The sequence below is a fragment of the Aythya ferina genome (assembly GCF_964211825.1).
Source record: "Aythya ferina genome assembly, chromosome: Z".
NCBI lineage: Eukaryota > Metazoa > Chordata > Aves > Anseriformes > Anatidae > Aythya > Aythya ferina.
Window position 1 is genome coordinate 21,759,203 of NC_140299.1, and position 72,089 is coordinate 21,831,291.

Consider the following 72,089-nt stretch of genomic DNA (forward strand, 5'->3'; position numbering starts at 1 on the left):
TTGTTATAAAGGGAGCATATCAGCCTGATTTAGTCTGCTCCAGCATCTCCCCTGATGGGACAGGTCTTTCCTCTTCAGTCTGCAGAGCAGTGAAGCAAATCTGTAAGGGTACCTCAGGCTTCAGGGGACATCTCTTCCTCCTGTGCATTCTTTCCATTGCAGGTTTCCATTCTTTCACACTGTTGGCATCCCTCCCTTCTGTGTGTGCTGGTGGAGGATTTCTTGGCTGTTTTGCTGTGTGTCCACCACACGCTGCACTTGGAAGCAGCTATCTAGTTCCTTCTCAGACTCCCTAATATTACACAACCTTCTCACTGCTTCCTACAGGTCAACCACCTGCTGCAGGACATCCTCCACCTGGACATACCTTCTGTAGGCAGGTCTGTCACCTGTCCCTGCCCCAGGAGTAAGGCCTGGGTGCTTCCTGCAGTCTGAGTTCTGCACTGCAGCCTCCACCTGACTGGAGTCATCAGACATCAATGGGAGAGATGGTGCAGTCCCCCCAGCTAGAGCTGCAGTGTTTGCTCTCAGAGTGCCTTGAGGGTCTGGTAGGATGTGTGCTCTTGACCAGTGTAAGTGGTCCTGGAACATGACTGTTGGGTTACATGTACTCCAAGTCTCCCACTTGGCCAGTGGAATGGCCCTCCTTCAAAAAGACACCCTCCTGTGCAAAATGCTGTGCCATGCCCTGGTCCCAACACTCCTTGGGCTGCGTTTTAGAGTTGTGGGTTTGGCTGACTTTGCTCCTGGCCCCAGCCAAACCTCATGAGCCACTCCTGGCAGTTCTCTGCATCCCCCTGAGGTTTTCCTGGCCCATAATCCCCTCCCATCTGCTGCACTCCCCCACTCTGCTGCAGAATGTGCCTGCAACAGAGCTGATTGACCAATGTTTGTGAGTTTTCTGGAGTTAGACAACACAGCACACAACTGAATACTATACAATATAAGTACCAGGAGCTTTGCCCCTCATTTCTGAAGGAATTTCTTCTACTACAAAAAATCATCCTTGAGTTATGGTATCATAAGAAAACTTTTTTTTGCTTTAAACCTCTTCTTGTTGTTGTTGTCATTTTAGAGTATCAATCTCAATGCTCTATCAGCACACTGAATCTCTGAAAGTATGAAGGCTTTCCCAGATGGGGATTTTGCTGTAAAACAGGGGAACTTCCAGAGGCTTCTGAGATACACAGGACAGCATTGTGCACAGAATGTAGCTGTGGATCCTAGCAGTGAACTGGCAATGTTACTTTATTTTCTGCCTGACTTTTTAATACAATATAGAAAAAACTCTTAGTCTCCAACAAACAGTGCCTTACATTTGTAACTCCTGGTGCAATACAAATTAAGTCCTAGCTACAATGGGCAGAAAAATATGGTGTCATTATTTATTACAAAATGATATTTTTTTGTTCAACTATTTCTTAAATTAATTGGACACTCAGAGTAGATATTTGCCCAGATTCTGCACACTTCAGAGTGCTGATACAGTACCAAGTATTTTCAACAGCTGGATACTTGCCTATACATGAAACTAAGTAATATATATATATATAAAAGGTTAAAGTATTTGAGCAAAAGCCAACAAATTCCATTTTATTTCTTAATGGAAGCATTCAACCAGGTTTTAATGGGCTTGAAGGGTAGAATAGGTCAGTAAATTAAAGAGAGGAGGTAAGAGACCTTATCTTGCTTAGAGAGCTTGTCTGCCCTTAGCCATTGTAATGGCCCCAAAAAACCTTCAGTGGCAGGAAGAAACTATTAATCAGAAGGGACTGGAAGCACACTGAACAATTGACTCTAAGTTTTTTTTTCCCTTAAAATAGACAGAGATTAGAGGCATCTTTATGTGCCACATTAAGGAAATGCAGTAGGAAAGTTCATTAAAATCAGTACCCTCTGATGACACTGAAAAAGTGAGAAGACAGTGATATTGGATGAGTACTGTAATAAAAGCTTTCCTCACCAAAACTGCATCTTGTGTTTTGAGTATCTCTATCTCATTCTTATTTATCCAAGCATTAACTCTCTAGTTTCCTCTTACTGTACTGCAAATTTTAATCTTCCTGTAATGTTATGAATTTGTTCTGCTAATTTGATAGGTTGGTTTGTTTTATTGCTGTTTCCATTATATGCATATCTCAAACTTCCATCACTGAAGAAATAAGCCTGCTTGACTTTTTGTCTGTGAATAAAACTCTAAAGAATTTTTTGTATCTTCTTTTATACCTCTGATTATATTTTCCTTCTCTACTGAATGTCCATGCTAATTAATTTAAATCTGAATTTTCCTAAATTTCAAAGCAGGCTACCTTAGGACTTCCTATGTTAGAAAACATGTTTTGGATCATTGGTTTCAGCCTTTCATATCAACATCTGAAAATGTTGAGAAGCAACTAGAAATACACAGCAGTGTATGGTTTGTGTCAATCTATTTTCTAATTGGCTTGAACGCATAAGTCTGCTTTTGCCAGAATTCAACAGATTGCCACGACTGACTATATTTCTCCGAAAAGGAAGCTCTATATCCCCCTTTGTTATCACTGAGAGAGAAAGGCACAGATATTCAAGAACTGGTTGGTGTGCTGTGTATATATGCAGTGGGATCACTAACACAGATTGTCAGCATCTTCTTCAGTGGTTTATTATTGTGCTACCTTTTTCGTTATTAAAAAGGATAGTTGTAGAAGAATCTTCTCCCCCCGTAGTTAAATGCCCCCAGCCCAGTATCTTGTCAGAAATTTTGGAAGAAAATTCATTTTTTTTGCAGAGGACGAAGCAGGAAAAAGTGGGATTGGGATTTTTTTTTCCTCATTTTTTCCAGAAAGCTTGGTATTTTCGTTCACTTCTGGGAGTGAAAGATGTTTCAAACCACTAAAAAACACAATGGAGTTTTTAAGAAACTGTGTTTTGACTGAAGGTTTGCTTGGGCTATTCAGAAATAAAAGCTACTGTATAGAGAGAACACGTGGGACTGCTACTGGCAGAAGCATCAAGTGTGGCCATGAAGCGGAGATGGAGTGTATTTGTCACAGAAAGGACAGCACGTAAAATTACACTGATTACTAATGGCTTTGATTTGCCAATTTTCAGATGGCTTTGGATAGTTTGTAACCTGTACCATGATTCACTTTGACTAGAGTATTTTGCATTTTGGTTGTTACTATTTAGTTCAATTCAATACCTGGTTACACTTTCACTCTAATGTGACAATGATGGAGAGAATGATTTAAATTCAGTAATTAGTCTGTGATTTAGCAGATTCAACATGACTAGCAGTGAAGGAAACAGAGAAAGGCAGCTGAATGAGTAAACTGAAAGAGTGAAAAGTTAAATGCTATCGATGTGTTAAGGAACATGCCAGAAATATTGCCTTTTATCTCCAAGTACAAAAAAGCACTTTCTTTTGAAGCTAACATATGTCATCAGAAAGATTCACTTGCTACAGTAGGATATTGAGTAAACTTGATGATCTTTTTGAAAGAACAGGTGCTATCTCCATCCTTGAAATGTAGCCACTGTAGATATTGAATGACTGTTCAGTTTCTCTTCAACATCACTTTTAATCAGGAGCAGATTTTATTCATAGAAATTGATAGAAAATAAGCAGAGAGTAAGAAGGAGAAGGAGAAGAAGGAGAAGAAGAAGAAGAAAAAGAAGAAGGAGAAGGAGAAGAAGAAGAAGAAGAAGAAGAAGAAGAAGAAGAAGAAGAAGAAGAAGAAGAAGAAGAAGAAGAAGAAGAAGAAGAAGAAGAAGAAGAAGAAGAAGAGGAGAAAGAAAAGAAAAAGAAAAAGAAAAAGAAAAAGAAAAAGAAAAAGAAAAGAAAAAGAAAAAGAAAAAGAAAAAGAAAAAGAAAAAGAAAAAGAAAAAGAAAAAGAAAAAGAAAAAGAAAAAGAAAAAGAAAAAGAAAAAGAAAAAGAAAAAGAAAAAGAAAAAGAAAAAGAAAAAAAAAGAAAAAGAAAAAGAAAAAAAGAAGAAGAAAAAAGAAAAAAGGAAGAAGAAAAATAAAAAGGAAAAAAATAAAAATTTATACATAATAGGAATGTTGCTAGTTCTTATGCTATCACCACCTTCACCATACCAAAAGAGAGCACTAAGAAGAAATGACCAAAGAATTTTCTCCCTAAATGAACTTCCAGACAATGATGATTCTGGTGAATCATTAGCTGTTGCAAATAAAAAAAATAAATGTGAGACCAACATTTTCACTCTCCAAACTCTAGGACTTCCATAATGACTACAGATTTTCTCTAGTTTGGGGTTATGAATTCAGACCTCTTTATCCCATGTTGAAGCTAAAGTGCCCTTGGGGATATTTCAGATGAGACCAGGAAAATCTGCAGATGAAAAGACTGAAAGAAACATGGATGGTTTTCAGGCAGAAACCATCCATCTCTCATCCTGCAGATAGCTCTTTTTAGAGTCTCTTCTGCTTCAAAGTCTGCAGAAAAGAGATTAAAAGAAAAATATCCACCACCTTTGCTTTTTCATACATACTGTGACTCACCATAACCAAAAGGCTTGCTTCTGCAAGGACTTCAGTGGATGCTTCAGTGGAACTGTTTATGGACTTTGACCTAATGTAAGCAGGGCAGGGCAGGAACCCAGTCATTGCATACTGCAATTGTACATTTTGATGCTTATCCCTGTTGCAGTAATCTTTTCCTCTTGAAAAAGCATAACCATTGGTCCATGCTCACTCTATAGATTAAATGATATTCCTTGCCAACAAAGCAGGTGCAGAAAGAAGAAAGGGCCTTGGAGGCAGACGAAAACTGAGGCTCTTCTTCAGTTTCATTGCAGGATTATCTAAGGAAAAAAAAAAAAAAAAGTTACTGCAGGGTCATGACCAATATGCAGTGTAAAGACCAATAAAATAAAAGGTTTCAAGAAGTTTCTTTATACATACCTTCTCCATCACTCAAACAGTCACTTGCTTTTGGGTCTTCTGTCTCCATTCTCTAACATATGTCATGGTAATGCTCTGATCTTTTTTCATGTACCTAAATTGGAGCAGCACAAGTAGCATTAGGCAAAGTTGCGTGCTGCATTTAGTGTCTGCTTTGAAAAGCAGTCATTCTTCCTAATGGCAGTCCCTGAGAGACATACACAGTGGGTTTCAGAGGTGAAGAGCTCTCATCCCTGAATAAGCTGTTCCTCAGAACCAATAACCTCTAAGTTGTGCAAATGGCATCTACTGAATTGCCTGCAATCTAGATTCATCCAGTCAAAGAATTTGTCCAATCAGATGCACTGCCCTCAAACTCCTCTTGGTCATCACACTTGCTTGATGTGTGCTTAAAGAGCTAAGCGTTCATCTTTTTGTGAAAGGTGCTAAAATGTTCTCTGGCACAAGTGTTAGACTTAAAAGCCTGACAGTTTTCAGCAGATTTTTTTTTCCCCTTATTGAAAAAGGAGTAACATTGGCCTTCATCAACTTCTCTACCATCATCCAAGTATTGTATGCCAGTTTTCTATGCAAATTACATTTTATTCTGGGGACGTATCCCACGCAGTCATACTAATTTATTTGGAGTAAAAAGTAAGTTTGTTTTAAAGGGTTCAGTGGTCAAAAACAGAAGCAGATTTTTTTCTTGATGAGCAAATCCAGTGAATTCAGTTACATGTCACTCCACTTTGATATAAGTGATTATTTAAAATGAGTTGAAAAGTCCTTATTGTCCTCCTACCATTTGTGTGAAATATTGATTCCGATTTCACATCTCACAGAAAATATAAAATGGAGAGTTTAGCTGTAACTTCTACAAGAAAGCTTTTCCAGTTATTATAATTTTCCAAGGGCTGTAAGTTGAATACAGTAACAGTTAACAAGTATTAAATCTCTAAACTGAGAAAACAAAAAACAAACAAACAAACAAACAAAAAAAAAAAAAAAAACAAAACAAAACAACAACAACAACAACAACAACAAAATCTTTAAAATCCATACACAGATATCACATATTTCCCTGCAAGGAAGTATTTCCATTCCTCTGTCTAATGTAATGCTATTGTATCTTCTCATACAGTCCATGAACAAAATGGACCCTGAAGACAGTTAGGACATATCTTAAGTGGCATTTCATTTAAAAATATATAAAAAATATAAAGTCTAATAGCCTGACCTACTATCTTACCTACATTTATATTAACAGACTTGATAAATTTGTGCATGAGGGAAAGGTTGTGCATGTTGTCTACCTAGACTTCAGTAAAACCTTTGACACAGAATTATCCTGAAGAAGCTAGCTGCTCAAGGCTTGGATTTGTGTACACTCCATTGGATTAAAAGCTGGCTGTGTCACTGGGCCCAAAGAGTTGTGGTGAATAGAGATAAATCCAGCTGGCTGCTGGTCACAGGTGGTGTCCCCCAGGGCTCAGTACTGGGGACAGTTCTTTTCAACACCTTTATCGATGATCTGGAAGAGAGGATCAAGTGCACCCTCAGTAAATTTGTAGCTAACGCCAAGTTGGGCAGGTATGTTGATCTGCCTGAGGGTAAGAGACCTTTGCAGAGGGGATCTGGATAGGCTGGATTGATGGACTGAGACCACCTGTGTGAGGTTCAACTCTGGGTCCTACACTTGTGGCACAACAACCCCATGCAATGCCACAGACTGAGGGAAGAGTGGCTAAAAAGCTGCCCAGCAGAAAGGGACCTGGTGGTATTGGTTGATAGCTAGCTGAATATGAGCCAGCAAAGTGCTCAGGTGGCCACAATGGCAATAGCATCCTAGCTTGTATCATAGTCAGAAAGACTAAGAAATTGATCATCCCTCTGTACTCAGCTCTGGTAAGGCCTCACCTTGAATACTGTGTTTAGTTTTAGACCCCTCACTACAAGAAGTATAATGAGGTGCTGCTGCATGTCCAGAGAAGGGCAACAAAGCTGGCAGATGGCCTAGGGTACAAGTATTATAAGGAGCAGCTGAGGGAGCTGGGGTTATTTATCCTAGAGTAATGGAAGCTCAGGGAAACCTTATCACACTACTACTGCCTCAAAGGAGGTTTTAGCAGTGTGGAAATCAGTTTCTTCTACCAAGCAACAAAAAATAGGACAAGAGGAAGTGTCTTCAAGTTGTGCCAGAGGAGGTTTAGGTGGGATATTAGGAAAAAATTCTTCACTGAAAGGGTTATGAAGCATTGGAACAGGCTTCACAGGGAAGCAGCTGAGAAAACATCCTTGGAGGTTTTCAAGATATGCGTAGATGTAGAACTTAGTAGCATGGTTTTGTAGTAAACTTGCCAGTGCTAGGTTAATGGTTGGATGTGCTGATTTTGGAGGACTTTTCCAACTTAAGTGACTCTGATTATATTGCAAAGTTTATTTTAAAAGTAACTAACATGTCTTGATTGAACTAAGCATTCCAAGTGAAAAGTGTTTCATATTCTGAGTATTGCACAGATGTGCCATTTTCTGCAGTTGTAGCTAAAGGCCATTAAAACAGTAATTGAATTGCACTAGTCTATATATAGTTATGTCTTCTGTGACAGGTACTTTAGTCAAACAATGAATAAAATGAGGTCAGCTTGCTAGTAACTTTTAGAAATATTTTATTGTTAGCTTTTTCAGAATGCTGTTAAAAGGACTGCATAGCAGCAAGATATGAAGCCACACACTGCATTTGTGGCACACTCCTTGAAAATGTGAGACAAGTCCTCCTTATCTTTTGCTTTGTGTTTACACTGAGTCACACTGGAGATAAGGTAGCATATCAGAGCACAAAGAGTCAGCTTTGACGTGATTTTCATTTCACCCAGTGACTTTCCACAAAGCATGGCAATGCTGACTACAGTGTAGAACAGCTCATATTAGGACCATATAACATTGCTGGACTGCAAGTAACTTGTGGTTATATCAACCACAAATAGTCAAAATGGAGGCATTTTATTATTTATACTAGTGCATTGCATGTTGCAGTGTAAAAGTAGAAGTACAGACAATCCCTACAATAAATGTTTGGGTTCTGAGAGATTCATCCAAGAGATTCATTGCTACATGTAGATATACAGGTTTTGCAGTGTGTGGGTTTTTTAAAGGTACACAAATGCTCTGCTGTAGCATTTTAATGTAACTAAGGTGAATTAGATTGTACCTGTGTAACAATAGATATTACTTGTCTCAAGGGCCTTGTTTACTTTTGGAAAGCTAAAACAAATGCCTCAGGTCCAAAGGGGTCTTATTTGCTGGAGCACTGCAAGTGAGTTTCTGATTTGTTGGGTTTAAATAATTCAATAATTATACATTATATTTATTATATTTCACATGTTATGAAACATCTTGCTTCTGTGGCTTTAAAACATAATCTTCATTCAATATTGCATATTTCTGGAGTCCTCTAGCACTAAATTCAAGTCAAAAACCTGAAACCTTACCTAGTCATCAATCTCTGTCCAAAATGGCATAACAAGTAGCATTCAAAGGGAAAGTGGAGAGCAAACTCTGGGACAGATATCAACAAAGTAATACAAGAATCTGCTTGTTGCTGAGAGCTTTTTTCCATTCCCAAACTAAATTAATGTAAAGTTACACCTTCAATCTCAATTGCCCACAGGGCACATTGATATGCTACAGAGATATTTTTATTATTTGAATAATGGCTGGACAATTTGTGAGGTTCAGTTGCCTCCAAAGAAAGGCTGGCATCTAGTAACAGTTTCAGTGCCTAGTAGACACAGCTTGCATTTTCTTTTCCAAAGGAAAGAATTGCATTAAGATGTTTCTTTCCAGGCACTAGCAGGTAAATATGTAAGCTGAGTTCAAATCTGTTTTCAGACCAAAAACCACCATTGCTGGGAAATCTTAATTAGACAGCCCCCAATATATATAGGATAGAGCCTGACAAAACTACATTGATCAGTGCTGTTTTCTAGATACAAATAGCACAAAAAGATCTACCACAGTATATAAATAAATAAATAAATATAATATATATATATACGTATATATTATAAATATTATATACGTTATGATGAAGTCACATGTTCGTTGAAGCACACAGAACTAGCTTTTCTGAGTAACTTTGGGATTTGGTCTAAATTATGTGGAAATCAAATTCTGAGTTACATGACCAGTTTGTGTTATCCTATAGTTCACACAGTTGTAAGTAATAAAATGCCTGTCACCCAAAATATTAAGCCGCTTCTATTACATGTTAACAAAATGAATTACTTTGCCTCTGGTCACAACAATATTTGTCATGATATAAAGTACAAAAATTTAGTTGTTCTTGTTTTTGCATCTAAGAATGTTGTAGATTGTAGATGAGTATGCAGCTTGGAAGTTGGTAAACACAAGTAGTGAAGAAACTGGCTCCCTTGGCAATAAGATGGATTTACTGTTTGTTTTTCTTGAAGATTTGCATCTTTCAAACTACTATTTTAAAGAGAGTTGGATTTAGAATTCAAAATGTTTAGTGAGTGGGAGCAAACTAAGAACACAGCATCTTCTTTCTATCCACAATGGGCCATTTGTCTAGAGAATGTCATCGTGGTCTTTGTTGTTGGTGGGTTTTTTTCTTAATTTCAAAATTATTGCTAGTAAATATTACCAAACACTCTGTATCCTCCTTCCTTAAAGTCTGTTCTTTTTTATATTCTCTCTGTGCATATTTCCAGTTAAGGGAACAAACACTCATTAAGTAATGTAAAAGAGATATTTTGAAGGTACCTTAAAGGAGGCTGTAGTGAGGTGGGGGTTGGCCTGTTCTCCCACGTGCCTGGTGACAGGACAAGGGGGAATGGGCTAAAGTTGTGCCAGGGGAGTTTTAGGTTAGATGTTAGGAAGAACTTCTTTACTGAAAGGGTTGTTAGACATTGGAACAGGCTGCCCAGGGAAGTGGTGGAGTCACCATCCCTGGAAGTCTTTAAAAGACGTTTAGATGTAGAGCTTAGGGATATGGTTTAGTGGGGACTGTTAGCGTTAGGTCAGAGGTTGGACTCAATGATCTTGAGGTCTCTTCCAACCTAGAAATTCTGTGATTCTGTGATTCTGTGAAATACATTGATATGACAGTGACTTGGGTGACACTACAGTGTTCTCGGCCAGGACAAACAAAAAATAAAAAGCAATTCCTGGAGAAGGGATTCCTGTCTGCTCAAAAATATTGAGAACAGAATATTACTTTATTCATTATATTTGCTGAAAATATTCCTCAAGCCCTTTACAAATTGTAAAATAAAATAAAATAAAATAAAATAAAATAAAATAAAATAAAATAAAATAAAATAAAATCCTCCTGTGAGTGTCTAGGTCTATTTTATATTAGAATTCTTCCATTCTAATTAGAGACAAATTATTTCTGTCTTCCCAGTATCTTTATGGGAACTATCTGCTGGACTTAAATTAACTTAAACTCTTCTAGAGAAGTGAGAACGGCACTATAGAAGTTATTACCTGGGGTTGATTCATGGACCAATGGTATGTAGCAGACAGCAGTTCTGTGGCAATGGAATATTGATTGGAGGTATTTCATGGTAAACTGAGGAATGAAGAGGTCATCAACATGTTAACTGTCTTCTATGGCATCTGTAGCATGGTCTGCTACTCATCCTGTCAGCTAAAGCTTCTAATGTCAGTGAGGTTCCTTGTGTTTGACAACAGTATGATAATTGTTCTTCATTCATTACTTTATATATATATATACACACATGTATTTTTTTTTTGAGTAATAATACTTCTAATTCTCATTCAAATAAACAAACAAACAAATATTATAACGCATTGTAGATTCTCAAATCTCAAAGCTGTAAAAGTAGTAATGAAATATTAACCTTACTTAAATACTTTGATATGCCACACCTGTTGCTAATTCATCAATGGATGGTATATTTAATACAAGAGCTAGAATACACAAAACTCTGGACTTAACTGTAATTATCAATATTGGGTCAGTAAAGTATTTCTATATTGAACTTTCTTATTTCATGAGTAGCTTTTGGCATATCTTTATGTTGAACCTCAACTGCTTTAGAAAACTGAATTTCCAGATATAAATTATTCTCAATGGAAATCTGACTAATACAGACATTTAACTTTCCAAAAGTCAAATCAAACTGTTAAAACTTATCAGAATGCTGTTTAAATCCAGAAGCTTGTCTCTGATGATAATAATACAGACTTTATGTTACCAAAGCCTTACTGCAGCATACTGTATTTGACAATTACAGCAATCTTATGATGTAATATTATGGGTATTAAACAAGCCCATTACAACATTCTAAAATCAAAATCATTTGCTCAGATCTTCTTCAATTGGATCTGCCTCTTCCCTGGAAGAAAGGATTTTCTGGTTTTGGTGCATCTCAGTTTCAGTAAGGCCACCAAGCTCACCCTATAGGTTTCACCTCTCAGGCAATTCTTCCATGAAAATATATCTTATAATTACTTAATGGTTCCTAGTATGAATCAACTGATCAACTAACTATCAGGACTAACTAAATCAACTAATTATCAGGACTTCAGAAATAGTGAATACCCTGTTCAGTTCAGAATTGGTTAGGTGGTTTTAACTAATAAGAGAACAGTGTATTTCAGGCTTTTATGATTTAAGACTAAAGACTATGACATAGGGGTAAAGATGTATTATATTTTCTGATATATTTTGCTGCTGTAAGAGATCTAAATTTATTATTTCAACACTATTTTAATCTAATTATTACATCTTTAGCAAGAAGTCTAAAGCACCTGCTGTTGTGAATATGGCTTCATAAGTTTTCTATAAACTGGTTAAGTTAAAGACATCTCTTTTGCCCTCTGCTAAGAGACTACAGTGATTCCACATGAGAATTTTAATGCTAGTTTTATTTATTGTGAGATATGACTGCCTCTTATAGTGGCAGAAGTTCCTTTTGTTCATGTGTATGTAATTATCCTGAGGCTGAAATAAGAAATCATAATAAACACCTAAACTGTTTTCTATAAAGTGACTAAATATTTTATTACATATCACTCATTCATATATATATTTGATAAAAATAGTTAGTTATAGTTGCTTGTCAAGATATCAGTATTTATCCTTTTACTTTTCTTTTTTTTTTTTTTCCCCCTGTATCAAACACCATGAAAGAGGGTTTTGTTTTGTTTTGTTTTCTCTTACATTTTCAAAAGCAACCTCTTATTTTGTTTCGCACTATTTATAATGAAGGGTAACAAAATGCTGGGTGGAAAAGCACACAGAATTTGTGATGCTTTTAAAAATTTACATCTTGGCTATGGTGAAAATTCGACCAACATATTAAAAACAATATAGACACTATACGGATAAATTTCTAGCTCTTGATTATTCCCATAGTTTAAAATTCATACTGATATGATTAACTTACCCTTGCTTGCACTGATGCAGACTGTTTTCAAGTTTTTTGTGGTTATCATGGTTATGACATGTACTAGACTAATCTCTAGACCAATTTTTGAGATTATTTTGAAGAATAGGAAAGAGAAGTACTGATATGTAAGTAATGGCTGCTTCACCCCATCTCCTTCGTACACCTGCGTGTAAGGTGGTGGATGTTAATGAAGGCAGGAAGCCTAAAGGACAGATAAGGAGTGACAGTTTATTCAGAATATTAGCAACTCTTCTCAGGAATATCTTTCCTGAGAACTCAGATTTTTATCTTCCCTACACACTCTGGGAAGATTTTATTTTTGTCATCATTCTTGTTCTTCTAAACTTGGCAGCTTGTAACACTTGGTTTGCAGCAGACTATTTTTCCCTTGGTGGACTTACTTCAGGTTACTTGTTCTCCCAATCTCAGTCATAAAAAATGTACAATCTAACTGTAGCACAAATACAGTATTTATGATTAACTGAAAATGGCTCTATTTTACATGAGATTTCAAAAGAGATGAAAAGTCCTGTATTTCCCTAGATTTCACATCACAAATACTTTTATGTGTTCTACTTCTTGGCAACAAATCATTTCTGAGTCATCCGTTTACAAACATGAAATGATTAATGTCTCTAAAACCACAGATTCCTGTGACTAACATGTGTGAACACTTTCAACTAAACCCATGTGAAACTGATCTGTACATGAAAACATATGGGCAAGCTACAAATTTATTCTGAAATACTGAAAAAGATGTATTTTACTTTATTTTGAAGATTAAAATTTGGAAGAATTTCTTACAAGGTTTGAAATTTATTAAAGTTTGATAATGCATTTTGTCTGGAATAGAAATTCATATATACAAGGTTAAGAGAAAATTCTCAATGTATGTTTGTTCTCTAAAGCAGAAAGTAGATTTATTGGTATTCTGTACAGAAGACAAGGTCAATCTTAATTTACAAAGATGCATTTCTGTTCTCTGTATTCATCTGCTTTAACTTCAGGTCTTCTCAATATTTCTAGAGCTTCTAGACTCTTTAACAAGTAAGATTAGGCTCAAATTACCTTTATTGAGAGAAACAAAAACAGCTGCCTGCTAAGCTGCTCCATTTTGAATATTAGTGGAATCAGTCTGTGAGACTTATGTTGTCAGGTGCATAAGGGTGGTGAATTAGTGCATTTACATAGAGGGGACAAACTGAAAAATTACAGTATAAACCCCAACTCTGACATTCTCCTGCTTCTCTGCATTTGTCTTTGCAAAGTTACGTTCTCTTTAACATTGTTTTGTGTGTCATTTCCTGTTTCTTTTTTAAAAAGAAAACTGAAAAAAAAATGCTAGAAAATTTATGAAAATTTTATGATTATATTGAAAGCCATCTGTTCAAGAGCAGAGCTGGATGTCTTAGCAGTAGATCTTGGCTAACTAAGCTGTTACCATAACTCAAGTCAGTGGTAAGTTATTCTCTCCATCTGAAGAAGTGAGCAGATTTTCACTTTCCTTGCAGATTTCACCATAGGGACTCCTCAATATCTGAGTATGCTCCCCACATCCTGATATAATTTTATTCCTGCTTCATCGTTTTGAAAAATCAGTCTGTACTCATCATACTCTTGCCTAGTTTTCTTCCTGTTTCTCCCAGCACTAAATTTGCCTATTTCTGAGAGTCCTTTTCATTCTCTCTATGTGGTCCAACACAGAGGTGTTGGAGTAGTGAAGGTCCATCCTTCACTACTCTTGTCCTCATCCTGGTCCTTCTTGTCATATTGCTTGTTCTTGGATTGCTTATTTCAGTTTCTCTTCCTCATTCTTCTGCTGCCCTTCCTACCCTTGGGGACATCCCTGGGACTAGCCACTCTGCTTCTCTTCCCATGTCAGTTTCCAGCCAGGGCTGCCTCTGAATTCCATCTCCAGTCTGCACTGTCAGTGTTCTCTCCTTGGCTAGAAGCTGGTGCTTCAACAACAACAAAAAAAATAATAATAAAGATTCTGTTTAGCAGTGTTTTGTGGTGTAGTGTTTCCTGAATAATAACAACAATAATAGTAATAGTAATAAAAATGTCCCACAGCAGATAAAGGTACTTCAGAACAAGCTATATATATATATATATATATATATATATGTATATTTTTACCAGATTATGTGATATGAAGGAGTCTTCTTACAAGGTATCTTGGGCAGCTTTACTGAGGAAAGGCAGTAGTACCTATATTGCATCTAGTCCAATGTACATCATTTTTCTGGACATTTTGTGTTGCTTCCAGTGGTTGTAAACAACCATAGATTTTTATCTAAGTGAGGTTTGCAGTGCATTTTCTATCCATAAAGAAATGAAAAGATGCATAGTACTGATGGATCTTATCTGTTGATTCTTTTTAGCCATAGATACGTACTGCATATCTGTCAAGATAAGATCTCTATTAAGGATAACTGACCAAAGAGGACATTCAAGATGTTTTCACCGGTTATGGATGCTTTATAAGAGCAGTTGCTTTCCCATGGTCTTTTATATGCAGCTTGAGCAATGCAGCAGACTACTGAAAAGATCATCTCAGTGAAAACTTTCAAGCTGCCAGACTTTCATGAACATAAAGTAACATAAATAATGTAATATAATATAACATAAACTATCAAACTTTACTAGAAGAATTTTACTGGACATAGCAGCATTTCATGTCTCAGACAAATAAGTGTATCTCAGTGGCTGGACCATACCAAGTTTCTAATTGTAAGTAAGACTTGGTCTCAGTGGGACTATTCCTTCAGTCTTTAAAAGAGAACTTTAGTCTGCTCACTAAAGTCAAGGTTGTTTGCTTAGTGCCAGTTCTAAAAAAGGCTATGGAGTGACAGGCAGGAGATCTGACCAATGTTCAGGCATGAGTGGTGACTTCCCTCCAAAGTGTGTGTGTGTCTATATAGACAGATCCTGAAGGATGAAAATACTTAATGGGTCTTGTACTTATCAATATGAGTTGTAAGATTATATACACTACTACTGCTTTCTAGAGGACTTTTAAACATTAACAGAACTGTATTCAGAGTCAAATAAAATACCATTAAATTTATCATAATAATTTCACTGATTTATTTAAATTCTAAGCTGAATTGTCTTTTTCATTATTTTTTTTTTCTCTGTAAATTTTCTGCCTAACGGCTGCAAACAGCATACTCCAACTAGCAATAATAGCAGACCTGATGCTGAGGGGACAAAAATACAAATTAAATATCTAAAACAAATGACACTTTTGCATAAAGCAGGGCAGTGTTTATTGTAATTATCCAGTCATTTCTTTGCTGCTAGATGAAAAGAGAGTGATTACTAGGCATTTGTGTAAATGCTTACTGATCATTAATGTGTTATCTGCTAGCTGCCACCATTGCTCTTCTCAATGTTCACTTAAAAATAATGAGTTCATATAACTCAGCTGATCAGCCACAAAGAGCAAATAACAAAAAGGTCACACTTGTTCAGACAATTCAAGTGCTTTCAATTCAATAATCAAGCAAATGTCTAAAAATAATGCATTTCTTTTAATCTGTATATATACACTTACATGGGTCTATGTATGGGGCCTTCTCTTCTCATTTTGGAAATCACTTAGTCGGCTCCTTTTTCCCCTTCAAATAAAGCATTTATTGTATTTTATTTTATTTTTTTTCAGAAAAGGTTTTGGGGAATCAAGTATCTCCTTCATATAATTTGTAGATATTCTAACCTAAAAATAAATTTACCCTATTGCTCTAGCTTTAGCACAGAACTAAATGGATTATGTTATATTTATCATGTAAATCATAAAGCATTAAAGAATGAAATACCTCTTCTTTCCTTGCATTTAACGCAGAAACATTCTGTCATTCCTGTAGTCACGCTTGCACAGACTTTACTTGAGAATTTACTTGCTCACTTAATTTAAGGGTCATGTTCTTTTCATTTTGGGCAGCATCATATTTTCAGTTTCTCCTTGGGGCAACAAGTAGATAGGACATATATATTTGTCAAAGTTCAAATATTGCCTATCCAGGTACATCGAGGAACACCAAAGTAGCAGGTAACAAACTGGCAAGTGGGATTTTAGCTAATTTTGCTTCCCTCTGTACCCCACTTCTTTCCCTCTATCCTGCTTCTCTTTCCACGCTTCTAAGCTGTATTTCACTGTGCTCTTTTCATGCTGACCCAGAAGTCAGCAGCTCAGATTAGTCAACACTCCTGTCTGTTACAGAAAGCCCCTCCTTTCTGGGGCCTGGGCAGAGAGGGGAAATGTGGCTGGGTTTGCAGGTACAGTGAAAGGCAGAGATGTTGCAGTTTGCTTTCCTTCTGTGTTAGTGACTGTTCTCACCCTTAATTCTCTCTTCTTCTTCCATCTTTTGACTTCTTCCACCCCACCAACAGCATATCTTCTTCTTTTTCTCTGTTGAGCAGGTGGCACATGGCTTTGGGGCACTTTGGGGACCAACATTCCGGCTGGGGGAGCACACTGCCTCTTCTGCTTTAAGGTCTGTCATCTGTGTCTGTCTTCTGGGTCTTGAATGAACTTAGTCTTAGTCTTCAGTGAACTTGCAAAACTTTAACCTTTGTTTTAAAAATCTTTGAAAGTGCTAAACTTCAAGGTGAATGATCTGTTTTTTTGTTTGTTTGTTTGTTTGTTTTTGTTACTTTTTGTCCCCTTTATTGCTTCAAAGTGCTACCATTGTTACAGAGGAAGCAGAGCAGAGTAAGAAACAAAACACATGTTTAAAGGTTCTAGATAGCCAGAGATTGTCCAGCCAGCAAAAGCGACCCCAACCAGCTGATGGGCCCCTGTTCCTTGTGCTCTGAAGCATAACAGTTAAAGGTATAAAAAAATCCCTGGAGAAGTCCCTGCTGGCTTGGTAGATCCTGAGCAGAGAGCAGGCCTTTCCAAGCACCAACCCTGAAATGTAAGCTACAGACACCAAATTGCCAGTGAAACCACTCTTGGTCTGATAGATCCTGATCAGTTGGTAGACATATGGGCTTCCTGCCTGAAGGCAGAAAGGTTGCAAATGTGCTAAATCTAAAGTATCCCTAGTCCCTGTTTCTCCTCATATAAATAGCCTGTGTGCAGAAGCACAGTGTATGAGCATCCTCTTCTTTTGCGGCTCTGTCTCATGTCTCTTCAGTAATCTGCAGATTCAGGACGTGCAATTTTTTTAGTCCAGTTGTTATTAAAATTAACAACCAGTCCATGACAAGTGCAGGTAGCAACCTGCTGATGAGGATTCAAAATTTTGGACATATGCACACATAGAAGTATCTGCTGCCTATGAGCAATCAAAATTCAAACTATTTTTCCACACATGAGTCCTGTGAAAAAGGCAGCTTCACTTCTAAAATCTCATTTCAATGTAGAAAGTGCCAACATGCAGAAAATTCAGTTCAAAGGATCTGGAACACATTCAGACACTTTTTCCAGATGTTTCTTGGCCCATCTGATAAGGATGTGTATTGTGTGAAGATTAACGTTTGGATGAGCACTTCAGGGAGACCTGGATGAAGCCTTTGTTCAGTGGCATTTAAATGAATTCAGATCTGCTACATTGCCATGGGGTTTGGGGTTAACAATCTTCTCACTAAATCCCCCTTGCCAACACCACCATGCTCAGAACTAATGTGTATCTGACAGATGTTTTCATATGTGCTTTTCGTGAAACCAAAGCCATTTGGGAAAAATGCTGAACCTACAGCTGGATATTCAGACAAAGATGTTTTAATTCAAAGGCCAAATGTTTGCTAAAAGTATATTTTTGATAATTGATTGCTAAATGATTATTTTTGATAACTCTTTAGTTACCTACTTGATGTGAGAGGAAAGAAAAAAAGAATTAACTATGTTATATTATTATTGTGCATTTTTATAATCTACTGAAGATATATTTTTTCTTATCATCATGCCTTATTAGTACTACTTTATGGTAACTTATTTTTTATAACTTTGTTTGCTTTTTAGCATCCCTCTTGATGTAAAATGAGCTGATTCAAAGCCAGTTTCAGAGGATCAGTCAGACCTTCCATCTCATAATCAAACTGCATCCAGTTCTAGAGCTCAAAAGGTGGACAAGCACACTTTTCTATAGCCCTTCTTTATTAGGACATTTCTTGGAACATGATATGCAGATACCCAAAAACCTCCAATGTGCTTGTGCTGATAATCTACATCAGTCTTAAGTGTGAAGGAGCAGTAAGCCAGGACGGATTGCAAGGCTAATGAGGAACAGTTTTCACAGTGCCCCTGTCATGCAATGCAAATGGCATGAAACTATGTTCCCACCAACCACCTTCAGGAGTGAATGTGCTCCAGTATTATTTCTGATCAGAGGGAGCTGATATCAAGATTTGTTGCATGTCACAGAGGACTTCTCCATCAAAACTAGGCACTAAGCCAACATCTTTGATCAGTTTTGGTTCTCTAGGACCATGTTTTTTATTCTTTCAGAATTGACTGGAAATATGTAAGAGAATAAAACCATGCTCATTTTTCTCATTTAGCTGCAAAGCTAAAAAAGGAAGATAGGGTACATGAGCAACTATATGTTTTAGTATTTTAAATGGGATTAAGAGACATTCTTATTCTATTATAAATCATCTGGTCCCTATTTTCCAAATATAATTTTTAACACAGAATAGCCACGTCACAGTTAAATACAGTGAAACAATCCTGTGAATCACAGTAATTTCAAATATTTGAAGTTTGTAGCAAAACTTGAAAACTTCAATTGCTGATGATTTAACAACCTGCTATTAAATTCTGCTTAGTGTAACCAATCAATATAAGAAGTTACAATGTTTATTCCTTTAAACATGAGAATTTATTTCAGATATAATGGGAAGGAATTTAAAAGCAAAATGCACTTATTTGACGCTTATTAGATTTATAGCACAGTTAAATAGTTTTTTATTGACACAGAAAGTCAGGATTAAGCATTGAATTGCTTATTCACATCTGTAAACCGTGTCGGGAGAGGTCAGAATTATTAACTTTTTATACACATATACATGCATATTTTTTATTTTTTTCACAATACTGGATGTTGATTTTTTTTTTTTAACTTATTTTGATTTTATGTTTGGTGTCAGATAATTTAATGTTTTATTGTGAGACCACCCTTTAGGACAAGGCCCCCCAAAAAAAAGAATGAATAGTTAATATGAATACATGGAAATAAATGTTAATTCAATTCATGCTTTGGAGGCATAGAAGTGTTATTTAAGCTTCTTAAACAAAAGTCTATATTTCAGACTTTCAGTCTGTATTTCACCTTTTATTTTCAGTCCTGCTCATTTCTTTCCAATTACTATCTGTCCTGTTTCCCTGACCTACAGCAAAATTGCATTTGCTTTTAATTAAGATTTATTGAATAGCCAGATTAAAATTGTAGATTTTTCCTGACTATTTCGACCATTTTAGCCTGAATAAGTTGGACACCTCAGAATCTCTAAGAGCTTGCAAACATTTCAACAGATCAGTTAGTACAATAATTTGTTAGTTGGTATCAACAAATTTTGAGGCATTGAACCCCATTATATACATACTGTCATATAATGGTTGTTACAAAGTCATGCAGTGAATGGGAGATAACAGATGGCTGAGCTTTGTGCTTTCTCTTATGTATTCAGTATCTGTGGATGTTTACCTGTTCACACATTGCATCATAGGACCAAACATCTCAGGAAGCAACTTTTTAAATGTTAGTAGCTTTTAAGAAGCTGGAGTCTCAATGAACAGATGAAATGACAATGGTCATGAAGGAGGCCTTTACAAACTCTTTAATTACATATGATTATTGCTAAACCAACTATTAAATAGAATGGTCTAAATTTTTAGGGCACTGACTCTGATACAAAGTCTCAGCTGTCCTGAGAAAAATGCCATCAGTCAAAGTTAGGAGTTTTTACCTGTTTTCAGTACATGACTTTTTCTTGTTCTAATGTTGTTGATGGGCTCTCTTCAGCCCCAACTGAGATGCTCATCTGAACTTATTTTACTTGAGATGGTTATCTTCAAAGCTTTGCCTCCAGTCCATCATCACACCAGTCCATCTTTCATGTGATTTTGACTTCACCAGTCCTTTCATCACAGAGAAGTCCAAAGATATTTAGGTACAGTTGCACCTCTTTCTCTACTGTAATGAAGTCTATAGGAAAAACAAAAACAAACAAGGATAACACACCATTTCTAACTAATCTCTGTAGCATCTCCTCATGTAGGTTTGTAAGTAATCTAGGTGTTTAAATGACCCATATTATCTATAAGAAATGTTTTCTTTCTCTTGAAAAGGTAGTAGGAAATTAATGGACTAAATCCTCTGGTTAAGATAGGACTAATTACCAAGGGTTACTGAACAACATGTTCAGCACTGTGTATACATCCATGTACAAGCATGTCCATTAATAATTAATAGTTCTCTAGCATCTCGGGGATACCACCTGGACAGGTACCAAAGTTTCTCTGGTGTCTCAGTGCTCATGTGAGGTAGAGTCCTCATCTGCCAGCGCCTTCCAGCACCCACACTGCTGTCTTTCTGCCATGATGTATAGATGGAATCACCATCACTAGGGGTGTTTAAGAATGATTGGGTGTGGTACTTAGGGAGATCATCTAGTATATAATATTGGTGGTAGGGGTTGGTTGAACCAGGTGATATTGGAGGTCTTTTCCAAACTTAATGAATCTGTGATTCTATTCTATGATTCTATGAATTTATGACATAGATTCCACTTTAGTTTCTACTGCAGAAAGTATTGGTGTAAACACATTATTGGAGGAACCAGCAGCTTCACTAACTGATGAACAGCTTTGCCATTGATAAACAGCATACAAATGTCACAATAGAGTTTTCAGAATAAAAGATTTTCAATATGAAAAATGTCCTGAGGCACATATCTTTCCATTACAGGATGCCTGCACTTCTGGTTTCTTAAATATATTCAGCATTACAGAATCACAGAATCACAGAATTTTCTAGGTTGGAAGAGACCTCAAGGTCATCAAGTCCAACCTCCAACCTAACGCTAACAGCCCTCCACTAAACCATATCCCTAAGCTCTACATCTAAGCGTCTTTTGAAGACTTCCAGGGATGAAGATTGGTGCCTGTATTCTCCTCTGCTAGATGAAAATATAAAATATCCAATAAATACTTCAATTCTTTATTTCCATAAGTAAGAAAAAAAATATTCAAAATCAGTTAGACAACCTGGGAAGATGAATACAGAAAAGAACTTGCTTACTAAATACATTAGGTGTAGAAGGACTCCAATTTTTGTTTCAGTGAGGCTTCTGTAAAATGAAATTTTAGTGTTTTTACTTGTGAAATCTGTATTCACAGCTAGAATGTTCTCTACTCTTACCAGTATATTTGGTGCACACCCTAAGGACAATGATCTTTTTGTTGGTTTGTTTAAATAACCTAGCAAATAATATTTCCCAAAACTTTTCACTTCATGTACTGATGTACTAGAGGCAGGAGCCTATGAATAATTCTTACTTTGTCCTGATACTGCAGAGCTGTGCATAGCAGATCTATCAGCCTTGCTCCAAGAGCTGCTTCAGTAACAGGCAGCTGAGACCTACAGACTTAAGGTAAAGGACTTTGCATTCATTATATAGTGTTGTCAATTCCTGCTCTACAGAACTATACAATTACAGTAAGATATTCTGTGTCAATAAAAGAGAAGCAGAAATCAGGTTTTTAAAGATTATAAACTATTCAAAAATGAAACAGTCTAAGTTTGCGTTCCAATGTTCATAGTGCAATATGCAGACACATGCGCCCTTGGTGACAAACCTCAAGAAACAACATATCCTCCTATAGTAAGATAGGATCCACACCATCCTGCTACGGATTTACAGTAAAATTGTAAAAATCTTTCTAAGAATATATATTTGCTCTCTTTTTTACTTTTTCTTTTTTGTTCTCTTTGCCTTTTCACATGCTGTGTTCAGGAAGGGGACATTAATACTGCCTTAGTTGACACTAAAGCAAAACATCATTCCGCACCATCTTTTTCAGATTAAATAAATTTGATTTGGAGTCAGTAAATTAATTTCAAAAGGCATTTGCATGAATAGAACCAAGAGACTAATGCAGGGAGTCCTCCTGTAGACCTAAAGACAGTAGCAGGAAACTGATGCAGCACATTGAAATTACTTCTTGCTGTGTGTTTTAACAAGCAACCACTCTATCAGCTTCCGTCTATCAGTTGTATCTATCTGAAATGTTGATGTGCCAATGCAAACCTTTTATCCTGAGGTCTCTGCTTCTTCCTGATCTGTATAGGTATTGCATTTTATAGGCCAAGTGATGGGTTTTGTGTTTGTCCTCCCAGGCAGTTCACTGCAAGAGGAAAACAGCTAATTTGTAACTGGTTCTAAATATACATCGAAGAATAATAGAACCACTGAACAGTTTGGGTGGGAAGGGACCTTAAAAATCATCTAATTCCAACCCCCCTGCCGTGGGCAGGGACACTTCCCACTAGCCCACGCTTCCCAAAGCCCCATCCAACCTGGCCTTGAACACTTCCAGGAATGGGGCATTCACAACTTCTTTGGGCAACTTGTGCCACTGCCTGACCACCCTCGCTGTAAAGAATTTCATCCTTATATCTAATCTAAATCTTTCCACTTTTAGTTTAAAGCCATTCCCTGTTGTCCTATCACTCCACTTCCTGACAAAGAGTCCTTCCCCAGTTTTCCTGCAGGCCCCCTTTGGGTACTGGAAGGCCGCTATAAGGCCTCCCTGGAGCTTTCTCTTCTCCAGGCTGAACTACCCCAGCTCTCAGCTTGTCTTCGTAGAAGAGGTGCTCCAGCCCCTTGACCATCTTCTTGGACCCCCTCTGGAATATAGGGTCCATGTATAGGTCCATGTCTTTGTTCTGGGGGCCCAGAGGTGAACACAGTGCTCCAGGTGGGGTCTTACGACAGTAGAAGGAGATAATCACTTCCTGGAACCTGCTGGCCACTTCTTTTGATGCATCCCAGGATACAATTACTTTTCAGGGCTGCAAGAACACATTGTCAAACTTCTCATCAACCAGTTTGTATCTCCTCCCATATATGATCATGCATACATCCATATACTGAAAGTACCTTACATTTCAGAAAGTAGATGTAAAGTACAAAAAAGATGTAGACAATAGACATGACATCACTACTTATGCCACCAAATGACAGCAAGTCATGCTGACCTGGCTGATGAAGTGCAGAGCTTAGGCTAGTACTTTACTTCTTGGAAAAAAAAAAAAAAAGGTTACTAGAGCAACAAAACAAACAAACAAACGAACAAAAAGATTCCATCAAGTTTTCAATGACATGACACATGACCAGTAATTTTCAATTTGTCTACAAAGGATTGTATACATTTGCCTCATAATGGAACTTAAGTAGTAGTTCTTTTTTGCTCCACTTCTAAATATTTGTTTAGCCATTGAAAATTCTGTTATGTACACCTACTTATCTATTTCTTATGAAATGAAGTAAGCAAACAAAAACAAATTTGAAAGTCAGAAGTAGAGAAGGTTTAATTATAAAGATACCTCTGTGTCTGGAGGGTGAGAAAAGGTGCCGATTACATAGAAAATCCCTTTGAAGTAACTACATGGTCATTCTGAATAGTTTGGGAGAAAGTTGTAGTTCTCAAGACTGGCAAGCCTATTTCATACTTCAGCTCATCTGCACTGATGGTGGGTTCTGCAAGAAATACAGCCAACTGGCTCCTTGCAAAGTAAAATCTCACAGCATGGTGGCATGAAAGCAATAAGCTTTCTGTTCAAATTTTAGCTTCCAGTACACAGACGAGATATTACAGCTCAGCAGAATTATTTACTTGACAAATTTTTGGTGGACGAGCTGAGAATAGAGGCAGACAGAGGAAAATTAGATTCCTGCTAGCTCATTTGTAAATCAGATATTAGGCTGGAGAAGTCAATGATTATGCTGATAATCCTTTCAGCAACACCAGTGTAACTCTATTAACTTTAGGGAATAGAATCCTGCTTTACAGCAATCATAAAGAGCCCTTAGGGGCTCTTTTTTAAGTGCAGCCCAAGCTGACTATGAACTTCAGCTAGCATAGCTGTGTCAGTTACAGTCAGTCTGAGTGACCCCAGACATATTTATAGGTGTTTTATAGTGTTGACAAGGTTATGCCATCTGTTAGCAAAGCAGTGGAGTTTCCTTTTTCGGAGATGAGAGTGGAGATTTTACTCTTAGATATAAGTTATAGCTTTAATGTTTTAGATGCTCCTAGTGTAAGAATGTTTTTCTCTATGAACAGAAAGATGCTTTTCATACAGATTTCATACAGATTCCACTGTATCTATAGTGTGGAAAAGGATTAATTGCGCAATATAGGTCTTTATCCACCTAGTAAAACATTATGTTTGCAAAATTAAACATAGTACTGTTCTCTCTCTACGATGAAAGTGTGTAGCTGATGAAAGGGGAATTTTGATCAGTGCAATATACTAGGACTTCAAGAGGTGCATTGCTGTTTCTGTATGAACTTCTCTAAAGCACTCTGACAATTTTTGTATCACAGTGAAATTTGCGTATGGCTAAGTTTCAAAAATACCACTCAGACTAGAAGGCCTACAAAGACTAAAAGTAGTAATAAAGCATATTTATTTCAAAGAGTTTTTATTCTTTACTGGAAAAAACAAAGGAGTGGGTTTTCATTTCCACTGAGTTTTGCAAGACAGAAAAAGTGTCATTCCTAACCTACCTAAATTATTCTTGTTGCACAGTAAAAGATAAATGATTTCTGAGCATTCACAATGTGTTTTTTGGTTGGTTGGTTGTTTCGTGGTTTTGGTGGTTTTGTTTGTTTGTTTGCTTTTTTGTTTGTTTTCGTTGGCTGGTTTTCTTTGTTTTGTGGGGAGTTGTTGTTTGGTTTTGTTTTGTTTTGTCATAGAATACACTGCAAGAGAAAAATTAGAACTGCAACTGAATTTCTGAAGTTAACTATAGAAAAACATTTGCATCTTCACACATCTAGCCAGCTGTATTTCTCATCTGCTTTGTGTAATTTTGGACCAATACTTGAATGAACAAAGTCTGAGTTACTGTGGTTTTTGTGGAAAACATATCTTGCTTTTGACATATACATTGTTCTGGAAAGAAAAATAAATAGTATCTAGTACATGGGGCTTTAATGATAGTTGCAGGTGGACAGTGTGGAAAACAAGAACATTTTGTGTCTGAAAAGGACAAGTAGGAGCTTACATTACTTGTAGGTTACTCCAGTTTCTCCTTACACTGTGGCTTACTGCTTTTAATTTGTAGTCACTAAAGCTCTAACTTGGAGATGGAAGTATATGGACCATCTGGTACTTTTGTTTTTCAGACTTCAAACTCAATAAGAAAATGCAAATGACACCCAAGCTGTCAGGTAGCATAAGTTGAAAACAGGTATGCTCTCTCTTTCACTGAAAGCTGTATTTTTTCCTGTTAAACAAATCCAGTAAAATTAGTGCCAATGTGGGAACATGCTTGAAATGTAAGATTTTGCTTTAATTTCCAAAATACAGAACATGCAAAACTTTCTCAACAATTTCTCAACATCATCACCATCAACCTTGTATTATCATTACTGCACTGTACAACTTCACCTGTTATCTTTTACCATAATTCTTAGTTTCAGTTTTGTGGAGCGGCACTTTTTCTTTGCTTTCACATTATTGTTGTTATACAATCTATTTACTGTTTGGCTACATAACACTTCTCTTTTTGTGTCATTGGATCTAACTCCATACCACTTAACACTTTCCTGTGAGGTGTGATTTCATATAGCAAGATAATAACATTTTGTTTGCCTAAGTAACCATAATTTTTGGAGTGTACTGGGCAGAAAATCCCACTTCAGTGTATTAATTTTTTTCATATGTTCCATGAGATTATTGAGGCTTTTCAATAATTTTTTTTTCCACACTCTTTTACTGTCAGAGCTCCATAGCAGAAATCACCAAAGCTGTGGTTTGAGATTCTTTGTTTTCCTTCTGATGCACTTTCTATCTCCTTGCTGCCCCTCAGCTGAATTTGTCTTGCCACATGCATTACTGTACACTTAAACTACCATAAACTGAAAAGTACTTTTACTCAGAATCAGTGCTCCAACCTGGTTCTTCCTGTCACTAAGCAAATACTTGTAATATAGTTAAGTCAGATATAATACTTGTAGTATAGTTAAGTCAGATTTTTTACCAAAGTAAAAAGTACTTTGAAGTAGATTTCCAACATTCAGCCATCTCAAATCAATCTATTATTTATCACTAAAGCAAGAGATTCACTCCATTTCAGAGTGAAGCTGTCTTGTCATTGGGTTGGTGCTTTGGTGAAAAGGACATAAAATATAAATATATCTGGTTGATCATCCTTGTGAGGTAAAAAAAAAAAAAAAAGACTCAGAAACATGTTTTCTGGGAATACCCTCAGAACCAGTGGCTAGACATTCAGGTCCTGATTGGCATTCAAAAAGTATACACTTCTTCTTAGAGTTAACAAACAAACAAACAAACAAACAAACAAAAAAACATATACAGACAGAGGCGTTTTTCTATCTTTCTATACTTTTTCTATCTAGAAGTGATGGGCTACATATGTTCCACTGGAGCCACCTAAAGCACTTCAGCAAGACCTGAAAACAAGCTTCTTGCTCTATGATACTTTTAGTCTTCCCATGATAGTCTCTAAAATTACTCTCTCTATTCCTTACTGTTCCTTCATTCTCTTTAGTCATTTAACAGTTCCACTGAGGTATCAAACTTGTAATTATGATTCTCAGATACAATTTCTATTAAAAACAGAGATTTGTATATTGTGCAAAATAAATTTTTGACAAACCTTAACTGAAACTCACATGGATTTCTGAAGAACACTCAAGTGGAAAAGATTAATAACATGCTTTTCTCTCTGTAAGAAAATATGGATTTCTCTCAGTTACATTTATTCTTTACTTTGGATGTATTTCCTTGATCATTTTCCATTGCTTGTAAACCTCAAATATGAATTAATTGGAAATTTGATCTTGGACAGCCCTAGGATGTCAGTGAATTTATAAGAAATTTGGGAAAGTTCATTTAAGGCTCATAATTATCCAGTTGAGCCACTGGAACCAAGGGAAAGGTGAAACCTTATAGTTTTGTGAGATGATTCTGAGGTAGGTTCTACGTTTGATTGGACTATTTGTGGCTTAATTCAGCTATTTAGCATCAGCCTGTTAAACACAGAACTTGCACGTCTGCAGTTCAGTCTGCAAATCAAAGGGCATTTTGCAGCCTCCTCTCAGAGCAAGATTAATGCTATTTTGATTAAAGCAAATTTAAGTTTCTCCTCTTGGACTGATTGATTTCATTTGCAGTTCCAAAAGGAACATTTCAGGTCAATCAAAAAAATATTTAGCAAAATAAAGATGGAAATTATTTCAAATAGAAAGAAACACTTCATTTGATATAAGATAGTTTGCTTGGATTTTGAGCATCATGTTAAAGTACATTTGGAGGGGAAAAAAATATCTTGCTTCAAGTTAGAAAAATCAACTGCTTCATTTGGAAAACGTGAAAACTTTGCAGAATTCAGAATATTTGTTCTGGGGAGTGCTACTTTTTTCAAAAAAAAAAATCAAAGAAAGACAGTGAATTTGCAAAGCACACTGCTGTTGCCGAGCTCTCATTTGATATACAAAAAAAAAAAAAAAAGCAAACAAACATATTTGCTACACATTTATCTAATGAACACATTTTCATACATAGAGAGAAGTACATTACATTTCATGTAATAATCTGCAGTATGCATCAATTTTTTTAACATCATTTTTTTAAATTTATTTTACATATGTAACTGTCAAAAAATATAATTGTAATGCATTAACATCAGCTTTTAGAAAGTGGCCTGCATTATTATTTTTTTTCCTCTTTTCTCTTATCTGAACCTCTCTTTAAAGTACTTACCTACCTACTTTTTTTTTGTATTCCAACTCCCTGCTTGGAGTAAGGACAGTTAGGTCGGGTTGCTCAGGGCCTAAGCAGAAAATATTTCAGTAGAATACAAACAAGTCCATCCACAGTCTCCAGGCAACATCTATTCTGGCACCAGAGTTCATCTCCTCCACCTGAACATCCCCTTAGCCCATTCTTCTCTGAAATGAGCTTATGGGTCCAATGGAGGAAGGATACTTTTTTGACAATTCTAATCCTGGTTTCTTGGAAGGGTTCTGCACCAAGGTCCACCAACAAGGAAATATTTAGCATCATGACATCAAACTTAGGCATCAGTATAATTGTAAAATATCTTTCATTATTGGATTTTATCTCAACTCTCTTCTAAAGCTCAGATCTCATCTGTAACAATCCCTTTCTTGTCCCAATTTCTGTTGAGTTTCAATACCTACAAGGGAGTTGTAATTCCTTGTAATTCTTGTTTCACAAGACACATTTAGTATAAAGATTTCCTATGATTACTTACTGTACTGGGTCTGGCTGGAATGTTAACTTTCCCGGCAGCAGCCCATACAGTGCTGTTCTCTGTACTTGTAGCTGGAACAGCAGTGTTATCACACCAGTGTTGTGTCTACTGCTGAGCAGCAGTGGCACAGCATTGGGCCTTTTTCTAACCCTCCTAGGGGGTGGGCAAAAAGTGAGGAGAGAAACATCACTAGGGCAGCTGACCTAAACCAATCAAACGGATATTCCATACCATGTGGTGTCACACTCAGCAATAAAAGGTAGAAACAGGAAGAAGAGGGGAGGGGTGGGCTCTCGTTGAGAAGACGTTGGCCCTCCTCTCGAACACCGGCTGTGTGCGTTGAGGCCTTGCTTCAAGGACATGGTCAATCATCGCTCATTTGTGGGAAGTCGAGAGTAATTTCTTTCCTCTGCACTTCCATATAGCTTTCATTTATTTTATTTGTTTGTTTTCCTCCCTTCTTTTTATTTTTTCGCTTTTTCCCCTCCCTTTTTCCCCTTTCCCTTTTATTTCCCCTTAGTTAAATTGTTTAGTTCATGGTAGTCTTTATTTAATTATTATAATTATTTCCCTTTAATTAAATTATCTTTATCTCAACCCGTGAGTTGTTCTTTGCTTTACTTCTCCCCCTCCTCATCTAAAGGAGGGGGAGTGAGAGAGCGGTTGTGGGGTTAGCTGCCCAGCATGGTAAAACCAACACACTTACCTTTTCACTATCATGCATGTTCATTAGATAACCATTCCTCTTCATGTACTAGAAGTATGAAAACGGCGTTTCCCATCACTAGCCTTTGAAGAATACAGGAATCTATTGGGACCGTCAAAAAAATAAAATTGTCTAAGAATAGGTGTGTTTGTTGCTATTGTTTTATTTTGGATTTGTTTTTGTTTTACTTTGTTTTCAAAGTGTTCTTGTTGCAGATTGATAAAGCAGGATTCCTCTGTTCTTCCCTCCTCTGACTTTTTGAGAGGAATAGCTCTTTCTTCCTCTCAACTACATCTGAAAGAAACATCTCATCTTTCTGACTGTGCAGCAAGGCTGATGACACTGGTAACAGGTAAGATAAGATGTTTAACACAGATGTTAATCAACAGTTATATGATCCAATTTATCCTTCCTTTCTATGCTACCTGCACTCGAGTGTTACCTTACTTGTCACAGTTTTGATTTAATTGAGAATATTTGTCATAATGAAGGAATAATCTACCATGGAGCATTCCTTTCTTTAAAGGAATGGAAAAGGAGAAAATGAAGGAGATATAAGAGGTGAAAATGGGATATATTACAGAGAAGGATATTGGGAGATGGAGTTTTGAAGCTTTTTAAGAGATTTTAGAAGGCAAGATCTCACTTTGCTACCTGACTAGCCTTCAGGCATCTTCTTGATGGCATCTTCAGGCATCTTCACCAGACTTCAGATCCACCACTCATCTTTAATCCACCTCTTTTTTACCCCGTGAAAAAGAGACTGAGGAAAGACTTCAAGGCAGCATATAGCTTTTTGAAGAGGGGGGGGGGGGGGGGGGAAAGTGGGAGATGCTGATCTCCTCTCTCTGGGGACCAGTGATAGGACCAAAGGGAATGGCATGGAGCTGAAACAAGGGAGGTCCAGACTGGCTATTAGGAATAGGTTCTTCACTGAGAGGGTGGATGGGCACTGGAACAGGCTCACGAAGGCAGTGGTAACAGCACCGAGTTGCCAGAGGTCAAAAAGAATTTGTAGAATGCTCTCAGACATTTGTTTTGATTTATGAGGGATGCTTTGTGGAGCCACATGTTGGACTGGATGATCCTTGTGAGTCCCTTCCAATTTGGAATATTCTATGATTCTGTGATCCTATGAAATGACCTCACCTTCCATTTTTTCATAGAAATACCTGTGATAGGGAAAATATAAACAGGACTAACTACCTCAGAGTGCTCCAGTTACTGATAAGACATCTCTTTTCTGGCACATTTCAAACCACCTGAAATACATGGCATTAGTGCCATCAGTGCTTATAGGATTGTTACATTTTCAACAAAAACTGATGATAATATACTTTTTAACTCAAAACAAATTAAATGGTTTGAAATAGCACATTTAAATATTGCACTAATTGCTCAGAATCAAATGTGATTTTCCCTGTAGCTGTGACTCGGATACACAAGATTAATTTTTGTTCACTGAAAACAATACTTAATGAGAAATTGAAAGAGATGGGACTTTCTCAATATATATTTTTTATATCCTAAAATTTTGGTATGTTCAGCCTGGACCCTTTAACAGCAATATATCTGCTTCGACAAATCTCACACTCAGAATATTTTGTGATTAAGACATTGATAATGTATAAAACTTAATTCTACCTGAAATTCTTTTGTTGCTGTTGTTGTTGTTGACCCATCTGCCAAATCTTGGTCTTTGAATTTTGATTCAGAATAACATGCTAAATGCTGAAGCATGATTTTTTTTGATGATTTAATGCTTGCTTGCTAGCTAGTCCTGAGATCAAAACCTATAATTTAAGGCAGTCTTCGAAATTTAATAAACTTAATTTCATTTTGAGAAAGGGAATAGAAACATAAGATGTAAAAACAAAACCAACCAACCAAACAAAAAACAAACAAACAACAAAAAAAACAAACAACATGACCCTTCTTTTATCTAGAACCTTGCTTTCTTGTATTATGCTGATTTTGTATGTTTTGGTAAGTACAGAGAATATTAGGTAACATGCAGCATCTGATTAGTGATCTTTTCCCAAGCATAGCATTAAAATAAGGTGCTCCTTACTGCGTTTTTTTTTTTCCTTGCTATTTTGTCTTTCTATTTCAATGACCACTTCCATTTAAATTATATTAATACGTGGTAATAACTTCTAGTGATTCAGGTCCGATATTGAGTGTTAAGCATAAGCAGCCCAACTCTATGTTATTTCATTCTGCTTCAGTGACTCTGTAAAACTTCTGTCACAGATTGTTTATGTTTTTATCAGTGTTTCATCAGGATTAATTTTCATACACAATTAATTAGAAAAGAAAATTCTGTGGTCCTGCTTCATTAGGAATATTATCCCTTTTTCAAATGGTAGTTCTGAGAACTAATGGAGAAATCCATCCTGATTTAAATAAAGAGATCAAGAATAGAATTATTGTCACATAGCCTGAATGTATGCTCATTAACACTAATAGCCAGACTGTCCCCTCTCCAACACCCTTTAATATTCAAAACCTCTGTTATAGCTAAATAACTGAGATCTACCAAAAAAGAGCCATAATCAACAAAACCAAACCAAACCAAACCAAACCAAACCAAACCAAACCAAACCAAACCAAACCAAACCTAAACTAAACTAAACTAAACTAAACAAAATAAAACAAAATACAATACAATACAATACAATACAATACAATACAATAAAAGTAAAAATGACTATACACTTTATACTGAGATGAATGAAATCTAAACCATAGGATGGTCTAGATATTAAAATTATAAAAAATGGATTTTCTTACTAAAAAATAAATGTTATTAACATTTCAAAAGTTCATTTCCTTGTACTTTACACTGTGAACACAAAACCTCTTTTGATGACTAGTACTTTTCTCTTAATTAAATCTTAATTGTATAGGCTATTAACATGCCATGTGTACTACCTGTGGGGAGTCATTCACATGTTATGAATCATGAGTATATTTCCTTGATGTATCATTCATAAAAGGATGCAATAAGTTGGAATTGTAAATGTTTGCAAATGGAGGAAATGGTAGAAATTTTATTTTGGCAGTTTTCTTAAGCCAGCAAGTAAACCTAGAATGGAGAGTCAGTGTAGCTAGGAGTGTTTGCATAACAAAGATTATGCAGCTTGAATCAAACTTAAAGCAGTGATTTATGTGCTTTCTCACTCACAGCAAACCAAGTCTGCAATATATTTAGTTTATGTTAATTATTTAATTAGTAAGGTTGAAGAGAAAAAGCAAGACATCAAGAACAGTCTGGAAAATTATTTTTATTGTAGCGATAGTGCAATAGCCATGTTTTTTCTCATGATAAAAGCGAGGCAAAATTTGTAGAGAAAGGTTTTTTGTTGTTGTTGTTGCTTTTTTAATATTATCAACTGATATTTTATTTTAAATAATAATGATACTTTAAATGAGGTGTATTTTACAAACTTACTTTAAATGGCATAAGATAACTTCCTGTGTGACTACTTTAGAGGAACCAGGACAGTGCTTCTACCTGAAATACCATATCTGAGAAGTGGAAATTGTTGTTTCACTTCTTCAAAAGAGCTTAATATGACAGTCCAAAAGATATCCATGTCAAATGCACTTTAAATTTCAACTTTCTTGTGTCTAATTTTCTTTTATAAATAGTTCTGAGCATTAAAATCAATAATTAAAGCTTTTATTCAACTAAAATTGATCTTGTTTTCCTTTGAAGCTAGCCTAGCAGTTAAAATGACAAATTCAGATACAATGATGGTACCAAAAAATATTTGAAGTTTTTCTCTTCTGGCAGAACTGCAAAATTTGGTTTGTGACACAAAGAGCATGTATATAGTAAGGTAGCAGACATAGTAAGGGAAATTATCCCTATTAAGAATTTTGCTCAAATTCACATGAATACTTGAAATCATAATTTGAAATACATTGTAACATTACCAATATACTACAACACAAATCCTTCAAGGGAGTAGGACAATGGGATTTTCATAGCTTCTCAGTAGCTTTATCAAGGATATAATTTTCATATGCAAAGATTATTTTGCATGAGAGGTATTAGTTCACAATGATAATATACTGCTCTGTTTGAGCTCTAATTCTTTCTTGGCATAGAAAATGGTCTGTCTTGATATGTGAAGGGGCTATCATGCTTCTTCACTGGGAGAAGAGGAAAGCATGCATCACAATTACTTTAAAAGCAAATATTGATCATTGAAAAGTCTTTTCTATATTTCACTATAGAAAATTACTGTAATTTAAAAATAAGGGCAATATGAGAGCCAGAGGATGAAAGACAGTATTCAGAATAGACAAGCTCTTCATTTCCATGAGGGATACAATAAATGAATCCATAATAACTCAGAATCTTCTTGTATGATAGATTGTCTATGTTCCAACATGTCCATGAGTATGAGTCTCTCTCTCTTTTTATTTATTTATTTATTTATTTATTTATTTATTTATGAGACTATCATGATAGAATACATGGCTTAATCCAGTGCAAAAACGTCAAGCCATAGATGAAGAAAACAGCCTGACGTTTGCTCTTTAGCTTAATAGAAATGCTAGTGTCAGAAAAAATAAAAATAAAAATAAATTAAAAACTTCAGCATTTCTGTTAAAACAAAGGCTACACTAGGAATACATACTATATACACAAAGGAATATAATGCAATTAACACATCAAAGTAATTATTATGCTTTGGGCAGAAGGAAAGCACTTAACACAGTTTTGACTTACAAGAAAGTATTATAAAGACAAAAAAACAACAACAAAAAACAACAACAACAACAAAAAAAACTGAGGAATCAGGGTATTTGGCATGGATCAGGTCAAAACTTGTCAATGTTTAAAATGGAAAACACAACTTCTGTTGATCAGTTCCAGGCAAAACAACAACCACTTAAGAAAACAGAAGGAGAGAAAGAAATAATATGACAGGCAAAATATGCCTGTCTTCTTTCTGCATTCTGAAAACGAGTATATTGAGTTTCATAATATCACCTATCCCCAGCATAAAACAGAAAATTAGTATAAGCAGTTTTAGGCCTTAGAGATCATGAAGATGGTGATGAAAAGCTTTATTTGTTTATCCTGATTGCAAATAATGTATGTGGAGTTTCTGGTTAATTCTTCAGAACTGGTCCTTAATGTTTAAATTTCTGTCACTTAAACATTGATTAAAGACACATAAAAGATCCTCTGAAAGTCTTAAGAACACCTCACATGAGCAAAAGAACAAATATTTATTATTCAGTTCAGTAGCCAAGTGCTTACCTAATCTATGCCTCATGTTTCAAGAGGATTATTGTCTGACCAAGATTCTGCAAAAATTACACCTAAGGATTTGCAAAAACTTTGCAGTAAGAACATGCTTTCATTTCCATTCAGCTATTTTCTAATACGTTGTCTGAGTTCTTAGAAAAAAATATAAAGCCTAATGACCTGAGCAGAGATGGAGGACCAATTGAAAATATGTGTGGTTTTGTTTGGTTGGTTGTTTTTGTTTTCTTGTTCTTGTCTTGTTTTTCCTAAATGCATTAATATATTTCACAATTCCCAGACTTTTTCTATTTACTTATCCATTTGAAATCTGATATTACAACTGCATTTTTATAATAGCAACAATTTCAAATGATTAAAATTAATCATTAAATTAAAAGAAATAATTAAATTTAAAAAAATGATACTGTAAATATATACTCAAATATGTTATTGTATTCTTAACACATGCTGAATAACAATGACATTTTCTTCAGTCATTTATTGCATGATGTAACTACAGTGGGGAAATCTGTAAAACTAACTTGATGTTTGTGGTATCCCCTACCAGGAAACTAAGAAAGGAAATCATTCATCATAGACATTAAATTTGCAATTCAGTAAAAGATACAGAGCTTTTACAAGTTTATAGTTGATCTTCTACCAGCTGTTAAATCTGAATTTCAATGACTTTTTTAAACAGTATTAACATTTGTTTGGGTGCTCTTGGTGAAGGAGGAGTCAGACAGCAACTCAGTAATTTTTTATTTTTTTTTAATTTTGCAGATAAACACAAACTTGCTACAAAAGTCCAGAATAAAACAAGTCTATGCTACTGGGCAAGCATACAGTTGAATATAATTAAACAAGCATACAAACACAAAGTTGAATATAATCCATAGCCTGAAATTGTATTCAGAAGTTTATCAGGTATACCAGATATTTCATATCAGGTATGAAATAACTGTTGCTTTACATTCTAATTAATTCTTCTTATTAAGTAAATTCATCTGCCTCGTGATTATTAGATGGCACTGTTAAAACAACTTCCCAATTAATACAAATGGACAAGAAATAGAGAACTCATTTTAAAAATCCACAAGTCGTTTTCTTTCTTCTTCACTCATGAATTTGGAACACAATGAACAAGTCATTGATATTATCACTTATTTGCCATTGATACATATATTATATATATCGAAATGCTGACATTGAAATATCCACTAATGTGAAGACTAGGAACTAGCAGAAACAAACAATGGAAAGGAATTTGGAAAAGTATGTCTCAGGTGTTTTCAGTTTTAAGAAAGTGACTTTAAAATAACTATCTGCTTTATAGTAACAGTAAACAAAGTTTGTGTGACTAAATTCTTCCAAAAATTTGATTTGATTTATTTATCAGTAACATTCTGTCTTACAGCAACAATAACAGAGCTTTAAATAGAGTACTCTCCTACACTGGGATGTAAACTAAAGATTTTGTGGCTAAAAAAGGACAACTGTTCAGTTTAATCCTGAATCTGTTATAGGATATCCCTGATTTACACTCCTGCGTCATGTCCAACAACCATGGTAAAGGATTTAGCGAGGCTGTGCAGGGACAAAATTAGGAAGGCCAAAGCTCATCTGGAGCTCAATCTGGCTACTGCCCTTAAAGATAACAAAAAACGTTTCTCTAAATACATCAACACAAAAAGGAGGACTAAGGAGAATCTCCATCCTTTACCGGATGCAGGGGGAAACTTAGTTACAAGAGATGAGGAAAAGGCGGAGGTGCTCAATGCCTTCTTTGCCTCAGTCTTTAGCGACAATACCGGTTGTTCTCTGGATACCCAGCACCCTGAGCTGGTGGAAGGGGATGGGGAGCAGGATGTGGCCCTCACTATCCTCAAAGAACTGGTTGGTGACCTGCTATGGCACTTGGATGTGCACAAGTCGATGGGGCCAGATGGGATCCACCCAAGGGTACTGAGTGAACTGGCAGAGGAGCTGGCCAAGCCACTATCCATCATTTATCAGCAGTCCTGGCTATCGGGGGAGGTCCCAGTTGACTGGCGACTAGCAAACGTGACGCCCATCTACAAGAAGGACCGGAGGGCAGACTTGGGAAACTACAGGCCTGTCAGTTTGACCTCAGTGCCAGGGAAGCTCATGGAGCAGATCCTCCTGAGAGTCATCATGTGGCACTTGCAGGGCAAGCAGGCGATCAGGCCCAGTCAGCATGGGTTTACGAAGGCAGATCCTGCTTGACGAACCTGATCTCCTTCTATGACAAAGTGACGCGCTGGGTGGATGAGGGAAAGGCTGTGGATGTGGTCTACCTTGACTTCAGCAAGGCTTTTGACACCGTCTCCCACAGCATTCTCCTCAAGAAACTGGCTGCTCTTGGCTTGGACTGGCGCACGCTTCATTGGGTTAGAAACTGGCTGGATAGCCGGGCCCAAAGAGTCGTGGTGAATGGAGCCAAGTCCAGTTGGAGGCCAGTCACTAGTGGAGTCCCCCAGGGCTCAGTGCTGGGGCCGGTCCTCTTTAATATCTTCATCGATGATCTGGACGAGGGCATTGAGTGCACCCTCAGTAAGTTCGCAGATGACACCAAGTTAGGTGCATGTGTTGATCTGCTTGAGGGTAGGAAAGCTCTGCAGGAGGATCTGGATAGGCTGCACCGATGGGCTGAGGTCAACTGCATGAAGTTCAACAAGGCGAAGTGCCGGGTCCTGCACCTGGGGCTCAATAACCCCAAGCAGAGCTACAGGCTGGGAGATGAGTGGTTGGAGAGCTGCCAGGCAGAGAAGGACCTGGGAGTGATGGTTGATAGTCGGCTGAATATGAGCCAGCAGTGTGCTCAGGTGGCCAAGAAGGCCAACGGCATCCTGGCTTGTATCAGAAACAGTGTGGCCAGCAGGGCTAGGGAGGTGATCGTCCCCCTGTACTTGGCTCTGGTGAGGCCGCACCTCGAGTACTGTGTTCAGTTTTGGGCCCCTCGCTACAAGAAGGACATCGAGGTGCTTGAGCGAATCCAGAAAAGGGCGACGAAGCTGGTGAGGGGCCTGGGGAACAAGTCCTACGAGGAGCGGCTGAGGGAGCTGGGCTTGTTCAGCCTGGAGAAAAGGAGGCTCAGGGGCGACCTTATTGCTCTCTACAGATACCTTAAAGGAGGCTGTAGTGAGGTGGGGGTTGGCCTGTTCTCCCACGTGCCTGGTGACAGGACAAGGGGGAATGGGCTAAAGTTGCGCCAGGGGAGTTTTAGGTTAGATGTTAGGAAGAACTTCTTTACCGAAAAGGTTGTTAGACATTGGAACAGGCTGCCCAGGGAAGTGGTGGAGTCACCATCCCTGGAAGTCTTTAAAAGACGTTTAGATGTAGAGCTTAGGGATACGTTTTAGTGGGGATTGTTAGCGTTAGGTCAGAAGTTGGACTCAATGATCTTGAGGTCTCTTCCAACCTAGAAATTCTGTGATTCTGTGATTCTGTGAAAGCAAGGAAATAGCCTGTCTAAATTGCAGAGATTTTCAAGATGGAATACCCATCATAGCCTCGGTAGATTATTTTTTTTTCTATTTTTTTAAAGACCTCACTAATATCAAGATCCTGTCCCTTATTTGAATGAACATTTTATCATTTAAATCATTTTAATTTTGTTATTCATTTGTCTCATAACAGCTTCCATAACATAAAATTTTGGATCCCCAGGATAAACAAAGCAGTCTTTAACCTTCTAAATTAAATAAGGATGTTCCCAGCGTCGTTCTCTACAGTGATGTAACTGCCTGAAAGCTCTTGTATTGAAGAGACGAACAAATTCTACATGTGATTGATTTACTTCATTCACAGGAAATGCTGTAAAACTTGTGAAATTAAATTTTCAACAGCAATATTAGCAAAATGTTGTAACTGATATTCTTCAAAAACTGGAACATGACATATTCAGCATACTTTATTTCAATCTACTGTATTGAATACAAAGCTGAAGCCAATAGAGGAGATGAAATTTTAGGCATGGGCCCAGTGGTGAAGCCCAGAACACAAATGTTGCATCTGAGCCCTGCACTGTATACTGGGACACAAATCTGACTTGAACTTTTGGGCCTGTAGTGAAAACCAGAGGGTCAGCACACAAGTTTGTATAAACAAAGACCATACCATGAGTCCAGTCAGTTTTGCCTGGACTCATCTTCCACCTTCTACCTTAAGCCTGTGAGTAATAACAGCAAAGCAAGATCAGACTTCTAATTACAAGATTGGAAACTACATATTATTATTTTGTCACCAAGGTAACACCAATATCACTTTGTCCAGCAGCTACAAAGAGACAGGTCTCAGAGATTTCTCTTGAGATCTGACCTACAAAGCAGCCTCCTGGCTTCTATAAGATGCACCCAAGGTTCAACACCAACATGGCAAGGATGTGATTTCTGATTTCTCAGTTTTATGTTTGTAGCATTCAATAGATATGAGTAAGATTTAGGATTTAAGCAGACGGGTGTTTATGTTTCTGGAGGAAAAAGGCAATCTCTCCTTGATAAGGGGAATAAAGATTAAGCTGAAGCCTATTAGCAAGCTGAAGAAAGGCTATGTTACATTGTTAATTTATACAGTAGAATCTCTACAATGCCATCTCTAGATCTAATTAAAAAAGAGTAATAATAAATAAAACAAAGATGTAATCCAGCATTCAGAACTTGTCCCAGTGTTTTCAGCTATATGCCCAGAAACAAAGATCCTAGTTGTTAAAACACAATCACAGAACAGTTGGGTTTGTGTTCTATATTCATCCACAAAACCAAATATTCAGATGAAAAAAGGAAAATCCCTGCAAGTTGGAAGTATGCCAGAATTGATTATTTGTAAATTCACCTAGTTAAAAATGTACATCATTTAGCTAAAAAGTAAATTATTACTTACTCTGGTCTCCCATCCATTCCAGCATTAAAATTAGAATTGTGCATAATTTTAAAAGCATTGGCAGAGATTAAAGCCTATCAATCTCAGCAAATAAGTTAAGGTTTTTCAAATAAGGCTACTAATCCAAGAAACCCTGAAGAAACTAGAAGTCTTCATTAATACTGTATGTGATTTCCAGGAGGGCTCTCCTCCTTGTCAGGAAGTTTTGATAAAAGTTGGGGCTGAGGGAGGGGGGCCATGGGGAAAGGATGGAAATGATTCCAACCAAATCACAAATATACAAATGTTATGCTTTTCCTAGATATTTCTGAATTACAAAAGACACCTTATGCACATGTAAAAGCTCCTTTCTTCTTCCAAAGAAAAATACAGAGTGCTTAAACGTAGACCCTGAGAAACTGTACAGAATGCACCTTAAACAGGACATGTTATCATTACAAGGGTCTCTGAGATGCCCTGAAGCAGTGGTTCCTGCATGTTTTCTGTCAGTGATGTTTTGCATCCCTTTCATTCCTCAGCTGGCTTTCTACTCTTGCTCTCTTTCTTCTTTTATCCTGTCCTAAGTACTTTCTGTATGAGCAGCACTTTCGTTCCATCAGATTATCTTTCTTCTTCAGGCTCAAACTGAAAAGAGAGAGCTTTCAGAGCTGACGGTATCCAACATCAAATCATATTATATATTAAAAAAAAAAAAATGGGGGGGGTGGGGAATGAAGAGATTTGGCTGAAATCTGAAACTAAAACCAGAGAAAACTAAATTTATGGTTATATGTCCATCTATAATTTCCTCTGAAGAAGTAACGAACTGACTGCCTCCTACAGTGTCATATTGTATTGCTTCTGTTTTTTAGTAAAGAAATAGAAGTAAGAGAACCTAAGGGAACCTTTCAACTTTAAGTAAAGTTAAACACAATTTAATGTACACAAATCTAAAATTAATTCAATCTTTTGTTCAAATACATTTCCTTAATAAACTTAAGGTCTCCATATTTATTCAAGAAAATGATTTATTTCTAATCACAGAAAAACAGAAAGCTCTCTCTGATACTGCATGGTTGCACTAATATAAGTGCCATGGACATAACATAACTCCAGTTCTGTATTATTTGTGCAGTATGGTTGCTGTGGCTCTAGGCAATTTTAATAACTTCACTGGGTTTTCATAGGGCCATTCATATAGTCACTCATGTGGAAATACAATATGAAATCTGACAGGCAGGATCTGTTTATACTGGTCTACAATTATTCAAAGTCCATTGGTTTTCCTGATTTATACAGCTTTTGGTTAGTGAAGGACTAGTCTTTCACTTTTTTTTTTCACTTGATTTGCTGCAAGTATGCATATTTTCAACAAATTCAATAAATCTCTTTTATTGCATAAATTCAGGAGAGTTACTGGAATCATATAAGCAAGTGAGATCTTGTACCAATTATGAAGAAAATTGAAATGTACCATCTTAATTTTTGAATTACTTATTTGGATGAAGCTCTTAGATTATATGGACCTGGTGAAGTTCCTGGCCTGATGTCTGTAATAGACCATTCCTTCTAATTAAGTACCTCAGTGTTGTTTTAAGCACTTATTAGAATATTCATCAAAAATTTCATGTGAAGTTCACTGAAAAATAATATTTGAGAGGAACCACCATCAAAAAAAAAAAAAAAAAAAAAAAAAAGAGTATATTGAGAAAAAATGAACCTTTTAATAAATCTTTTTAATATTACAAATGACAGGAAGATGATTCTTAAAAGAACAATGGTACCTTTTGCCTCTTATCTAGATGATTTCTTGTTCTCTTATATGGTTTAGCATGAACTCACGTAAATTTAGTTGAAAAAAATCCACTTTCATTACATCAGTACTACTCACCTACACTGAAAGTGGACCATACCGAAAGCATTATATTCCAGTATTTCACATTTTTAATGTAGGTGAAGAAGCAGAAGCTTTCTAGGGCTCAGGTCCCAAGAATAACTATGGAGCAATTGGTGTGAAACAGTAAAAGCAATTACTATCCCACACAATGGTCAGCTTGTTTGGGTAAATTTTCATGGGTTTGCATTTCCTCTAAGTTTGAGCACACTGAAGCCTTAACATACCACCAGCATAGCTCAGATGACAGCCAACGCCAACCAGCAGTAGCTTCTGGGGCAAGTTAGCACCACTCTACCTTACCATTCACCAACAGAAGGCCACCATTTCCCAGTGTGCTGGAACCTGAACATCATATGAGACTAGCTAGGTCTCTTCCACTTCCTTCTAGCACTACTCTATCATCACCCCTTAAATGTGCTCCAGCACCAGCACTAAGACTAAACCAGGCAGTCAGATTTCTCCTTCCTCCTGCTGACAGGCTTGTTACGCTGCAGCTATCCATTCCAGGCAAAGTAGCCTCTGCCACCTAACACCTTGGTGAAACCAGTACATTTACCCTGAGTTGCCTGGGTGGCCTTCAGGCTTCAAAATCTGGTGATGAACACGACCACAGTTTTGATGGTCTTACAACATGCCTTTTGAGAAAAGAAAAGTGTAGTCCAGAACTGAGCATCTCTAGCAAGCCGAGTGTGGTGGTTTCATACTGATGGCTAGCTAAGATCCAGCACACCACTTTCTCACTCCCCCTCCACAAAAGAACATCAGGAGAAAATATGATAAAAAAAAAATGTTCATGGGTTGAGATAAAGACAGTAACATCACTCACTAATTACTGTCATGGGCAAAACAGACTCATCACAGGGAGATTAATGTAATTTATTGCCTATTGATAACAGACTATAGCGGTGAGAACTGAAAGCAAGCTAAAACCATCTTCCACCATTTCCCACCTCCTTCCCTTCAGTGGTGCAAGGGAACAGGGAATGGGGTTTGTGGTCGGTCCATAATGCTTCATCTCTGCTGCTCTTTCATTTGTGGTGCAAGTTGTGGCTAGAAATCCTAACAGATGAGAATGAGTCTGTAAGTGATCTCCACAGGTTGTCCAGGGGACCTTTGTTCTGATACTGAAGATACCGGTCAGGCCCTTAAATCTTCCTGAAGATTCTAATTGGAGAAAACATGGAAAACAAAAAATCTTTTCAGCATGGAACTGGCAAAGCTGGAAAAGAAGACATCTGAGACTGTAGTGCTGTCCTTGATATATTTTGGTTTACTATTTTGGGATTTTGTCCTTTGAGTAGTGGTAACATAGGTATTCTCTGACAACATTTCATATAGCTCATGATAATGAGAGTTTTAACTAGTTTGTGGGCAAATATCCCAAAGTCTGAATACATGCTGTGGAAAATGTATGGCAAAATGTAAGTGTTCTCATTTTAGTTTACAGCTGAAATGCAAAAACTTATTTTTCCTGCAGAGAACTGTATCTCAGTTACCTTGAGCCAAAAGCAGACTGTTTGTGTTCCTAGTCTTTCTTAAAAATGTGCCAGAGATGGCTTGAGGTTGATACAATGTTAAAGGGCTCTGAATAGATGTCTGATTACGGCATAAAAATATTTGCTCTTGTTTCAATGGTCTTTCTTAGACATAGACCAGCTCTACTGCAGTTACTTACCTTGTTATTTCAGTCTCTGCAGAGCGGCATTTTGCTGTGAGCTAGACCTCTTCTATACTATACTTCTTGTGTCTTATACTACTTTGGTAGTGACAGTGTGCTACCCACCTACACAGTTCTGCTGCTGTCAAGAGCACAGATGGACCACAAGGCATTCTTGGACCAGTAAACCGGCAGTGAATTTAAGTGTCTGAAAACAGTTTCTACCTACCAGTTTCAACAAGTGCATACTCCTCCCAGTAATGAGACAGTCCTTTAGTCTAGCAGTAAACATTCCTGAACTAATGCTGGCTTTCACAGTTTAATTTTGGCCTGTCAGTCTAACAGAAGACCAATGTAGCCTGCCTGCACTTGGCAAAGGTAGAATGTTTTTTTATATTTTACAGCAGTCACATATGCTTGTGCTTTGGTAAACGGATTTGTTCCCTGGAATTGTATTCTTTGGGAAGACTTTTAATTCTGTCATTCCCATTGTTCCTTTCATCTGCTGACGAGGTGCAAGTTTGATACCTGTACAGCCTATTCTTGTGCAATTCATGCTTGGAATCACATGGGCTTTCACAAGACAGAAACCACTTTTATTTATTTATTCACAGGTGTGTATTTGGAAGGGAAGGAGAAAGAATAGAAAGGTGACAGCTAAGGGAAGGGAAAAGAATACCCTGGACTTGGGGTCAGGTGGGGCATAAAAAAGGGAGAGGCTTTGGGCTGTTCTTCAAATCTGAAGAGTGTAAACAAGAATTTCAAGGCATGGCAAAAGGAGAGCTCTTTGGAAGAAGAAACATTGCTACCTGTGTGGCCCCCACATTGACTGAGATATTGAGACTGACTCAACAGGTCAATCTCACCAGAAGCTCTCTTCTTCCTGCCATCACTCAATCAGGAGAGGCATCAAGTTGTGCTTAGAATAAAATGGTGGGAGAATGGCTTAAAATTGCTTCAATAAAAATTATATATTGAAATTGTTGTTTCCAAAACTGCAGCTACAGAACACCTTTTGAGTCCAGAAAAGATATTTATAGTTGACATCAGCCATTACCTCCCAGCATATTCTCATGAGTCTAATGTCTGTAGTACACCAGGGATTATGTTCCTGTAGAATCTGAACTTTCAAGAAATTCTGAATGTACTTTGGCTCCCTCCCTACCTGCCCAAATATGCCCAACCTAACAGTATGAGGAGGAGAAGTATTTGTTTAGATCTGAATATTAGTTTTCTGGAAATGCAATGTTGTTGGAAAACATGAGTTTACATACTAGTTTATGTTAGTAAGCTAATATAAACGCAATAGTTTAAACCCTTAAAGTTCTAAGAACATTAGTAGTTAACCTGCAGATCTGTGCTACCAAATTCCCTATGGCAAAGATGGGACACAAAGTTTCAGCAATGATATTAGGAACCTCAAGCACCTGACAGTTTAGGTTTCCACTAAAAAGTGCGGAAAACTGAGACCTGCAGGTGGTACTAAGCTTCAAATTAGAAGAAAATGCCTGGAAGATGTCTGGTTGGAGAGAGATTCTTCTTGTCTTCCTCACTTGTATCTCACCACAGACCTGAGAATTTGGATGTCTTGGCTAGCACTGAAGCCTAGAAGCTGAGCCCAGATGCTCTGTGTTTTTGTGTTAATGCTTCCACATGGACTACCCAAAGGCCTAGAACACAAACCTTCTCATCCTGCAAGGCAGCCAGCTTCCAGAAAGTGCTTTTGGAGAAAATAACCCTGAGGTGTGGCATTCCCATTGTGCTGAACAGGGCAGAGCTGCAGTGAAGCCACAGGTCTGTCATGGCCTGTGTTAATGGAACTGGTCAAAAATGCAAGGAACATTTTGGAAATATCTCATATGAGTATTTCCTAAATATTCTCTTCAGCTCACAGAGAATGAAGAAAGTTTGCTTCCCTGAATAAGCAGAATATAAACTATTTTTGCAATATCATATAATATTCTACAAATTTGAAATATCAGAGTTTGCAGCAGCTCTGTATTCAGTGCTGGAATGACAAAAGGATTTCATACAATCATGGGTAGGTTTCTTACATTTGGTTAGTCAACATTCACAGAATCCATGTTCCAGTAGCTAGATATTCACATAATAAAATATCAATATTTAAATCAGACCCCAGATCTTATGGTGTCAAAATATTTCTAAGTTTAGAAATAATTTCATATAAAAGAATTTTACTGTTACAAAATGGTGAAGCCCGTACAATTTTCGTGAAGAATTGAATGAATAAAATGAAGATTGAATGCAGCAGTAGATCATATTTTTATGGGAATTAAGTACTGTTGCAGGTATTAACTACCGCATGACATTAAGTTGTATCGATTTGTCATTTAAAGTCAAAGCAGAAGAAATTGTTGTAGCATAACCTTTTCATAGAATAGCAATTTAGCTTATTTCATGACAGATTATGTTGACTGTTATCACTAGTCTCAGGAAAGAGATTAAGTACTGCATCAAGGCTGGTTAATAACTTTGACTCTGGTCATTCTGACTTGATGCAGTGTCTGAAGGCTGAAAATGGTAGTTGAAATAGGTCAGTTGTCAGAGTCTAACCCAGCCTGAGCTACCAAACACTTTTATGTCTTCTGCCTCTTCACAGACACAGATGTTGCACATTTAGAACATGCTTTCTAATGCAATCAAGTGTTTTATTAATCTATTTCCTCACTTTATATATTAAATATATCCCCAAATGTTGGGATTTTAATCAGAAAAGAATAACAGATTATTTATTTTATTTTATTTTGTTTTCTTTTATTTATTTTATTTTAATTTTAAATAATACATGTAGTGCCATGTAAAAGAAAGGGAGAGCTGAGGCAAGAGTCATGTTGATGACTTTATTTAAAATTATGGTACTAGCTTTCTATTTGTCTGTCCATCTTTCCTGCAGAAATCAGGGTCATACTGGTTGGTCAATAAAATATTTTTAGCATCCATTAAGTTTTCCAGTATGTAATAACACAGTTAAATTATATGTAAATAAATAAATAAATAAATAAATAAATATATCATTAAGCCATTTGAAGGTGCTTTCCAACAAGTCTGTCCTCACGCAGAAGCTGACCTGTTTCTGTCTTCACCAAATCCACGTGCCTGTTTCTTTAAACTGTCGCTTGGCATGGCCAGCTTTTCTGCAGGTGCATCACAGCTCCATACCTGGAGAACCCTACTGGGGTTGTCTGTGCAGGTGCCAAATATTTACAGAAACACAATTCTGGAGTTTCGTTGATGGTGCACTCTCAGTAAGTGAAAGCTGTGTAGTGAGAACCGTTTTTTCTGGTGAACTGTGAGGCCCAGAGCTAAAAGCTAGGACATAGTGGGAGGTAGTTGAGAAGACTCAATTGCACCCTGGACAATGAATATCAAACATCTTCCAGTCAGCAATGGTCCATTTATCAAAGAACATACCTGCACCTAAGACATTTAAATTAACTGAAAACACAGATATATTATTTGCTTAAATCTTGAGTTTTCATAAGAAAATCTAGATATCAGATGAAGCTCTACGAGCTGTCTCTGAAATCCAGGTTTTCTACTCACATATTCCAGTTAGACATGTGTCAGAACGAGAATTGGAACATCTGTTTGGTCTCCTCAGATACATCTTTATGACTAAATAAAAGAGGACAGGGACCATGCTGTGGTCCTGAGGCATGAAACAGCCTGGACTTGGACCACTGTATGCCCTGTTCACTGTCCTCTCCATGTGGCAGTGTCCAAACTGTTTCCTGGGAAGAACCCCTGGCATTAGCTATTGCTCAGAGTGCACTTAGACATTGTCTAGGACAGCAGGCAGAGCAGCAGTCTTTGCTACAGGAAAATGACAGAGCAGTGCTCAATTTCCTATCCTGGTCTTGTTTTACTTAGTACTATGACAAACACACACATATATATATGTGTGTGCATATATATATGTTTGTACTTATATGTACACGTATAAATACATCACATTCTGTAGTATATTCTGTAGTATCTATGCCACTATAATTAATGAATATTATCCAGTGCACTGTCATGCCCTAGCATGCAGGAGGCTCACTGATTTCATCTAGAGCATTTTGTCTCTGTATTATATGCAGGAGGGTTGGACTAGATGATCTTCAGATGTTCCTTCTCAACCATTCTGTGATTCTGTGAAAAGTGAAAGGTCAGTTTCTGAGAAGTGGTAATCATGTACACATAATTTGCACAAGAAAACTGAATATGTGAAGTATAGAGCAACATAGAGCTGGGCCCATTTATGTTACCAAGATCTCCAGATGGGAGGGTGGCCCTGATGGCACTTTGAGGTCCTTCCTTGTCCTCTTTGCTCTGACCTATGAAAAATATATGTGTATGAAAAATCAGTATCTGTTCTTAAAATTTTCAGTCATTGAGATTCAGTCCTACATTTCTCCAAGATAACTTTACTGCTTTAAAAATACACTGTTGTCACCATTGGGATACCATCACCAGAAAGCAATGTTCTATTCCTTTTGGAAAAAAAAAAAAAAAAAGTCCTTTATATTAAAGTGACAAAAGAATTTTGCTTTGGCAACACCAGCAAGAATCGATTCCAAATTAAATGCAAAGGCTTTTCTTTCTGTCATTCTAAACAATTAACAGAAATTTTAAAAGATCACTGGCATTTCTTCACTTCAGAAATGACAGTAGTACATCTATATCATCTGGGGGTTGCTATTATTAATCCTGACTTTTCCTACATATGGAAGTTTAAAAATTACTACTATTTTAGTTTCAACTCATATGCCTGTAAGATGGATAACTAAGCCTACAACAGCTATATTAAGAATATTATGAAACAAACAAAAACTAAATCTGATGAATGTATACTGATTCAGCCTTAGGAGAAACAATCAAGGAATACAATCTGCTGTTCCTTGTGCCAGGTCAAAGTGGTGATCAAACTGATGAAGTAAAGTTAATTTAGCACTCATATATTCAATAAAACCAGAATCCATCTACTTAAAAAGGTCTACGTATTTATACTTCATTCAAATACACATATGTATGTCTTATTTACTCTGCAAATAAAAAAGTCTAATCTTATTATTTTTAGCCCTGGAAAGCACCTGCTGATATTCACAGGACATTGTGCATGTTAGTCCTGGAGTATGAGACACAGGGATTGTTTTTCTTTCCCTACCTTTAAGTAGAACCATGGAATCATTGAATCCCTTATTTTAGAAGGGATGCCATGGGTTCATTTTGGCCAATCTCTTGCTTAAAGCAGGTCCAGCTTCAAAGTTAGATCATATTGTTCAGGGCCATATCAAGATCAGTTTTGAATATCTCAAAGAATAATCAATATTTGAAGAGGTGGGGGATAAAAAAGAATCTTCTCTTATTTTTTCATTATTGAAATGAAATTCAATATTCATACTGTTCTTCTAGCTTTGAATCCTGTGATGTCCCACTCTGCACTTTGAGTAGTTAAGCATTGGAATGGGTTGCCCAGGGAAGTGGTGGAGTCACCTTCCCTGGGGGTGTTTAAGGAAAGGTTGGACATGGACATAATCCATGTTTAGATACATGGTTTAGTGGGTGATATTGGTAGTAGGGGGGTCATTGGACCAGATGATCTTGGAGGTCTTTTCCAACCTTAATGATTCTATGATTCTTATGTGCCTTTTATGAGTTTTCCTTTCCTAATAGTTAGTTGAATCAGTGTAATTAATATTATTGTTGAATGTGTTATCTTTGGTAGCCATCACGTATACTGGGTAGAGAAGAAAATGCCATTCAAAGTTTTTAAAAGATGTTCTTTATAAGTTATCCCTTCTCTGTAATAATGAAATGCAACACTGGAAAATAAATAAATACAGAAGTCTGTCCTGATTAAAATTTTATTTTTTTATTTAATGAGCTCTTACTCATACTACTCTTTGACAACTACAATTTTAGCAAATTCAGTTTTCATCCTGGTAGTATTATCCACTGCCTGACCTGTGCCATCTCCAGTGGAAGAAAGGACATCACTTTAAAGGAAAATTGGTGATAATTTCCTTAAAGGACTTTTGTTGCTATTTGTGTGTTTTCATATTCATCTACTTTATCTACTTAATGTCACTTGTTTGTTTGTTTGTTTGTTCTTTTTTGAGATTGAAAAACAGCATGCAAAAGTACTTGATGATCTGAGAATGAAATCATAACTGACAGGATTGATTTAACTGTAAACTTAGAGTAATTTTATCAGGGGAAAGGAGATCTGTCCAGTCAATTCATCTAGCTTGGAGGCTGAATTTTAACAAGGTCCTATCCACCATGGTAATGATTGGATTTCTTCATGAAAATCCAAGTGCTAAATAGAAGCTGGCTTTCCTGATGTCTGGTGCTTTTGGATATATCCTGGATTTTTTGAGTATTGCTGTCTGTGTTCTTAAACCTGTATTACCCTGAATAATGAAGATTTGAGTGAAATATATTTCTGCAGTTTGGCAATCCTATTTTATCTGTAGGGTTTTCTTTTTTTCTTTTCTTTTCTTTTCTTTTCTTTTCTTTTCTTTTCTTTTCTTTTCTTTTCTTTTCTTTTCTTTTCTTTTCTTTTCTTTTCTTTTCTTTTCTTTTCTTTTCTTTTCTTTTCTTTTCTTTTCTTTTCTTTTCTTTTTTAGATAAGTTTTTGTTTGTTTGTTTGTTTTACTTGAAATTTGCCAATATGGAATTTAAAGATTTTTCATATATCCTCAAGTTCTGGTAAAATGTGGTGCTATTTCACACAGAATAGCTGACTCACCTTATGTGAACTGGGATACAGCTGCTAAGAACACACAGGTCAGGTACTAGGTACATCTCTATCCACACAGTGTGCTACACACAGCACTTCTCAGACATTAGAGGGAACTCTGAATGTGCTGCAGAGCAGCTGTGAACCTAAATCTCAGTAGACGAACATTTGGCACAATTCTCTATTTAGAAAGCTTTGCAGTGGACACTACTGTATGTATAAAATGTGAAATTATTGAATCATAGAAAGGTTTGGGTTAAAAGGGACCTTAAAATCATCTATTCCAGCCCCTCTACCATGGGGAGGGACACGTCCCATCAATTCGCTCAAAGAACCATCCAGCCTGGCTTTGAGCACTTCCAGGAAAGAGACATCCACAGCTTCTCTGGGCAACCTGTTCCAGTGCCCAACCACCCTCTAAGTAACAAGTCTCCTCCTAACATATAATGTAAATCTACTTATTTTTAGTTTAAAATCATTACTCCTTGTCCTATCACTCCACTCCTTGACAAAGAGTCCCTCCCCAGCTTTCCTGCAGGCTTCTTTAGGTACTGGAGTGCCACTATATGGTCTCCCCCATGGTAGAGGGAGTTCTAGAATTAGAAAATCGTTAAGGTCCCTTTCAACCAAACCATTCTCTGAGTCTCTGATTTTATGATTCTATGATAGTGTTCAAGATAAAGAAATAGAAATATAGATACTGAAGACCTCTGTCTTAGACTTGCTGTAACCTTTTCCACCATGATGTGAGGGAGTAAAATGAAATCTTTATATTAAGCACAAGGAAAATCCAACCACATAGAATTCTATTGTACTATATATAATCACACCAATTTATTGCCTTCATTAGCAACTATGCAGATGTCAGACTTAGCAAAGGGTCTGAGCAAGCTGAAAAAGATAAGAGAAAAAAAGAGTACGTAAAGGATAGCAGGAAATTTTAAGGATTGCATACACATACACAGGTTTTCTGTTTTTTATATGAACCATAGTGGAGCTCTGCTTGAACCAAAAGCAATATAATTATCTGTAACACCCTTGAAATAAAAACCTCATCTACAGGCAGATGTGATTAAAGAAATTCCACAGCCAATTCACAGAATATGCTAATGGGAGCTGTCTGTCAGAGTAAGCATAGAAATTACAGGAAACCCCTAAAGTCGGTTAAAAATAATAATAATTTAGGGTTCTTTCCCTCAGAACAACTAAGTCTCAAAGAGTGCTTGTTGAGCAAATAGTTTTCTTTGCCAAATTCTCCCAACCCTGGTAAATCTAAAGCTGTTCTGCAGGTATTGCACTTTCTGCACTGATTCCTTTTGCCCTTGATATGTATGCTATATCGATTGCCAGATGCAGTCAGACCTTAGGAACAGTGAGATTTCTTCTAAAAAGTAACTGTAGACAAAGTGAAAGTCATTAGTCTTAAGAGATGGCAGAGGAGAGAGAACTCAAGTTGGCATTGGCACAGGTTGCCCAGGGAGGTTGTGGATGCCTTGAAGGTGTTCAAGGACACACTAGATGAAGCCCTGAGCAACCTGATGTAGTGGGTGACATCCCTGCCCATGGCAGGGGGATTGAAACTAGATGATCTTTGAAGTCCCTTCCAACCCAAGCCATTCTATGATTCTGTGAACTGGCCAAAGGAATGTTCCATAACATATGATGTTATATGCTGAACAACTAAGGGTGAGGAGCCTGAGGGTGGGAGTGGACAGCTGCTTGGGGATGGGATTGGCATTAGTTGGCAAGTGGTGAGCAACTGAATTATGCATCACTTGTTTTGTACATTATTATTATTATTATTATTTTCTGTCCTAATAAACTGCCTTTATCTCAAACCCCAAACTTTTACTTTTTTTCCTATTTTCTTCTGATCCTGGGGGGACTGGAGGGGAGTGGGTCGGGGCAGAGCCACAGAGAATGTCTGTGGGTGGGGTGCTTAGCTGCCAGTCAGGTTAAACCAAAACAGCAGGTTGTCTTCTTTCCATCACGCAGTGATGGTCTTTCTTTGGCACCTCTTACTGATTCCTGAGGTGATACTTAAGAAAGTATCAGCTAGTATTTGTGATGAAAAGAAAGTCAGTGTGTTCAAAAGTAGAAAGGTATGAATATAGGCCGTGCTATTTATACAAATAGGACTCTAATTTTACTAAATTAAGCTGGAAGACTTTGAAGAAAAGGATTCTGTATAAACAGAATCTTATGCATCCACTCTCTGGAATTTCACAAATCTCATAAGTCAAGCCAAATAGGCTTATAGGAAATAGGCAAAATAGACAAATAATAGATAGGGTAGTGGGGCACAGAAACAGAGAAGCTGTGGATGCCCCATCCCTGGATGTGTTCAAGGCCAGTCTGGATGGGGCTTTGAGCAACCTGGTCTGGTAGGAGGTGTCCCTACCCATGGCAGGGGGAGGTTGGAATTAGGTCCCTTCTAACCTAAATGATTCTATGATTCTAAATTCCAATAACTAAATTTGTGTGAAAGGCTTCAATAACCAAACATTTGCATTTCCCCAGTTTAAAGCAGTTTAGATTTGAAGAGTGCTAAATAGACTAGAGATGATAAAGAGGAAAACCAGAGTACCTCACCTTCCACCAGCACTTTGGATATTAACAAGGCAGCATGCAAGGGCAGCTAAAATAAAGAAGGGTTAAGTGAAGAGATCCTTACATCACAATTTTATCTCCAGTACCGTATTTGTTCTAATGCTACAAACCAGGAAAGGATTTCAGTGCCAGTTAATCTTGCCACACATTTCTTAAAAAAATAGATAGTAACACTTAGACATTAGCCAAAAGATTAAGAGCTTTTAAGGAGATCTTTTTCAAATGGGTTTCAAACAAACATGTAAATATAGCTGTAAGACTGAGGCATAGTGTTCCAAGTCAGCTAAAAGGAAATGTACTTGGACAAACCCTAATGTGTAGGAGTCTAAAAAGGAAGTGCTGACCCAAGTTTAACTGTAGTGATGTGAATAATACTACACTAATGTACCATTACCATATGTATTATAATTCTGCAGCCACAGATTTTCTTAAGAAAGCAGCTGCAGTGCTTAAGTTTTAATCTTCTCAAAGTTACAAGGCAGAAAAATTACGCAAGCCTCAGAATCTGAGTATCACACACATACACACACACACACAAAAAAAAGAAAAAAAAAAAAAAAAAAGGTTGTGAAGACTGTCATTATGATAACTATTTGCTCTTTCTTCTTGATAAAAAGATTTTTAAACCTCAAGTGTGGTTGTGATGCCTGCTTGCAATAGCCCATTGTGAAATGTTTTCAAGTGTCCACCTATTTTTTTCAAAGCAAGAACAAGTTTTCTAAGATATGTGATATGGAGAGAGAGATAGGGAAGATAGTACAGCCAGCCCAATTAATCACTAATCTTCTGTTCAAAAGGAGGTCAAAATACCTTGCCAATCCATCAGCTATCAAGCTAAAAAGAAAGAGGAAAATTCTGATTAATCTTCGCATACTATAAGGGATGGGTGTAGTCAGTAATGTATCCCAGGCTCATCTGATTGTTTTGGAAATGTGTTGTGGCTTTCTTCTGATTTGTACAACTGGGCTTCTTCTGAGGTAACCAAAGGACAGAGGAATTAGTGGTTCTTATTTCCTTGTGGTCTGAATGAAAGGAGGTACACACTTGGGTCAGGAGTAGAACTCAATGATGTTTGTGTGTCCCTTTCAACTTGGGATATTCTATGATTCTATAGGTCAAGGAGCCTGGACATGCCTTCAGGTCCACTAGTTTAGATGTAGTTGTAGTGGTGAGACTCCAGCTGGTTGGATTCAAACCTATAACATTTCAGCTATCATAGAATCATAGAGTAATCTAGGTTGGAAAAGACTTTCAGGATAACCAAATCCAAACATCAACCTGACCTATCAAATTCCATCACTAAACCATATCCATCCACATGTCTGATCCTGTAGCTGATATTCATGTCACATCATAGGATTTTGTAAAGAACTTATACCTAATAAGTACGTTTTCTTTATCATCTATTTCTGAGATAGAAGGATTCACTTGAGTCTTATTTCTAGTTGTATCTGAGTAAAGGAGGGGAGGAAGGGAGGGAGGGAGGGAGGGAGGGAAGAAGGAAGGAAGGAAGGAAGGAAGGAAGGAAGGAAGGAAGGAAGGAAGGAAGGAAGGAAGGAAGGAAGGAAGGAAGGAAGGAAGGAAGGAAGGAAGGAAGGAAGGAAGGAAGGAAGGAAGGAAGGAAGGAAGACTGCAAAATTGCCACTACAAACTTTGAAGTAGACTGCAAACCTTTCTTGGCCCCTGAAATACAGTGAAAACTTTATACGGACTATAGTCTGGGCTGTATTAAAACAACAGAATGAACAGATTTTAACTAGAAGGTAGTAAAGGGGAAGATCATAGTTTGTATACAAATCACTTAGATGCATATATTTAGTAAGAAGTAAAAGCCACTGTTTGTAGATCACTGATTAAAAAACGAAAAAACAAACCTTCTACATTAACTTCTTTGAGTTAAATGCAGATTTTTCTGCTATTTTAATCAATCTCTACTCTGGGAGAATGCAGCTATTACAACAATATTTACATCTGGTGATAGTAATTTAGTGATTTTTCTCTGTTTAGTTTTGAATGCCTTTTTTTTTTCTTTTTTTTTTTTCTTTTCTTTTTTCTTTTTTTCTTTTTCCAGTTATATGCACTTGTATTTTTGGAGTATTGCATAAACAATGCATAGTGGAGCCTTATAGCTCCTATGTCTGCACAGGACAGGCCAGTAATTACTGTTATCTCCATCCTGTAGGTGGAGAATTCAAAGTGATAACAAAACTTTTCACATTGCTGGGATTATCAGGTTTTCATGGTTCCCAATTTCATGTAATTGCTCTGCCATCAGGATAAAACACTATAACTGTAGTATCAAAGAGTCTTAACCTCACAAGAGGTAAATTGCAGTGCAAAGTTTCTAGTGTCAGGAACTGTAATTTCTGGAAACATATCTCAGGATTCCTGGTGCATCATTAACCTTCAGGGGTTATTTTTCAGTGTGATATGAGAAAAATTATCTGCCCTTCAGAGACCCTGTGATGACAATGTTTGTGGCAGTCCACAAAGGTTAAAAGCAGAAGTTAGTTTGGCCTACTCTACACCTTTGTTCACAGAGAGCTGTTCTGAGAGAGGGATGGAGCACAGGTGATCAAATATGAGATACAAAGTTTATGGATGAACAGTAAGGACATATTCAGCAGTTGGTACCTACTCTGGAAACCATAACATAGGGAAACCACCTGAAAGATCCTCTAGATAGACACATTTTAGTGACTAGCTAGTTTTTCTTAGCAAGTTAACTATGTGTTAGCAAGTGATATGACAATGAGGGTTTTTGGGTGATTAATGTTGTAATTAACCCATAAATAGTGGGCATTAATGCAGGCCCAGGATCTGAGCCTCGATCTGAGGTAGGATCAGAGTTCAAGCCATTTCTTACCACTCCTTCTGCTTCTTTGCTTTAATCTTCTATCTTTCCTTTCTCGTCCCCTTCATGAGAAAACTTGAGTTGTCAGATGTATGCCTAAGTCCTTTCCTTCCTTGTAGTCATCCTCCTCTGTGTCAGACATCTGATTCTCTTCTCTCTTTTTTTTTTTTTTTTTTTTTTGCCAATGTATTTAGGAGTAGTTCTAATGAGGCTACTGAAGTAAAATTGATGAAGAAATCTTGGTGTAAGTGAAAAATATAAACCTCTTTAAAGCTTTTGGTAAATATACATAAGTGTAACCCCTCTGTTTGGTGCTGCTTCACTCATGCAAGCAATCATAAACCCACTGTAAATTACAAGTTAGCCAGGTCTATAGCTTATCTGTGCTGTAAGACATCCCAAAGGAACCTGGGTTTTGTGTTACCATATCCATTAATTATTTGAGACTAATTAGTATTTATCTAACATAATCTTTTGTTTGATATAATCTCTTTTTTATTCTACACTTCGACAGGATGGTAGAAGTTACTACAAGTTTAATAAGCAGTGCCATTTTCTCTGTCGTACTATTTCTATGGAGAGATACCTCATATTTTATTCCTAATGGTCACTTCCTCTTTTAAATGCACAAAGTTGATCTAGAAATAACCTCCCAAATAATGACATGCTCATTAGAAAATCACATAATTGATGCATCAGGTTCTTAAATGAACATAATCCACTTAAAATATCTCAACTGAGAGGAAATTGACCCAAAAGGGTGTATAATAAACCATGAATAAAAATCAACCCTGGTGATGAAGAGCCACTGTCATTGATAATGCTATTTTAAACCATGTCAAATCGATAGATTCCATTTTTAGTGGAACGATTTTGTATTCTGACCTTTATCTTTCTGGGCAAGCAGCAAGTCCTAGTGGTTACAGTTACAACACTGGAAACTTTAAAACTAAAGCTCACTATTTACTAGCCTGGTATACTGAAAACAAAGCACTGTGGCGTTTAGACACCAATTCTTGTTTGTTAGATATGCTCTCTAAAATATAATCTAATAATGTTACTCTGTTTATGCCAAATGTGTGGACTTAACTGATTAGTTTTTAAAACAAATATTTCTTTCCTTAGCTCATTTAATCTTGTTTTATGTGAAACCCAGTGGTTTTGTGAAAGAATGTTGTCGGTAACCCGTTACCTAAATTCTAACATTCAGTACAATTGAAGTGGGACCTTAAAGACTTCATATGAGAAGGAAATATCCTCTCACTGACCCACAAACCCCAAATGCCATCCAAAATAGACATACCCAGCTAAGGACTTCTGCCCAGAAACTGGAGCTAAAGAAGGAGTTCAGAAGCATTGTTTTTATATATATTTGTAATATAAATTCTGTGTGTATATATATATATATATATATATATATATATATTTATTCTCTGTATATATATATATATATATTCTGGAAAAGAGGCAGAATATAAATTCTGTATATGAATATATATATATATACAGAATATATATTCTGCTTCTTTTCCAGTGTTTCCAGAGTATTACATGATCTTTCTACCCTTCACGCATCTTTGATATTGTATAAGCAATGGTCTACATCCAGGCTGTCTACCTGTGTAGATATGTTCTTTGGGTTATTGTTTCTTTTAACTGATAGCTATATCAGTAGAAGCCTTGTTATGAATGTAGCTCATGCTAGAACAGACAGAAAAAGCTTATCATTTCCTATATTTCCTCTGTTGCTTCAAGTAAAATAGCACAGTTGAAGTGATGATTCTTGTAGATGAAGGAAGGATGCTTTTTAACTGTAGATGTTAAATAAATTTACAGCTGTAAATACATGCTATCTTCACATTTGCTTGTTTCCAACATCAGCTTTTCTGCAGTTTCTTTCTTTTGAACTCTTGTGACAGAAAATATATAGAAAAACAAAACAAAACAAAACAAAACAAAACAAAACAAAAAACTGATGAGTAAAATGGCAAAGCTTACTAATGGAAACGCTAGAACAAAGATGAAAAATCATAGGACCTAAAAGGACAGAGTAATAAAACCAGCACAGATAAATGAACTTGATTTAAATGGTAAAAAACATTCCTACCTTTACATTTAAAAACATGGCTTCTGATTCTAAAGGAATTACAGGCACTCGAGAGAGTAAGGCTGCATCTCAAGTACTGTGTTTAGTTTCGGGCCCCTCACAAAAAGCTGGCGAAGGACCTGGAACAAAAGTCCTATGAGGAGCTGCTGAGGGAAATGGGGTCGTTTAGTCTGGAGATGAGGCTCAGGGGAGACCTTATTGCTGTCTACAACCCCCTGAAAGGAAGGTGTGGGGAACTGGGCATCGGCCTCTTCTCAGAGATAATTAACTTCTTCTCAGAAGGAGTGGTTAGGCATTGGAACAGGTTGCCCAGAGAGGTGGTGGAGTCGGTGTTGTTCGTAGGCGTTGTACTTAGGGACATGGTTTACTGTGTGATAGGTGGATGATGGGACTAGATGTTCTTGGAGTTATTTTCTGACCTTAAGATTCTATGAGGATGGACTCTACCTGTATGAGAAAGATAAAGGTGGATCAGGGACTACCTTAAATCACAACAGGTTTGTGTAGGGTGTGGAAAATAAAAACAAATAAAAATTGATTTCTGCATATGAGGCCAGGGTTTGATATGAATGCAAGATGGAAAATCATTTTGGGTATGAATAGATAAATCCTGACTGTTTTAAGTTGACTCTGTAAAACCTATTAAGGGGAGTAGATCTATGATCCTTTTCTAAATCTTCCCTTTTCCCCTTCACTGTCACTAAGTCTGGGCAAAACATGATCCTGCTTTTTCCTCTTTAGAATTCTTCTGCAGTGATTCTTTCAGCTGTCAGTGAAGTAATCGGTCCTAAATATAGGGACTGGATAAAAAGGTCCCATTGGTTGAGGGACTTGTGAGTATACCATATATATGTGTAATAACATGTAATATATATTACATATTATGTAATATGTTATTACATAACATATATATTATACATATTATGAAATATATATTACATATATATTACATATTACATTACATATTATGTAATATATATTACATTTTTCAGAGAGCCAAAGATGTTAACAGAATGAACAGTTTATAACATACATGGAGACATTGTTCTCAGTAGTTTTAATTTGATCAAAATGTAATTATATGATAATGTTATCATGAAATGGGTGATGTATAGCAATTTACTGTCACCACACTTACCAGAACAGGACACTATCCATCACAAACACAATATTGCCACAGCTGCAGTGTAAATAATCCAGCTTTAATCAAAAGCCACTTCTGGTCTGGGTTATATGGTAAAATTTTATATCAAAATAAGACTTACCCCACCTGCCAGTCTTGCAGGTGATTTGCATTATTTCTGTATGAAACCATTATGGCCTGCCCTCTGCAGAGAAATGCAGAGCACAAAGAAAAATTCACATATAAGGCTGAAATTCTCCTTTAAAAACACATCCTTGTATTGCAGGCAGAAACTTATTCTTTGTTTATAAGTGTTTGCTTGCTTTGCCACACTCCCACTACTATCATTTAACCAGAAGTCAGTGGGAGTAGCATGTATCACACACAGAAGCAGAAGACAGCATAATGGTTGCCTTTATAACCCACAGATGGTCACTTGCTGGGCAATAATACTCTACCATATGTCTCAGACATATCAGGCATAGTGGTGTGAGTATGCTTAAGTGTAGCTAAGGTATGGATAGAGTATGTCTGGAAGAACAACAACAACAACAAAAAAATGTCCTATTGAAAGAATTACTGCATGATTGCATGTTGGTGTTACTATAATGCACCTTGCAGGAAAAAAGCTAGAGTGAAAGTGTATGTTCTGGCATGATTTAAAGTCTGCAACTTGCTTCTGTGACACTGTATAGCATATACAGTAGCAGATAAAAACAATGCACAAAAGCATTGTCTACCAGCTAGGAGGTCAGGACTGGGAAGTATCTCCCACACTGAGTCCAGGCTCCTGAAAGCATCAGTCCACCTTACCTAATGTGAAATTAGGTAGCATTTTATCCACATCTTCTCATAGGAAGATGTAGCTAGGGTTCCACTTTCCTCCCAGTTAGAAATGTTCTATCGTCCAGTTCATACCAGGTCATGGCCAGTTCATTCCAATCTGGTTTTGTGCCAGCATTTTCTTTCACCTGAAATAATTATGTCCCCTTGCCATATTTACATGTTTAGTCTTAGCTTTTGCTTTGTTAAACACTGTCTTTGAGACTACTTTTTATGATAGTGCAGCCAGTGGGCAAATGTTTAAATTCCAGGTGAGAGTTAGCTCAGGTACAAGAAACAGCCAAGCCAAAGAAGATCAGAGCCTAATTTAGGATAATTAGCTTTATTCATAGCAAGACTTTTTATTCTTAACTGAGTTGTCATCACTTTTTCCCTTAGTTTAGCTATAATTTCCATGTGACTTCATATCAGATACTTATGTATCAGGTTACTTTTCTACAAAAAAGCATTTATTTTCTCACTAAAGATCAATACTGATACAGTCTACCTTTGACCAACCCATGTGTATTTTGTGTTGATTTACATATATTTATCCATTCTACCGCTAAACATGTTCTAACATTTTGAGTTGTATTGACATCAGGTTAATTGAAAATTAGTTACTTGGATCTGTTCCCTCATACTCTTAGATCTCTTCCCCTCATACTCCTCCCCTTTAGCTATTTTATTTGCAATTTTGCAAAAAGTGTTACAGTGAGGTTGTTTTTTTTTTTTTTTTTTTTTTTTTTGTTTTTTTTTTTTTTTTTTTTTTTTTTTTCTGTGCCTGTGATTGATGTAGTAGCTCTTTCAAAATACAAAGCTCCTAAGTGCATCCTAAATACACTATTCTCAGGTTGGAAATGAGAAGACATTTCTTCTCAGAAAGAGCAGTCAGGCATTGGAATGGGTTGCCCAGGGAGATGGTGGAGTCACCATCCTTGAGGTTGTTTAAGGTTGGATGTGGTGCTTTGGGACATGGTTTAGTGAGTGATATTGATGGCAGTGTGATGGTTGGACCAGATGATCCTGGAGGTCATTTCCAACCCTAATGACTCTATGATTATCTTTAAGTTTTTCTTCCCACTCAAATAAGATAAAATACAATGCCATACCTTCATTTACATTCACCAACATACTTTGTTATCACAAGACCACTATATTCATCTAAAAACTGGGCAAAATGTGTCTTTTGTGTTGGGACCAGATATGGATTGTTTTTCAGTAGTAACCCACTCTTACTGAGGATACACTTCCTTTACTGTTCCTCTGTCATTTATGAAGGCAACTAAATCTTTTCTACATGGTTTAATTTCATTCTCAAAGTCAACATCAGCTTCACATTTGCTAGGTGTTACTTTGCCTCTGCATGTCTTGCTGTAAAGACATGGCTTCCTTTGCTGACCACTTGAATTCTTCCTTCTGGGTTCTTGGTTATGCTGGTTTATTTCTGGGGACAGTTATTATTTTAGAGTTAACCAAAAGTCTTTCCTACAACCCCTTCTAGTTTCCAGATGCTGAATCCTCCCTCCAGAATCCCAGCTTTACAGAAACTTTATCACCAGCATAAAGGTTATAGTTAGTATGTCTGGCAAGAATGAACAGAGAAGTCAGGGAAGGGAAATAAGCTGAAACTTTGAAAGCCAACTGCTGAAGTGTTAGCTCCTAATAGATGATCATAATGATAGAGTTCCCTTGTCTGGAAAACTGTCTGGTTGCAGAATGCTGCTCTCTGAATATAGATAATAGATATTTTATTACTTCTTATAAAATGAGAAGATCATGTTCTGTTAAATTATCTCTTACACTAATGACCTTTTCAAAAATGTATAATATTGCTAGCAGAAAATGTTCTCTTCTGTGAGAAATAAACCTTTATTATTAGAAGGCTTCTTCAGTGCAGTACATCTATCTACAAACAAAATATTATTGTCTATAATCTCTGTGTTTTCTATACCAGCAGATTATCATTAACTTCAGAGGAAAGGCTGTGGCATTGTCAACAACAGATTTGTTACAAGCATATAAAAAATATTTTCATGTATTTCATTCCAGAATTACTTTTAGTCTATCGAATACTCTTCTGGTTTAGTTTAGTTTAGTTTTTTTTGTTGTTGTTTTTCTTTGTTTTGTTTGTTTCTCTATAGTTATCAATTTTGACATCAGTGATATTTCTTTCAAAGGATTTCTGAGAAAAAAATGTTTTATCTTATAAACTTCTCATTAATTTTGAGACATTTCTTTTACAACTCATTACAATTATTTTATATCTAAATTGACAGATGACCTCATCCAGAAAAATCAGTCCAGAAAAGATGAAATAATGATACGATGGTCAGATCATATCTGTCAACAGGAAACTTCCCTTTGCAGATTACTTGTACCCAATCAGGCTAAATTCAAAGTGGATTTAAAGGAGTATTCATCTCCCTTAATCACTAACAGGCATAGATAGTTCAGTTCAATATTAACATGATTGCAAATATCTCCTCAGGAGAAGCCAAAAGACAAGATAATGGGATAAAAGTGCTTACTGCAATTCAAAATTAAGGGTCTCAATGGAAGATTGCACAGGATCTGACTTACCATGTTTTTTCTATAAACTCTTGTCAATTCCTTCACGTTAATAAGTATTAGCTTTACTTAACATAACGTGGAAAATACGAAGGAAATTCCATTATGACATTTGTATGAACAGCTAGAGATATGAACATCAGTGGTAATTTGGTGTTTCAGCCTGAGTGGTTTTCAAAAGACTTTTTCTTCCTTGAAAAAGAGGAAGGAACCAATCAGAAACACAGTGGCAGAAGCAGCAGCAGCATGAAATGAACACCTAAAGTATGTTTTACCCTGTGAGAGACAGACATTGTATTTGAATTGAGCATTTTTAATCCAGAAGAAGGTCTGAGAAGCCTTTAGGACACTGGTATAGAGGTGTCTAAGAAAAATAATGCTCTTAATAACCCTGTATACAACATAAGATAGATTCCACAAATAAGATAGATTTCCACAAATGAGAAATGGCCCTAGCTAAGGATAATGTGAAAAATGATTGAGAAAAAAACTCAGGGAAAATCATTACAAATGCTTCATTTATTAAAGAAATAGATAACATTCACTGTTTTATGACAGATAAGTGCCCCGCTCAGAGACATTTGAATGCAATGAAATGGCTTCAGTCGGGAAAATGGATTGTTGGCCAGTGTTTCCTTTACATTATATGCATTCTCACAGACAAGTCTTTACAGAAATCTGTGATATAAGCACCACAGCATGAGATAATGAAGACGGAACTGGAAATAGAAGGTTTGTCTAAATAAAAGTGCAGCAAAGATTTTTGTAAAGAACCTCTTCAAACTGCAGTGGCAGATCATCACAGTGGGGCATTCATGGCCCAAGGTATAGGATTGCAGTAGACTTTTCACTGCACATACTCTCTAATAGATGTCACTTGACTGATTAACTGTGGTCATCCTGCCTCAGTTGCAAATGTCTGCATTGCTAGATCACACCTATGTCAGCTCCGTGTTGTTTAGGTGTGTAACAGAGTACACCTTTTCATGATGATATGTGTGTGTGTCCATGGTTAAGGGCAGAGAATAATTGTTCTAAAACCACATGGTGCTGGGACAAGTGATGAGACATTTAGTATTGCAGAAGAACATGACTGTTTTTTCCGGACACCTGAGTACAAATAATCTGCCAGAACCTCATTAGGTAGATGATCCTTGTGCTGTTAGTCGTTTCTGTGTTGTGGTTTCTGTTCCAAATTCTACAAGGCTTGGAAAGGACATATTAGAATTCTGACTTGTTCTTAATGTCATCATTAGGGCTAATCCCATTTCACTGAAAAGTTGCAGAGCGTGCAATATAGGTGTGAGCACTGTGTCCTATGCCTGATACCTGGAGAAAGTGGTTCCATGCAGAACAAAGGGCTAAGATATTTACCTTGTTGCATTCAGGGAAGATGAATTCAAATAGTTTAGTAATCATTAGGTTAAATACTACTTTATGAGCTATATTTTCAACAAATATTTGGAATGTCTTTGATGAATAATTCATCTTAAAATGTAGTTTACAGTGCCTCAAGAACTAGTCGTACTTGTCACATTTCAGAATTAAGAACATCATAAAATCACCAGGTTAGAAGGATTCTCTAAAATCATGAGTCTGGAGCAAGACTGAAAAACACTAGATAAAAATAAAATGAAAAAAAAAAAAATCTCTGATGTTGAGATAGAGTTGATCCATCAGCCATTTAATCATGACAAGAAAATCCAAGAAGAAGCAGCAGTGAGTCAGTCCCTGAAAAGTAGTTCCACAGACCAGCTTTTACACCTCTTCTTTCCCTAGTTAATATTGTTTGGGTTTTAATATGGAGTATACTACATCTTATTACAATTTTTTTATTTGGCTTTTTTATCTTTTATTATCATTGTGAGAATATCAATGTTAAAGACTGAGAGATACAACTCATGTCTTATAGGAACATGTTTGAAGAAGAACATTTTCTTTCCCAGCTACAAATTTCTTTAACCTGTATCTCAAGTGATTGACAGTAACTTATATTCCTGGCACTGTTTTCTTTTGGGTATTTTTGATTAGTGCTTCCAGACTTTTCCTGCTGAGGATCCCATTTCCAGTATCTTCTGTTGGTTGCTCAAGTTCTGCAGATGAATTTTCACAACCATTCACTTCAGAAACAAGGACCATGACTTAGCAGCAGTAGCTGCTTGAATGAATGGGTATTATCAGTGCATTTATGAATTCTCATTTGTAGTTCAAAAGTTATCCAACAAAGTTAGGAAATTTGTTCCTATCTCTGCTGTTGTCATTTAAACTTCTTGGTTCTTATTCTAATTGTAGATTTCAATATTCACATTGTAGATATATTTCTAGAGATCTCTGACCCCCAAATACTCTTCTGAAATAGAACAAAAGACAGTTTTTAGCATACAGTTTTGCCTATTTCTTACTGGAATTTGACATCAGAAACATTTTCAGAGAAAATCTTTTGTACTAATTTTATCAGTTCTCATCCTTTATACTAATTTTATCAGTTCTCATCCAAGTTATCTGCAGTGACCCTTGCTGGCATGGGCTATATTCTTCATTTTATACTCATTTGTAGTTATTATTTGCTTCTCCTTCCTGAAGATAACTTCTTCTGTCTGTTCTTTGGCCACTTAGACTCATCTCAGAATTATGTTGTCTGCTGAAAAAAAAAAAAAAAAAAAAAAAAAAAAAAGGTTAGATGCAACAGCTTCTTATATGCTAATTTAAGTGAGAGATTCACTGTGTAAATTGTCAGTTTTTACTCGTTGTATTCCAGCAGAAGAAGTTCACAGGAGAGTATGAATACAAAAAAATCCTACCCATGCCTCTTCATCACTTCTCAGCCTCATGCAACTACGTTTGCAAGCTGAAGTGTTAAAAGTCCCAGCTGATGCTGTTGGAAAGGGTTGTCTTGGTACATGGATCCGAGAGAACTCATTGCAACAGAGGGCACTGAAATTCTGTGTGGTAAATCAGCTTGCTTCACTCACCAGGGAGGAGAATTTACCTATTAACTTTCAGATAGTAACCAAGGCAGTTTACTATACTTTGTATACAAGAGTGCCCTTCCAAAAATATCATTTCTGGTTAAAAAAACTATTTTTTTTCTTATAGGTTCATAAGATATTTACTTTTGAGGGGAACATCTGTGAAATAAGATGGTAAGCAGTGATGGTCCAGAGAGGGAGCAAAGGAAAAAATTCAGGTTTTTTGTTAGAATAAGAAATACCAGATATTTGTACAGGTATGTGCCATTTTCATTATGATGATCACATTTAAGCCAATATATTTTCTGTTTGTCTTCTTCTCTTTTCAGCACTGTTTCTGAGGGGAAAGGTCAGGATTTTGCCCTTTCCTACAATCTTGTACATGTGATTAACTTTATAAAGCATTTGCAGGAATGCAAAATTTTTTTAATTTCTTGATAATGAACATGCTCAGACTGTAGAAAAAGAATGATTAAACCTTCAAGTATATAGACAGTCTGTGTGGATCTGGAGTTGTTTCTCAAAACACTTAAATAAATTTAAATAAATGCACGACTGAAGCCTCTTGGCTACACATGGGCACCGTTGTATATATTAAAATATAGATTTAAAATTTACCTGCAAATATGTCATATTTGGTAAGCTTTTAACTGTCAATATACACTCAGTAATACACTGGAGCCTCGTACATAATAACATATAGTATTGAACTGCATTAATAAATAAGTAAGTACATCTATAGCAGTGATTACCCCTTGTATTTGAAACAGTTGGGAGATGAAGGTTTCAATGGAACATAGCAGTTTATTGGTAAGGTAGAATATCCCACTTTGAGTTAAAATTACTAGCGATCCACAGGCTGTTTTAGTATCTGTAGGGATTTGAAAAGCTGTTTTAAGCTTTTGGGTTCTACTGCTATATGAGAGCAGTTCACAAGTTTCTTAAAGATGATTTATCAGTATGGGAATTCACTCCCTCTCCACAACTTGTCCAAAATAACCTATATTTGCTACCACTGAGCAAGCCAGAACTTTTTGTCTGACAAAGGTGTTTGCAATAGGATATATACCAAAAAAAAAAAAAAAAAAAAAAAAAAAAATCATTTGGTTTTGTTTTACTGTGAAGCTTGTTAGCTGTGTGTCTAAGGAAAGCTTTTATGTTTCTTCAGGATTGTATATTATATAGCTAATTGGTGGGAGTGTGTTTAAAGTCTTAATTAGAAATCCTTTTACACCAGCTGTTGAGATACAGACAACCTAGTTATTTACCTGATTCACTGTGAAGAATTACAAACATTTCTTACTGTCTAATTCAACAGGATTCATACTATATTTAACGTATCTTCTTCTTAAGTGACTAATCAATGTAAAGCAAATGCATTTTCAAAATATTATTCACCTACCTTATCCTTTCACATTTTAAAGTGGACCTATTATTTTATGCACTAAGTTGGAAGAGTAATTTTTAGCTTGTCGTATGAAGATTTAATTGTGCATCTCTCATTAAAGCTAATGGAGATTGTGTTGTTAAATCACACTGTGCATAACATTCCATATTCCCTTAAGTGTCCTTATGTTTCTGAACTGGGAAGAGGATGCACTGTTGAAGATGTGCGTACATGTGTTTTGGTAAGGATCTGTCTAGGAGACTTAATTTAGTTTTCAGATCTGAGCCCAATGTCCTTGAAAAACTGGTCTCATACGTGTAATCAAACTAAACCAGGCCTTTTGAGTTCAGGAAAAGAACTGGTAAAAAGTGGCCAGATTTAGTTCAAATTAACAATATATTGTCTCCTTGTGAGAGTTGGCCCAAGAAAAACGGTACCTTTAACAACTTGTAGAAGTGGTTTCCCTCATTTGCACTGATAAAACCTTGCAAGTGAATTTTGAAAGCTTGAAGCAGCTGAACTATTTGGGTCTAGCATTGTTAAAGCTTGACTCAATTCTTTGTTACTCTTTTCAAGAGTTTTTTGATTTTATTTTTATTTTTTTAATTTAGTTTACAGATTTCAGTCTGAACTTGCCCCTTGAAAATAGGTTTTGTTCAAAATGGATGGAGATGAAAAGTTAGCTTTGCTTTACATCGTCCTTCAAAGGAAAGATATTTTATGGTTTCCTAATGCTGATCTCAAATTAATGCTATCTATCATATCACTGTAGCAATTAAACTCTATAAGGAATCCCCTTTGAATTGTATGTGGCAATATTACTTTTCATTTCAGCTGCAGTGAATACTGACTATCACCCAGTTATGAAGAGGAATCACTGAAATGTATATACTTATATACATGTGCATACTTATGTGTATATCAGGTCACCATTAATCTAGTCACTGTCAAGTCTACCACTGAACATCAGTGGTATATCTCAAATGCAGATAGCCTTGCTTGACATCAGTCTACTCCCCCTCTCACTCTAGTTTGTTATACAACCTCCAAAGGAGAGAAATTTTCTTCCTTCTTTGTTGCCCTATAACATATATTGGAAGTGGACCACAGAAAGAAAAAAAGCATTATGGTGAAAGATCAAGATACTGTCTTATTACAGAAGGCAAAACCATTCTTTCTTGAGTTTAGACAAATGAAATCTAGAGATAGATATGACTTATGTGTATCAATTAGGTAAGCTCTGGGACTGCTTGCAGTGCACACTTTCCCCAAGAGCAAATTCTCTACTGAAATGCAGTCTCTTGTAAGTTTGTTTGTATTTTTTTCCCCATTTCCTTTTTGCAATATACACTAGCATGACATTTACTATACTTCAGTTTTCTGCTGAGGCTCTTATTTCAATCTTCCTACCACTTTGTGCCTCTGCGCTTTTTCTTCTCCCTCCCATGGCCTAGCTATCTCACTGGTATTTTGCAGCCCCCTCATGCATGCTTTATGCACCTGCCAGCTGGGCAAAAAGCAGCAGTTTAGGGTTAAAACAGATATGCAACCTTCTGCCAAACACACAGTGAAAGAATGGTTAGCTCCTTCTGTTCTGCTCTAGTGAAAGGAGCCTCTCACCTTGTTGTGGTTTAACCCCAGCAGGCAGTTGAGCACCACACAGTGTTTTTCTCTGTGGTGGTGTCCTGATTTTGGCTGGGATAGAGTTAATTTTCTTCACAACAGCTGGTATGTTGCCATGGTTTTGATTTAGGAGGAAAACAATTTTGGAAATACATGGATGTTCTAGTTACTGTTGAGCAGTGCTTACACTAAGTCAAGGGCTTTTCAGCTTCTCGTACTGCCCTGCCGGTTTGGAGGCTGGGGGTGTACAAAGAGCTGGGAGGAGACAAAACCAGGACAACTGGCCCAAACTGGCCAGAGATATGTCTCATATTATATGACATCATGCTGAACAATAAATATGGGGTGGGGAGAACCACTGCTCAGGAATGGGATGGTCATCAGTCAGAAGGTGGTGAGTACTTGTATATCACTTGCTTTCCTTTCTATTATTATTATCATGATCATGATCATTATTGTTATTTCATTTGCTTTTTCTGTCTTATTAAACTGTCATTATCTCATCCCACAAGCTTTTATCTTTCTTTTTCTTTTTTTTTTTTAAATTATTTTCATGATTTTCTCCTCCATACTCCTGTGAGAATAGGGTGGGCCATTAGCCAATGGCTGTGTGGTGCTTAGTTGCCTTCTGGGTTAAACCACAACAGGTGGAGAGAAAGATGGGGAGAGGAATGGAGGAATGAATCAGAAAGGTAAAAGTGTGAGAATGCATGGGTTGAGATAAAGGCAGTTTGTTAGGTAAAACAAAAGCTGCATATACAAGTAAAACAAAGCAAGGAATTCCTTCATTACTTCCCATCAGCAGGCATGTGTTCAGTCACTACCAGGAAAGCAAAGTTCAGGGTAACAGTTTCTCAGGAAGACAAACACCATCCCTCCAAATGTCTCCCCCTTTCTCTTACCCTTCTTTACCCCAGCTGTTACTTCTGAAAATGGGACATCCCTTTGGCCACCCTGGGCCAGTTGTCCTAGCTGTGTCCCCTCCCAGCTCCTGGTGCATCCCCAGCCTCCTCGCTGGCAGGGCAGCATGAGGAGCTGAAACATCTTGGGCTCTGTGCAAACACTGTTCTGCAGCAACGAAATACATCAAGGTGTTATCACCACTATTTTCATCAAAAATTCAAAACACAGCATTGTATGAGCCTCTGTGAAGAAAATTAACTCTGTCCCAGAAAAAAACAAACAACATGACACACTTCTAGCAAGATGTTGGCTTTTAAACAGAACTAGTAGGAATTTTAATTCTTTAAGGAAACTTGCCCACTATTATATTTTCTTGAAATTCACCAGCAATACAAAACAGAAAACACAGTCACACAAGTCTCCACATCTATGGAAAACAAGCCAAAAACAAAACAAAACAAAACAAAACAAAACAAAATGATCAAGAATACATTTTTGGCTTGAAATCAGAAGCTTAAAACTTTTAGGTGAAGATTCAAAGGCATAAGTTATGCAGAAAAAGAAATATGGATTTAAGGAGTAGCTTGATAACATGTCTAAAAAGCTAACTTTATGTGATATTGCAGAAGACAGGATGTGATACCCCTAGAAGATCCTTCTGATTTCATGTTCTTCTGACATTTGTTCTATGATCTATCATCTCCTTCTGAAACAATGTCATACAATACCATTAAAATACAGGCTGAAGCAGATGATTATTTTATAATCTTAAATTAGAAAACAGTAATTTCCAGGAACTCAGGACTGATAAACCAATGGATCCAGACTTTCACCTGGTAATGGGGTAGAAATGCTGCACATCTAACTAGGAAGCCAAAGAGCCAGCAGTTTTTTTTTTTCAAAGAACATTTTAAAATTTTTAGTGAAACTTTTACTTCCACTGGATCCAGACTATTTTTTGGCTTTGTTCTAACTTAGAGTATCTTTTAACTGGCACGGGTACCAACTGCCATTAAAGGCCAACTGCCTTTAAAGCGTCTTCAAAGTTGAGATATGTATCTTTAGCTTTCTTTGATTTCATTAAGCTCATACAACTGCACTGAGTTCAGAGAAGAGATAAAACAGGAAATAACCAGGGCAAATCAAAAAGGTTGAAGCAAGTCATAAAAATAGAGTGTGCTCGGATTGTAACTTAATTACAGGTAAGTGAAATGAATTTTAACTGCTATCTAGATTCTCTCTGCCAAAACACTCTGTGCCAGAATGAATGAGTTTCTCTAGTTTTCCACTTTCCTTTATCTTGCATCCAGGATAATCTTTAAGATCCCTGTTAGAAATAAGCCCTCTGATACTGTTAACACAGTTAACTTAACACAGTCTCTGATTCATGACACATTGTTGCCCTCTAATGTAAATCAACCATTACAAAGTTTATAGATTGCTTCTTATCTCATTGAAATCGGTCCAGCTACTGGGAGAGCAGACGTTTTGCTCAGGTTTCATAGGCTCATAGAATCACAGAATAGTTTGGGTTGGAAGGGACCTTAAAGACCCCCATGCCATGGGTAGGGACACCTCCTACTAGACCAGGTTGCTCAATGCCCCATCCAACCCAGCCTTGAATGCTTCCAGAGAAGGGACACCTACAACTGTGGGCAACCTGTTCCAGTGTCCCACCACCCTCATAGTGGAGAATTGCTTCCTTATATCTAATCAAAACCTACTCTCTTTTAATTTAAGGTCATTCCCCCTTGTCCTGTCACTGCACTCCCTCATAAAGAATCTGTCCTCATCTTTCCTGTAGGCTCCTTTTATATACTGGAAGCCTGCTATAATGTTTCTTCTGAGCTTTTTTTTTATTATTATTATTTTTCTCTAGACTCAATGATCCCACTTCCCCACTCTTCAAGCTAAGTAGAATAATGCATATTCACTTTTGAAATGGAAATATCTACTGAAACCGCCTGATTGTAGAAGTAACTTTAACATAGCTCAGTAGGTGGCATTTTTCCATCTGCACTGATGTAAATGAATGCCCCATCATTATTCTGATAGGACATCAAAAGCAAAACAGGAACTGATAGTAGAGTACACAACTTAGTCCTCAACTGAGTGGAAGAACAGGGGATCACAAACAATTTACATAGCTTAAAATGACTGTACTGTAACTGAGATGGGGGCAACTGTAGTTCTTACAGACCTAGCCAAGTTAACTCGGGTAGTAACTGTTACACAGCCTGTGCTGGAGATTGTGAAATCATGTCCTCACCCAAGTACAATGGTACCAAATGAGTGGCTCATGTACATGTGGCTATGGCTTTGCTGTTCCTCAGACCTAAAATATATAGACCAAAACTAGCTGAGATTAGTCTTTCTCCAGTCACAGAATAAATTTATGAACAGATTCTGTGGCATTGTAATAAGGTGTGGGACACTGGATATGGTCTTGTTGAAGAGTTTCCAGTAGATATGACTATACCTTATCCATGTAATTACAAACTGGTTTTGATTGGTCTCTTGAAATGCCCTGTTCACTGCTGTTTTATGTTGCTATATATTTTCCCCATGACTGACATTTATATTTCAGTAGCTGGTAAATTTATTCATTTGTATCTCCTGAAAAAAATACTCATGTTTCAGATTTCAGTGCTGGCAATCTATAACACAAACATTAAGGTTCAAGAACAGTGTTCATCTCACCTTACTTTTGAGATTTTTGAGCAACCAGTAAGACATCTTGGTTAAACACTTGCAAAAATTTCTCATATACTGTAATTTCCACATCCAAATATAAATAATAGTAAATAGAAACCCTCAGGACTGAGCAGGTAAGAATATAACATTCTTAGATTTTCTTGAGCTTTGAAGATACTGTATAGTAGGGCAGGATTAGACTTCAGAAAAGTGACAACTGAGAAAGTTGCTGCCTACTATTACTATGAATAATTTTCTGACAATGTGGGATAGTTGGTCTATTAAAGACAAATCAACTATCAGAAATATTTGCAAAGGGACTATACTTGTTAAGAATCTCACACTTAAAAAAAAAAAAAAAAAAAAAAAAAAAGGGCTACCATGACAAGAAATATCTCTGAAAAACAGACATCAAAGATATAAGATTGAAAAATCAGACTAAGTCCTCTACTTTGATTCTCT

The 72,089-nt window shown here is 36.7% G+C and overlaps 2 long non-coding RNA genes across 3 annotated transcripts; both read left to right on the forward strand.

The window, feature by feature from the left end:
• Positions 1–16,557: 16,557 nt before the first annotated feature.
• Positions 16,558–19,527, forward strand: LOC311427528. Its single transcript, XR_014687400.1, has 3 exons — positions 16,558–16,605; positions 16,750–16,823; positions 18,296–19,527. It is a non-coding gene; the product is annotated as an uncharacterized lncRNA (long non-coding RNA).
• Positions 19,528–29,139: 9,612 nt separating this feature from the next.
• On the forward strand, positions 29,140–40,003 carry LOC311427529. 2 transcript variants are annotated; one of them, XR_014687401.1, is made up of 3 exons: positions 29,140–29,864; positions 35,565–35,731; positions 38,442–40,003. It is a non-coding gene; the product is annotated as an uncharacterized lncRNA (long non-coding RNA). The 2 variants fall into 2 exon arrangements; XR_014687402.1 differs by having other exon boundaries at positions 35,565–35,628.
• The last annotated feature ends 32,086 nt before the right edge of the window (positions 40,004–72,089 follow it).